The sequence below is a fragment of the Ananas comosus genome, linkage group 8 (assembly GCF_001540865.1).
Source record: "Ananas comosus cultivar F153 linkage group 8, ASM154086v1, whole genome shotgun sequence".
NCBI lineage: Eukaryota > Viridiplantae > Streptophyta > Magnoliopsida > Poales > Bromeliaceae > Ananas > Ananas comosus.
In genome coordinates this window covers 1512347-1582401 of record NC_033628.1, presented here as the reverse complement: position 1 = coordinate 1582401, position 70055 = coordinate 1512347, and the positions used below count along the sequence as shown (strand labels likewise).

The 70055-nt window shown below is 36.9% G+C and overlaps 9 protein-coding genes across 24 annotated transcripts in view; 5 read left to right on the top strand and 4 right to left on the bottom strand.

Annotated features, from left to right (window-relative positions):
• Window positions 1-3867, top strand: part of LOC109714313 (inositol phosphorylceramide glucuronosyltransferase 1) — a 5695-nt gene extending 1828 nt beyond the window's left edge. Inside the window, exons 2-10 of the mRNA XM_020238892.1 lie at window positions 1-30; window positions 139-324; window positions 733-896; window positions 1308-1415; window positions 1556-1693; window positions 1800-1943; window positions 2316-2595; window positions 2675-2798; window positions 3453-3867. The exon at window positions 1-30 is cut by the window's left edge and continues 91 nt beyond it. Of these exons, the coding sequence (XP_020094481.1) occupies window positions 1-30; window positions 139-324; window positions 733-896; window positions 1308-1415; window positions 1556-1693; window positions 1800-1943; window positions 2316-2595; window positions 2675-2798; window positions 3453-3597 (1319 nt within the window). The 3' untranslated portion in view covers window positions 3598-3867. The remainder of the gene's footprint in view (window positions 31-138; window positions 325-732; window positions 897-1307; window positions 1416-1555; window positions 1694-1799; window positions 1944-2315; window positions 2596-2674; window positions 2799-3452) is intronic.
• On the top strand, window positions 4728-8769 carry LOC109714312 (cryptochrome-1-like). 7 transcript variants are annotated; one of them, XM_020238890.1, is made up of 6 exons: window positions 4728-5957; window positions 6129-6350; window positions 6794-7506; window positions 7634-8168; window positions 8256-8390; window positions 8460-8769. In XM_020238890.1, exons 1-5 carry the CDS (start codon window positions 5642-5644, stop codon window positions 8357-8359), a joined length of 1890 nt encoding a protein of 629 aa, XP_020094479.1. In that variant the 5' UTR covers window positions 4728-5641; the 3' UTR covers window positions 8360-8390; window positions 8460-8769. The 7 variants fall into 7 exon arrangements, 6 of the variants coding, with proteins under 6 accessions (XP_020094479.1, XP_020094480.1, XP_020094477.1 ...); XR_002217305.1 differs by having other exon boundaries at window positions 4730-5957; window positions 8279-8390; XM_020238891.1 differs by having other exon boundaries at window positions 4731-5957; window positions 8279-8305.
• Window positions 9836-16131, bottom strand: LOC109714063. The gene is made up of 3 exons (XM_020238470.1): window positions 16115-16131; window positions 12776-14215; window positions 9836-10330 (listed from the first exon to the last, which is right to left on the bottom strand). Exons 1-2 carry the CDS (start codon window positions 16129-16131, stop codon window positions 12814-12816), a joined length of 1419 nt encoding a protein of 472 aa, XP_020094059.1. The 3' UTR covers window positions 9836-10330; window positions 12776-12813.
• LOC109714256 (adenosine kinase 2-like) lies at window positions 18570-23648 on the bottom strand. The gene is made up of 13 exons (XM_020238797.1): window positions 23454-23648; window positions 22313-22366; window positions 22002-22048; window positions 21867-21898; window positions 21681-21782; window positions 21511-21578; window positions 21014-21090; window positions 20722-20819; window positions 20571-20641; window positions 20352-20418; window positions 20155-20277; window positions 19291-19351; window positions 18570-18961 (listed from the first exon to the last, which is right to left on the bottom strand). The coding sequence occupies exons 1-13, from the start codon at window positions 23534-23536 to the stop codon at window positions 18819-18821; spliced, it is 1026 nt and encodes a 341-aa protein (XP_020094386.1). The 5' UTR covers window positions 23537-23648; the 3' UTR covers window positions 18570-18818.
• LOC109713836 lies at window positions 24136-27821 on the top strand. 9 transcript variants are annotated; one of them, XR_002217186.1, is made up of 4 exons: window positions 24136-24298; window positions 24410-24508; window positions 25102-25156; window positions 27308-27821. XR_002217186.1 is itself a non-coding variant. In XM_020238069.1 (3 exons), exons 1-2 carry the CDS (start codon window positions 24203-24205, stop codon window positions 24482-24484), a joined length of 171 nt encoding a protein of 56 aa, XP_020093658.1. In that variant the 5' UTR covers window positions 24136-24202; the 3' UTR covers window positions 24485-24508; window positions 27308-27821. The 9 variants fall into 9 exon arrangements, 3 of the variants coding, with proteins under 3 accessions (XP_020093658.1, XP_020093659.1, XP_020093657.1); XR_002217185.1 differs by having other exon boundaries at window positions 25102-25171; XR_002217183.1 differs by having other exon boundaries at window positions 25102-25265.
• Window positions 27960-36435, bottom strand: LOC109713835 (phenylalanine ammonia-lyase-like). Of its 2 annotated transcripts, XM_020238065.1 has the most exons (3): window positions 36295-36435; window positions 34983-35245; window positions 27960-29869 (listed from the first exon to the last, which is right to left on the bottom strand). In XM_020238065.1, exons 1-3 carry the CDS (start codon window positions 36403-36405, stop codon window positions 28120-28122), a joined length of 2124 nt encoding a protein of 707 aa, XP_020093654.1. In that variant the 5' UTR covers window positions 36406-36435; the 3' UTR covers window positions 27960-28119. The 2 variants fall into 2 exon arrangements, with proteins under 2 accessions (XP_020093654.1, XP_020093655.1); XM_020238066.1 differs by lacking the exon at window positions 34983-35245 and having other exon boundaries at window positions 36032-36435.
• On the top strand, window positions 48300-50729 carry LOC109713801 (uncharacterized membrane protein At1g06890-like). Its single transcript, XM_020238005.1, has 8 exons — window positions 48300-48360; window positions 48444-48607; window positions 48706-48890; window positions 48990-49057; window positions 49474-49606; window positions 49728-49889; window positions 49987-50259; window positions 50458-50729. The coding sequence occupies exons 2-8, from the start codon at window positions 48496-48498 to the stop codon at window positions 50569-50571; spliced, it is 1047 nt and encodes a 348-aa protein (XP_020093594.1). The 5' UTR covers window positions 48300-48360; window positions 48444-48495; the 3' UTR covers window positions 50572-50729.
• On the top strand, window positions 58618-61301 carry LOC109713758 (uncharacterized membrane protein At1g06890-like). The gene is made up of 7 exons (XM_020237944.1): window positions 58618-58879; window positions 59026-59210; window positions 59542-59609; window positions 59825-59957; window positions 60103-60264; window positions 60349-60621; window positions 60842-61301. Exons 1-7 carry the CDS (start codon window positions 58759-58761, stop codon window positions 60968-60970), a joined length of 1071 nt encoding a protein of 356 aa, XP_020093533.1. The 5' UTR covers window positions 58618-58758; the 3' UTR covers window positions 60971-61301.
• On the bottom strand, window positions 63560-65268 carry LOC109714486 (ubiquitin-like protein 5). Its single transcript, XM_020239130.1, has 2 exons — window positions 64915-65268; window positions 63560-63797 (listed from the first exon to the last, which is right to left on the bottom strand). Exon 1 carries the CDS (start codon window positions 65157-65159, stop codon window positions 64938-64940), a length of 222 nt encoding a protein of 73 aa, XP_020094719.1. The 5' UTR covers window positions 65160-65268; the 3' UTR covers window positions 63560-63797; window positions 64915-64937.

The following is a 70055-nucleotide window of genomic DNA, read 5'->3' as shown; positions in this document are numbered from 1 at the left end:
AGATCTTTAATATGACAAGGTATAAAAAAGGTAAACTCTTTATTGATTTCTTTTTCTCAATAATTCGTCTAGCTTGGCCTGCCTTTCCTCTCTGTTCTTTTGTTGAATTTGCTCTTCTGATTTATATTCTTTTCCCAGTTGTTTATCTCGATGCAGATACAATCGTGGTGAAAAGTATTGAGGATCTCTTCAAATGTGGAAAGTTCTGCGCAAATTTGAAACACTCTGAAAGAATGAACTCTGGAGTAATGGTTGTAGAGCCATCTGAAGCACTCTTTAAAGATATGATGAGCAAAGTAAAGTCCCTGCCTTCTTATACTGGAGGTCTGTGTTTTCATTCATTTCTTGTTCGGAAGCAAGAATTTCTGCTGACCGGATGGTTTTAACCTGTTTGGTAGTCCATGTCAATTTTTCTTTATTAAATTGTCTACTCCAAAATTTAACTTCATCTACTTTGATGCTTTATAATTTCTATTTGCTCTATTAGATCTGTGATACTGTAATAAGCAATTATGGTCTTGGATTATTCTGTGTTCTGGTTTATTAGTACTGCCATAATGTTTAAATACATGAACAAGTGCAAAAAACTTCCTTCTAAGATGCATTTTTCATCTTGGTTGTTTGGGTACTCGGTTCTTCATGTTCTGATATTTGCTCTTTGCATTTTCTTTCTTTTCCCTTTCAGATGTTTGGAACAGTTTATAATATAAAAAATTTATTTTATTTCTGCAGGAGACCAAGGCTTTCTGAATTCATATTATGCTGATTTTCCAAATGCTCATGTCTTTGATCCAAATTTATCGTCAGAAGAGTTACAATCTAAACCTGAACCTGATCTGCAGCGGCTTTCTACACTATATAATGCGGATGTTGGTCTTTACATGCTAGCCAATAAGGTAATTACTGAAATGATAGAATGTGATACTCTTTATTTCTAGCAGGCCTTATGCTAAAATGTGCACAAGAGCTGCATGTATCATCATAACCTTTTTATTGTCATAGCTTATTAATATGGAAACACCATGCATATAGCATTAAAAAAAATAGATATAGATTTGTTCTTCTAGATATGTATGTACATAGGCGCATGGATGCCCTGCAGTGCACATTAGCACAGGTTATAGTAACTTGTCTCTAAACTATTTTATTTCATTTGATTATAGTAGCTTGTCTCTAAATTAGGACTATTTATCACAGACTCTATATATAGATTTATATCAGTTATGTTATGCTTCAGAAAAACTTTTTATTTGATAATGCTAGATTGGTGTTTTATAACCTAGCTCTTATCCACATACTTTTGACAGTGGATGGTTGATGAAAATGAACTTCGAGTTATTCACTACACACTTGGTCCCTTAAAGCCCTGGGATTGGTGGACAGCTTGGCTTCTTAAACCTGTGGAAGTATGGCAGGTGATTCATCAAAACTTTATATCATATTGTTAGCTTTAGTATTAGTATTTTTTGTACAACATAAATAATTATGAATGTTCTATTTTTTTTTCCCCTCAAGTTAGCTGATTCCATTAATTAATTTAATGGTGGCTGTACAGACTATTAGAGAAACACTTGAAGAATCCCTACCAGGAACAGGTGGAGGAAGGAATCCTCATGATCAGTTGGTGGTCAAAGTCTTGTTCATTCTTCCAATTTGCATTCTATTTTTCTGTTACTATCAATCATGCCTGCAGGTTAGGAACTTTTCCCTTCATACTGCACAAGGTTTTTGAAGTCGAATAAGGTGAATGTGGAAAATGTATGCTACTTTATCCAGTATGCCTTTTGAAAAATTTGCAGATTTACAGGGGTCTTTCGGGTGTATCATGGAACCTGTGTGGTTTTGCTAGGCGTGCTTACTACAGATACAGATCTTCTGGGGGGCTTCCGGTTTATTCCAGTGTTGGAGTTGCTTCATCTTCCATTGCCAATTCAAATCAACAGGTGGTTGATTTTTAAAGTTGATGAATATTAAAAAAAATTGATTAGATAGATGCCTAATTTGATGTGCAGTTTCTACATGTTTATACAGTAATCATCCTTAAATAATATACTGCAGTACATTACATCCACATTTCTTTCTGAAGCACATGTCTGCTCTCGTATAATAACCAATTAAGTCTCAGACTGCTATGGAAGTTTGTTTATACGTCTATTTCTCTAGTGGATACTTATGGATTGAAGTATCCTAGTTGTTTCTTGTTAAACCAACAAAAACAGCAACAATAAAAAAAAAAATCATTGATGACCAAGAATTAACTCTTCAAATAATCCTTGTTGCAGCCTCTGTGTAATGCATTGTTCTGTCTCTTGCAGTTTTCAAATGGCATGCATTCCAAGCTACCTCCTTACTTGTGTGCGATTTCCATCTTGATCTGCTTCACCGCTGTTGCAATATCTTTTGGGCTCGCTTTCATTGTCATTCCCCGTCAAGTGATGCCGTGGACGGGTTTGCTGCTGATGTACGAGTGGATATTCGTAACATTTTTCCTTATGTTTGAAAGTTATCTCCGCGTTGTCTACTATTGGGGAAATGCTACAGCAAGTCAACTCGGATATGGAAACCCTGATTCATCAGAATATCACACAGGAAAAGGTGTTCTGCAGTTTTATTGGCTTGCACAGCTTATTGAGTTTTTTTTTTAAAAATAAAAATTCATTTACTTATGATGCAGGTAATCAACGCAACATATCCGATTTTGACTCTGTAGTGTGCTTCTATTGGATGGGGATGGCATTTTTAGCTGTGATTGCCCCATCGTTGCCATGCCTACTGGGCGTCACTGCTCTATTTGCCAGGTACGATAGTTTGAATTACTTCCTTAGCCCAGCCCCTTATTCCGCGCATTACCATGAGGAACCGAAGTTCCTAATAATCTCATAAAATTCTGTTATTACCTATAATAGTATCCAAGGATTTACGTGTCCATCGGCACGGGCCGTGTCTACCGTGCAGTATCGTATCAACAAGATATCTACACGATATCGTTCCCGTGCCGATGGCACAGCTTTAAGTCTCTATTTTTTAAATTAGTAAGTAATTTTTTCAATAAAATTTAAGAAATTTGATAAAAATACATAATAAACAGTTAAAATATTTTGTTACTAGAGAAAATAAATAATTTATTTCATTATGTGTCGGTATATATGTATTTTTTGTGACCGGCATGAATCGGTACGGTCCGGCGCACATCGTGCCGTACTCGGCAAGTTTTCGTTATGACTCTGTGCCATGGCACTTTGATCCTTGCTAGTAGTATCTAAAGATCTTTAATACAGACAATTCTTTGTTAGGATTTTTTTATAACATTTTACATGCATATCGTGCTCTATTATGGTAACTCTATTAACTTTTTCTTCATTAAAAGTTGGTAAATGAGTTCGTAAGAAACTTCATATTGTGATTTCTATTGTTTCCTATAACTTTTAGTTCTACATTTTTCTCTGTGATAGGCTCGGTTTGTTCGTCGTGGGAGGTATAATATTGGCTGCGTTCATGACATACGCGTCGGAGCATTTAGCCATCAGAGCTTTCGTGAAAGGCGAGAAGGACCGTGATCTTCCAAGAACTAGAAGAAGGTGCCTATTGTGTTACTAATGTGATTTAGTCGCGCCGATTCTAATCATTGTTGTATCCTATTTATTTATGTACATTATTATTGTGTTTTTATGCAAAAATTTTGGTAACTAGTTTGTTTAGCTTCAAAGTGGGAAGTCACCTTGTATCTTCAAGCAGGCAGTTTGGCAGTAGGTTTTTTTTTTTTTTTTTTTCCTTTTCTCTTAAATATAAATTGGCCAATTTTTGTTTTTCATAGTGCTCCCAAACAAAATCCATTTTATAAGATACTGAAATTTCGTACTTGAAAAACTGTAGCCCTTGTGAATGAATCATCATTATGTGAGAAAGAGGTATAGTTTACTATTGTACAAGGGAAGGTTTTTTTTTTTCTTTTTATGCTAGGGAATTTAAATGTTATGTGGTAATTATAGAAAACAAAGTGCTTGAATATGAAAATCGTGGTGCAATCTCAGTGTAATGTAAAGTGATTAGGGGGTCATTTTGTTTTTGTTTCATGGAAAGTGTAAAAAAATGAAGTGTTGTTTTTTTGTCATTCACTGTTATAATGTTTTTCATCTTTCTGTGCGCTAATGTTGTAAACATTAAAGTCGAGAGAACTTTAGAACAGCTACAAGGTTATTAACTTCCACCAAATAAATAGTGATGAAAAATAATTTTCGCACGAATGAAAATTCAAATGAAAATACTTTCTATATAATAACAAGAGAGTTGACATAGAGAGGATATAATTAGGAGAGAACTATAAAAAAAAAAAAAAGTGTATTAATGAAAGCATGTTATATCAGAATATTTTAATTATTCAAAAACTCTTTAATAAGGATCTTAAATAAGGTCACACTCCGTCACAGGGATTTTAAACATAATCAAGCAACCAATAAAAGACATCAAATTTCGCCTTTAACTTATTCCTTTTCCCACTGTGGTCCCCGCTACCCACGTGATTGCGCCGCGTGTCAATCTCGCAATCGTCGATTCGTACACCACTCCGCTGCTCAGCGTACTCGCGCCTCTACACGCGACGACAAACGAAACTAGGGTCTCTCCTCCTCTCTTCAAATCCTTATCAGAGGCGTCAGTGGGCGCGAATCACGAGGATCGACGAGATCGACGGCGGTCGCAGCTAATAAATTATAAAGTTTTTTTTTTTGAAAAAAAAAAAACTTTATAATTTATACCAATTTAATTAGTTTAATATCGCATTAATAACCCAACTTTACTCAACGCTTTGTTGAGCTATGTTCTTATTAGCTTTTACTTCGTCCTCTAGATTTTGGTGGGAGGTGGTGGGGAGTTTTGTTGAACCATAATTTAAGATAGTACCTTAACACATGGTGCTAATTAATACCTTCTTTTAATATATGCTTTTAAAGGTATATAGGATGGGATCTTTTTGTTCTCCTAGTACTCATGTTTAGGGTGGTTCCTATTGTTCAAGTCGAATGAAGCTGCAAAATTTGGAGATTTTCTTCGCGTTTTTCTCTTTTTGGATCCTGTTATTTTCACAGATCGATTGATTTTGTAGGAAATAGTTCAAAATTAATCTTAACATACTTTCGCGCGCTCATCGTGTAAGATGAATGTCATATAAATCATGCCACGTGCACACAGACTGAGAAGGTAATAAAAAAGAGGAGAAAAAAAAAAAAAATAGCCTCACCTCTTCACGTAGCCAAGGAGAGGGGTGCTTGTCCTTTTTTCTGTTTGTAACAATAAATCTTTGCCTATTCCTTGGAATTATATGAAGAGTTTTGAGAGATGAAGTTGCAAGGAGTTTGGAGAGCAATTCTTATTGTGTATTGTGTATGAATCATTATATATATATATATGTGTGTGTGTGTGTGTGTGTGTGTGTTTGTGTGCTATGCTACTACCAGAATTTTGAGCATCTCCCTCAATTTCTGAGCCATGATAAGATGAGGAAGTTTCTGGTACCTTCCCTATAATATCTATTGTGAAAATCTTAGTTCTTGTTTGATGTGCTAACTAGTAGTACTAAAGAAGGTTTAAGGTTGTTCCAGCTTCTGCTGTAGGTAGGAATCTGAGAATTGTGCCAACAACCAGAATGAGTAGTTCAGACAAAACTGTTGTTTGGTTTAGAAGGGACCTGAGAATTGAGGACAACCCGGCCTTGGCGGCGGCGGCGAGGGACGCCGCCGGCGTTCTTCCGGTCTTCATTTGGTGCCCTGACGAAGAAGCGCAGTTCTACCCGGGCCGCGTCTCGCGGTGGTGGCTGAAGCAGTCCCTGGCGCACCTCGACCGGTCGCTGAGGTCCCTCGGCTCCCCCCTCGTGTTGATCCGATCCCAGAGCACCCTCGCGGCGCTTTTGCAGTGTCTCGGTGCAATAGGGGCCACGAAAGTGCTCTTCAATCATCTCTACGGTACGCAGAATCGACAAAGTTTATTCGAAATTGTGAACTATAGGAATCAATCTTTGAACTTAAGGTTCATGATAGCAATCTATTTGGTTCATTTGAGGAGTCGGCAATTGTAGTCGAAAAAGGCAGTTATACCTTCTTGTGCTTAATTTCTATCTGATTTCTGTTTGTCAGACCCGGTTTCGCTCTTGCGAGATCACAAAGTCAGGAGTCAGCTCACGGCCCTCGGGATTTCTGTCCAAAGCTTCAACGCCGATCTGCTGTACGAACCGTGGGAAGTCTACGACTCGAATGAGCACGCGTTTACGACCTTCGACGCATTCTGGAAGAAGTGCATGGACCTGCCAATTGAGTTGACATCATCTCTTCCTCCCTGGAGACTGGTGCCAGTCACTGGTAGTAAATCAAACCAAAAAAAATAATAATAATAATTTACATCCATTTTATTCATGTATGGATTGTCCCTATACGATTTCTATATCGCAAATTCGCAATTACATGACTGACCCCTTTTCGATGTCCCAAAAAAGCCGAACTTTCGTTATGCCACGTGCTTCGAGACTTGATCCTGTCGCATGAACTTCGAGCTGTAAAATTTTCATTTTAATCTGATCATTTGATCCCTTTTTCTGTTCGACTATGCGTCGGAGTCTTGTGCGAGAGTCAAAATGTTCATTTTACAGGAAAAGGGACACTCGCGGAGCACCTGGCATAATGCACACCATGTTTTACCGAACAGTTTTAAGTCACAAGCATGCAAATCGAGTAGTTATGCCGCGAATATGCAGGAAAACATATTTAAGTGTTCAGGCATTGCTAACACATTTTTGCTCGACCAGGGATCGACAACATCCAAAGTAGCTCGATTGAGGATCTGGGTCTCGAAAATGAGTCGGAGAAACCGAGTAATGCGCTGTTAAGTAGGGGATGGTCTCCAGGATGGAGCAATGCAGACAAAGCACTAAGCGAATTCGTAGAAGGTCACTTACCGCGATATTCGAGAAATAGGATGAAGGTGGAGGGAGCCACAACTTCACTGCTGTCACCATACCTACATTTCGGCGAACTTAGTGTGAGAAAAATCTATCGGAACGTCAGAATGAAGCAAATACAATGGGCAAAAGAAGGCAACCTGGAAGCAGAAGAAAGCGTGCGCCTCTTCCTACGATCGATCGGCCTTCGAGAGTATTCGCGCTACATCTGTTTCAACTTTCCCTTCACGCACGAAAGATCGTTAATGGGGAACCTGAGGCACTATCCGTGGTGCGAAGATGAGATGAAGTTCAAGTGTTGGAGGCAAGGAAGGACGGGGTACCCGCTCGTGGATGCGGGTATGAGAGAGCTGTGGGCGACCGGCTGGATACACAATAGAGTTCGAGTAATCGTCGCGAGTTTTCTCGTGAAGTTTTTGCTGATTCCATGGACATGGGGAATGAAGTACTTTTGGGACACACTGTTGGATGCCGACTTAGAAAACGATATCCTCGGATGGCAATATGTGTCAGGTAGTTTACCCGACGGGCACGAGCTCGACCGTCTCGATAGTCCGCAGGTATGCAATATCTGAATTGTACCTTTGATGAATTTGAGTTTATAGGTTGTATTCTAAATGACAAAGATAGGCATTTGATTGTAACTAACCTTTTGCTCACATCTTTTGTTTTTGTCTTGGAAATCAGATTCAAGGTCACAAGTTCGATCCGGACGGCGAATACGTGAGAAATTGGATCCCCGAACTCGTCAGAATGCCGACAGAATGGATCCACCACCCTTGGGATGCTCCACCTTCCGTGCTCGATGCAGCTGGAGTCGAATTAGGTGCAAACTACCCGAAGCCCATCGTGGACATTAACACAGCCCGCGAACGCCTCGATGACGCTGTTTCGACGATGTGGAAACTAGACAGAGAAGAAAAGATTGCAAATTTGACTGAGAAAGGTGAAGAAGTAGCTGATAATCTGATTGATATGAATACATTGGACATTCCCAGAGTTGCGGTTCGAAAGGAGGTTTCGTGCGCTAGTGCGTCGCTCGATCAAAGAGTGCCCTCTTTTCACAATGTAGAGGGCAAGTCGAGCGATGATAATAGATCGAAGGATGCAGATGACCAGAGACAAATCCAACCAGAGTCGGACAGCCAGGTGCAAGTGACAACGATCGACGAACGCTCGCTCTCGACTGCAGAATCCTCGACTGCTCGGAAAAGAAGCATAGGTAGTAGTCTAAGTGCTGTTCCAGATACATGTCTCTCTTCATCAGAAGTAAATACTGTGAAAGTGTATGCTTCTCATGCTTCGACAGGATCTTCTGTGCATTTGTGGCAGGAAACAGGCCAACTCGGAGGCGAGAAGGTAATGCACATTCAAGAATCTTTGATGAATAAAACATACATACATAGGAAATAAGAAAGAAGGCCACATTCAGAAACTTTAACAAGTAATATTACGCCACCCGAATCAGTTTGATTCTTTTATCTTCGATCGGTTAATCTCAGTTTTCATGCAGGAAGAAGATGATGTAGATGCAGAGACCAGCAATAATATGCTCAGACCAACCAAGAGAACTGGTTGAACTCAAGTCCAAACCTTTGTACAGTAACAAAATTTCATGTTTAAGGCTTGTACACTGTTTTCACAGTGGCATGGAGCTCATTATGTCACTGTATCTTCTCTCTTCACTGAGGTGTATGTGTAACAAATTTTGTGCAATTAATTTCCTTGTAAAAGTATCTAACAACATAAATGAAGTGCTTAAGAGTAGGTAACTAAGAAAGGTGCATACTTGGTTTGCATCATTTGTGGAAGTGTTTTTTTTTTTAATTTTATTTTCCAGCTCAATGTTTTATCTTGTAGTGTTGTCAATGGTTATCATCTTAAAATCGCGATTCCTCGAGCTTTCAATTAGTTTTCTTAGACAAATTGAATCATCTTGCAGAGCATTCAGCATTCCATGCAAAAATACTAACATCTAATCACACATTATTATCTTACAGAAAAGCACAACAACTTCTTTTTCTTTTTTCTTTTTTTTGCATTGATATTATTTTAACTTGAAATCACCAAATTGCTCTCGATAAAAACTTTACTATCTCTAATTTTTCCAAAGCTTGAGAGAGTATCTCTAGAGAGAACCATAATGAAGGGAATATTGGTTGCAAATTCTCTTATTTTTCTTATCAGAGAAGCTATAGAGAAGAACCATTTTAGCTCTAACCAAATCTATAACCCAATTACTTGAATCGATGGCGATGTTAGATACTCAGAATTGGATTGGATAGGTTTTGAAGCGAGAATGATTTGGAGGTTAGAGAGAGTTTTACTAATAGAATTGCCCTAGTATTTTCTTGCTCTCCTATTGTTTAAAAAAATATAATATGACTATACAATTCTTAAAAAGCTATTAACTATTGTAAACTACAACAGAGAATATTTAAGTTTATGACCATTTTACAAGATACTAAATATCTCTACCAACAGTACTAGCAGCTACGACTATTGAACTGTCATTTTATTGCTTTGGTTCTGATTGCGCACCGCGCACTCTCTTTCCCCGTAGTTCAACTCTCGAAGTTTACTCAATATAGGAATTAAAAAATAAACAGAAAACAGAATTGTTAAATGTTAGCTACGGATTTGACCTAAAACTTGTTTTGATCTTAAGAAGTGGGTGGTCATAAAGTGGTGAGAGAGTGAAGCATAGGTTACTATAAGGACTTATCCATAACCTGTACATTGAATGCAGCACCCAATCCAAGGGATTAAACATATCCCTATCCTGTTGAGACCCATATCCCTGCACCTAGCATGTTTTTGAATTATCCCTTTTCAAATCCAAAATATAACTAAGAAAAAAAAAAATTCTGACATTGAACATCCCAACTCTGTAAGCAACACAACATGGATTGTTTGGTTTTATTGAGAGTGAATAGAGAAGCTTCACTTTCTCTCCTGATATTGTTATTCTCCAAACAGAAAAATAGATAAAAGCAAGATATATGTGAAACATAGCTAAGGTATCATGCCGACATGTATGTAGCATCCAATGAGAGTTTCTTCATAATTTACACTTAAAAATGCACATGGAACATACTTTAAAATGCTATATCCAAGTAGAGAAAAGTTGCTATATTCTTTCTATTATATGAATAATAGTCTGAAGGAATCACAACATCAGAGTACTATTACAAGTTGATGGTCTATGATCAAATCGTCGTGACAAATCTGAAAATTACGACTAGTACAATGTTAGCAAGCACGAAATAGATACAAAATACACATAATCAAGCAGGTAAAGTGAAAATAACTGTACTCACTTTTAGCTACAACTCCTGGAGTAAGAACTTCTTCCTGGTTGCTATGGCCCGTGAACAATACAAACTGCACAAACGATGATTTTGGGTGTCATGCCATATGCAAGGGAATAGAGATGATAAGAAGGCTATTCTGGGAACCATAATAGAGAGTGTGAGATAGATGGCCCAAAATTGAACCAAAAAATAAGGAACATGTGAAATTAATTTGGAGTTTCAACTGAAAGTTCCAGAAGCTAGATGATACCATGTTACAAAAGACTATGAAAAACACAAAGACAATTAGAGAGGCAAGTTCAGAGTAGTGGGTTACCATTACTCATCACAGAATGTTTTGAAACATTCTCTTGAATTATATGCTAGTTTCTGCATAATAACTAGAAAGGTAGCAAATTTTGCAAATAATAAATTCCGGTTTTCATGGGTAACTCATCATCGAAAAATACACCAAATCGATCATATAGAGCTCATCTGCAAAAAGATATGTAAACCATTTACATCCAATATGACCACCACGGGACACAGGAAACAAGCAATAAAAGAAAACAACATCATGAAATCAAATAATTAGCACTCAGATGCCTAAATACAGTTGGAGCACAGTAAGTTAAGATCTCTCTTTGTAGCATCATAACAAAAAGACTTCGGAAATGCATCACCTACAAGCACCTTACAATCTTGGCAGGTGATGATCATCTGATAATTAGTTCAAGCAACATAGGGGCATGGACGCATGGTGTTATAGCAATACCATTCTGAGTTGTAACTTGAGCTCCACATTAAATCATAAAACTTAGTGCAAACTGTAAAAAAAAAAAAAGAAAAAAAAAAGAAAAAGGAAAGAAAATTGATAACTCCTTAGATTTTAAATTATAAAAAAAATTAGATATTGTTTAAATCAACGAAGTGATACTGCTGCCAAACTCCCTGTGACCATTGCCCCCACAAGGAGGAACCAGAAACTGGCGAGTTCACACAAAAGGAACAAGATTTCCTGAATTTTGAAGGCACAGCTGCTAATACACATGAGGGTATTATTTCTTTTATACTACATTGTCAATCAGTTCTTAAACAGTCTTCTCTTCAAACTATTCATCTTCTTAAGGTCCGGCTTCTCGGCGACCAGAAACCTCTCATGCCATCATAATACAGTCCTTTTTATAGTGTCCATCACCATCATCCTCTATTCATGAGACCTCGAACAGAACTACCAACCCTTACGGTCCTCGTACATGTCCAAAATATTTTGTTCACACAAAATGCCTACATATGCAATCACTACCTTGACACCGTCACTGATGCGACTGCTACTTTACATCCAATGTTGATGAGCATGCATCTAAAATTAGGAAGCATCCTGCTTTCAAATAAAACAACTTATCAAGTCAAGAAAAAAATGCTAGGCATTGTTAAATATAAAGCCAAAAAAGCATGCCAGCGAGACTAAAATTTAAAGTATCTGCTTCTGACTTTAGCAAGAAGCCGTAGGGACGTTAATTGTATTAAAAAAAACATGCCGGTGGTTTTCAAAAAGCTCTAGTCAAGCAGCACCTTCATCGAAATGCCACAGGGGCCAAACAGGGCCTAAGAGTACAATCATGGAAGAATATATATTGTGACATCAGAACTGAAACATGCCATTGGCATGCGCATCAAACAAAATAGACCAAAAGAAATTCTAATAATTAATCTCTAGGCGACAAGAAAACCACTTATTGCAGCTTGCCTGGTCCCTCTGGTGTAGATGAACCACTAAATAATGGATTGGATCAAATGGTCCCATCTTAGCTTCCTTCTCTATGTCCAACCACAAAAGCGAACCATCACTTCGCCATAAAAAGATTTGTCTAGGATAGGTTCTCATCTATTCAATTTATGCAGAAAGATGGTACCAAGCATAAACGTAGTACGCACTCAGCACTTCATGATAAAATATATTCACTGAAGAACACAATTTCCTTGCTCACATGAAATGTTCTTGGGGGGACGAAAAAGAACACAGAAGACTGGCCTCTTTAAAGGAAACATCAAACTTAAACCAAAGGTTAGTGTCCAAAATAATTCCGTCGACCTTTTTCCAGCTTTTTCCTGATAATTTAGTGAAATATGAAAAAGAAGCAAAATTCACAGAAAATGAGCAATCTCACTCATAAGCAATCAAGAGAAAACAGTTAATCAACTGATGATTAACAGTACATGAACACTAAATGTTCCTAGAACTGTTGCGATCCAAATATCCAAGTTCTACGCCCTTAGGTATTCGTATGAACTTTAAGCTAAGACAACATAGAGCACTCCGTAGGAAACCTTTTTCTGCTATAAAAATCAAGAGCATAATAATATGATACATGCTACCTACATGAAGAACAATACACATGCAAGTTCAAATAAAAATTGCAAACTGCAATGTAAGTTCCGCAGAACAGGGCAAAGGCATTGAAAAAGATAACAACAAAGATTGCAGCTTAATTATATCAATAAGTATAACAAGAGCAACATCGATTTTTTTTACCTCTAAAAATTACAACAGAAAACGTCAACGACGGCAGTTCATCGGAGGGCATTGATGCAGTCCTCCAAATCCTCCGGCCCAAATCTCCGTCCCTCCAACTCCGCATCTTTACACCTCACCGCGAAGTAGAAAACCAACCAAACCACCATAAAATAGACCTCTGCAAGAGATTGAAGGAAACCGCCGAACAGCTTTCCGGCAAGAATCACCATCACTGCTCTCCCCAAACTCCCGCAGATAAGAGTCTCTGACCACTTGATCAAGATCGCCTGAGAAGGCATAAGAGAGACCAAAAAGCACCCTTCTTTCACCGCATCCCGTCCGGGCCGCCGAGGGTTTCGGTCCATGACGACCACCCACGGCACGACCGTGAAAATGACCGAGACCATGGAATCGAGCAGCGCCCACACGAAGGAGAACCCCGAGAGAGCCGAATTGTGGGGTCCGAGCGACGACGGCCATCCGATTCCGGATGTCAGCGAGAAAGGCATGAGCTTGGCCCGGACGAAGAGCTTGAACAGGTCGGTCTGGTCGGGGACGTCAGCGAAGAACCAGAAGCAGAGGAGCTGGACCAGGGCGTCGCGCGCGGCCCACCGGAGGAACACGAACGCTGTTAGCCGCTGGATACCGAGGCGGGCGCCGGAAAAGAAGGTGTTGGCGGCGGGGACGGGGCGGCGGAGGTAGGAGTTGGAGACGGCGAGGAAGACGACGCCGAGGGCGGAGGCGTAGGTGAGGACGTAGCCGAGAATGGCGAGGGCGTGGGCGGAGGAGAGGAGGGCGATGAGGTAGAGGATCGCGACGGCGTCGCGGCGGTCGAGGTCGAGCCCCCGGGCGAGGGCCCGGAGGTTAAGGTTCCGGTCATGGCGATCGTCGCCGTCGATTTGGGCGGCGGCGGCGGAGGAGGAGGAGGAGGAGGAGGGGTCGGGGCTGGGGTAGGAGAAGAAGTAGGGGGAGGAGTGGGAGGGGGAGGCAACTGGGTAGGGTTTGGGGAGGCGGGGCCGGGGCCGCGAGGAGGAGGAAGGAGGAGTTGGGCGGAGGCGCGTGGGTGGAGGGGAGGCTGCGGCGGTCGCCGGAGGCGGCGCGGCGAGGTCGGATCGGAGAAGAAGTCGTCGTCGAGGGTTCCGGGCGCGGGAGAGGTGGAGGAAGGGTGGGGAGCGGCGGCGGAGGTGGGGGAGGAGGGGGAGGCCGGGGGTGCGGAGGGGAGGAGGGGGAGGGGAGAGGCGGGAGAGCAGGGATCGACGGTGGGTCGCGTCGGGGACGGAGGAGAGGATTAGGGTTCCGGCGAGGAGGGCGGAGCGGAAGAGAGGAGAGGAGGGAGGAGAGGAGGAGGAGGGAGGCAGAGGACGAAGGACGGCAGGCGCGGCGGACCACGCCGGCGGCGGAGCGGGCGGCGTAGCGGGCCGGGTCGGAGCGGTCGGCCATAGGCCGGGGCCGGTCCAGCTCGACCGGACCGAGATTTATTTTTTTAGGACCAGAGAGAGAGAGAGAGAGAGAGAGAGAGATGCTTTGTCGATGAATGAATGGATTGAGGGGATGAGGATAATCACGGTCGACATTTTGGGGGTGGGGCCCGTGTGAGGTGAGATCATATTAACGGGTTCGGATTCGAATTCGGATTTGGACACGAATTGACGGGTTAGGTTCGGAGGGGAGGAACTCGCCGCAAGCCCGTTAAGTACGCACATTGATTAGTTTGCTCTTTTCCCAGTTTGGCTCGTGCGTGCGCGCGGTAAACAATAAATTTATAATTTGCTCAGATGGATTAAAATAATTTTTCTTGTTATGATTATAGTCGATTAATTTATAGTAAGTATAGTGTTTTGTATACCTCACTAATAAGTGAAAGACAATACTTTATTAAAAAGCTTTAAAAGTACATTAATATTTTTTATTGCGAAATAAACACCCGAAAATATAAAATTCCTATGCCTTTTGATGTATTAAATTTTATTTATAAAAATAAGGAGAAACTTCAAATACTTTATGTGGTTTCGTACTTTCTCATTTTAATAACATGTGATTTAAAGTGTATCAAGTTAGTACACTGTGGTTTCGCGCTTTCTTACTTTAGTACCTTATGGTTTAAAGTGTATCAAGTTAGTATCCTATGATTTCGCACTTTCTCACTTTAGTATTCTGTGGTTTCAAGTGTATCAAGTTAGTACCATATGGTTTCACACTTTTTCACTTTAGTACCTGCGGTTTAATATTTGGTTAAATTATATACCCTGAAATGGATAATAAAAAAAAAAAATTGAAACTACGGGGTACTAATTTGATACAAAAATGAAACCATGGGGTACTAATTTGATACACTTGAAACCACAGGGTACTAAAGTAAAAAGGTGTGAAATCACATGGTATTAACTTGATACATTTTAAACCACAAAATATTAAAGTGAGACGATACGAAACCACATGGGTATTTAAAGTTTCCCCTAAAAACTAAACACAAACACGAAATCCAACGAGACCAACTTTTTCAAGCACTAATTTTGAATTGTATTGGGAATCATTATAAAGTGAATAATATTAGTGGCAAAACAATTGCTTTCCTACCCCTCAAAATTTTTAAAATATTTAATTTATTTTTATTATTTTATTTTAAATGTATCACCTTATATATTTCTCTGCTATTTAAAAATACTTCTCTTGTTAATACCGGTTAAGCTATCTAGGTTAAATTAAAATTAAATTTAGGCCTTTTTGCATAAAAAATTCACTTATTTTGGGCTTTTGTAAAACGGGATCACCTTTTTCGTTTTTGCAGATTCGGTCCGCTTTTTCAGCAAACCGACCAAAATACCCTTATTATTTTTTCTCTTTCCTCTTTCTCTCTCCTCTTAGTTTCTGTCGTTCTTTTTTTTTTTTCTCGCGGAAAAAAAAAGGCGGACCGTCGCCTTCTTCTTCACCGTCGTCTCCCTCCTCACCATCCTTCTTCACCATCGCCCCCCTCCTCACCCTCCTCTCCACCGCCCGCGACCCCCTCCTCCTCTCCTCCGTCGCCGCGGACCCCCAGCCCGATCCCGTCGCCGCGGCGGCAGCGGCCGCGGCGAACGGGGTCGGGCTGGATGCGGAGAAGAAGACAACAGCGAAGAAGAAGAAGGGGAGGCCAAGCGACAGGGCGCAGGAGGGGGAGGCGGAAGGGCAACCGGCGCCGGCACTAGCGCCGCGCGTGTTCTTCTCCGTCGGCGCTGCCCCTCCTCCCGCCGCCGCGCAGAAGCCGCCGACCAGCGCCTCTGCTTCTCCCACGACGACGTCGAGACGCCGCGTCCGCCGCGGACCCCCAGCCCGATCCCGTCGCCGCAGCGGCAGCGGCCGCGGCGAACCGGCGTTTACCTATGATTTATCTTCATCGTCTCAAACTACACATTTTAACAGATATTTGTATACTGCTTCTACTTACAAAATCTCTTTGCTGAAAAATAACTCATATGTTACGATAACACTCTTGTAAAAGAGAGAAAAACAATGAACAAGGTAGCATGAAGCAGGGTTTATAGAAAAGTCACCCTTAATGGTGGCAGTTCTAAGTATTAAAGTGGGTGCAAGTTTTTTTCTTGTTGCACCAATTTTTGTTCGTCGTATTATCAGGAATATTTTTATTATATATCTTGAGCATCATCTTTAACTAGATATTTGATACTCGCAGCATTCTTAGTTTTGTTGGCATTTTTCTCCCTCCCATTTGTGGCAGGTTCTGTTTTCATTCCTTTAAAGAAATGAAGAAAATCAGTGCAACCAAAGAGGAGAAACAGTGCAACAAATGAGGAGACAAGCAGTTAAAAATGATCTGAGCTGAATGAAGTGACTTAATTTATAGAGTAAAATGTTGAGGTTGCATTTCTTTTCTATTGCACCATTTTTTTTAATAACTTGTTACACTATTTTTTATTTTAAAACTACACATCTTTAAACAGATGATTTATACTGCTTCTCCTTTGTTGCAGCATACGTTACACTGTTCTATGTCTCCCATTATATGGAAAGAGAGGATAAAACAGATGGACGAGAACATATGAGGAGAAAACAGTGGTCAACAAGGAGGGCAGAAGCAGTGATAAGGTACCATTCTTAAAATGGGTGCAGTTTAGATAAAAAATAGTGTAACAAGAAGGAGAATTGCAATTCAAAGGAGAAACGAAAATTGACATGTGGGTTCAACCGCCCCCCCTTCCGTGCAACAAGAGGAGAAACGTGCTCTCTTTAAAGAGTGTAATTTTTATCTTAGTGGATGGCGTTCTATTATGAAAAGTGCAATAAGAAGAGAAACAGTGTAATATCTTTCAAAGCGAGATGTATTTTATTTTAAAAGTGTAATTATATTTTAAAGATGCAGTTTCATTTAAGTAGCTGCAACTTGTATTATTTTGTAGTTACATAATTTTCATCTCAGTCCTTTTTTTATATATTTTTTTCTATTTCATTTTCTGTTTTTTTTTTTTTGTCACCCTCTCTGTTCATAGCCACGGCGTGTCGGTGATGAGCGCGCTAAAGAACCCGCCACTCTGATAACTGCGCGAGGCGCCGTAAGTGATCTCCCACGGTGTCGGCGAAGATGCATCGTCGTCGGAGGCAGCAGAGAAGGAGGGAGAAGGAGAGACGGGAAGGGCAGGGAAGAGCGAGAGAGGCGCCGTCGTCGGAAACTGTGGAGGAGAGTCAGAGAAGAAAAGAAAAGAAAAATGCAAAAAAAAAAAAAAGTCACAGCCCGGCCTTAGGGGGATCGGAGGCGAGGAAGGTAGAGGCGCCGGCGGCAACGCCGCTCTGTCTTCGCCGCTCTCTGGGAAGAGAAAGAAAAAAAAGAACGAGAGAAAAAAAAGAAAAGAAAAAGGTATAAGGGCACCTCCGCTCCGTCTTCGCTGGGAAGAAAAAGAAAAAAGAACGAGAGAAAAAAAGAGGAGAGAGAAAGAGAAAAGAGAAAAAGATATAAAGGTATTTTGGTCAGTTTGCTGAAAAAGCGGACCGAATCTGCAAAAGCCAAAAAGATGGCCCGATTTTGCAAAAGCCCAAAATAAGTAGATTTTTTATGCAAATTGGCCTTAAATTTATATCATAATTAAAAAATAATAAAAATATATATTTTGATCTCTTCCTTAAGAACAAATAAAAAAAATTGACGATAAAAAATGATATATTTGAAAAGTCAAAAAATCAAAATATTTTTCTTTTGCTGCTAACTTAAATAGAAATAAAAAAATTAATAACGATAGAGGAATATGATTGAAAGGACAAAATAAAAATTTTATAAAAATAACGACTATTCCTATCAGTGCACAAATAAAATTTAACTCAAAAAATATATTTAAAAGACTAAAAAAGTAATTTTAATATCAACTTTTTAAAAAGGATAAATAAAAAGGTCGAAAACTGTTCAATTGCCTCTTATAAAAGTCTACTAGGTGACCGACGCCACTTTTCCTGTGGACCAAAGTAATCAATTTTTCTTACACTGGTATTAATCCGTCCCTTATTTTATTGTCTCTTCTTTAATAGTGCAGCGAAGGAGCGAACACTTGCCACAAATACAATTTTTGGCTCTTGCAATTTCAAGTGCAGCGGAAGTAACAAGAAGGACGAGGATTCTATCAAAAATCTGTGAATCACCATCTCAAATTCAGATCTGGCATCAAATTTACCGTCATGTATCCGACAAATGCAAACTACAACTAAAATTCGGTGTCATATCAGTTGGATCATCTAGAATCTCAATTTCAAAGAGAGAACCCATAAAATAGAAACAAAAAACTACAGCCATCTATTGAATGCAAAGATTCCACCTCTTATGCTCAATCAAAAGGGCAAGCAAATAAATATGAAAATCCAATTTGGTACAGAGATAAGAATACAGCGGCGTAATTACCCTACAATTTGAGAAACATTCGCTTTAGGAGAAAAATGGTGACAGCCAAAGATAAAGAGGATGGAGCCATTTATATGGCTTTATGGAAAAGAAGTATAACGGTTCCAGTGGGAAAAGACTCAGAAAAACTACCATGGATAAGTTGCCTCAGATTTATCCCCCTCTAAGTACTGTTTAAATGATTTAGTTAAAATCGGGTTTCTCCGGGTACGTGCAACCGGATCGTTGGATTATGACATTTGCCGCGTAATTACCAGCACGGACGCAGTCAGCTATGCTCTTCTCCTGAACCAGTTGAGAAAGGAATCCTCCAACAAATGCATCACCTAAAAAACATGCTTTAGTTAGAAATAGTTGATAGCAAATCAAATGAAATTTCAGAAACCAAAGAGAACTGTACTTCAGAAACAAACATAAAAGAATAACATATGACGACAACACAAATTCATCGAAACTTGAGTCCCGATATATGATGACAAACTGCTACTTAGAAAACAAGCCAAAAAGAGCTGAAGCTTTGAAGAAAAGTACCCCTCTCAGACATAAGAGATAGTTTTCGAAAGAATTATTCAATATTATTTGGAAAAAAAAAAAAAGAACTATAGTAGTGAAAACTAATATAGGGAGTTTATGCATCTAAAAATTCAGAAAGTACCTGCGCCGTTAGTATCAACCAGCTTCTCCTTGGGCAAAAGGGCCACAGGGAATGTTTTAACCTATGAAAAAGGTTTAGTAAGAAAGAATTAACATCAGAAAATTAATATAAACTAAATGCTCTGCATACTATGGCATCAAAAGAGCAGGTACATATCGAATGGACTGAGTTTCTTGTCTTATATTTAACGTGATTTACCAGTTAACGATAGAAAATCTTATGAAAAAAATAGGCAAACAATACTGCAGAACAAAGTCAACCAACAAAAGGAACTTCGGTGAGCAAGAATGCCAGCATCATGCATCACGATTTGAGAAATAAAAGGACATTATAAGGAGATCACCAGAAAGAACAAGGTCCATTGAATGTGCATCATGAATGTCTGAGAAATGCTCTTATCGATGCCAAAGGTAGGCCTCACCTCACTGTGAGTACGTTATAACCGATGCAACTAGGACTTTATTTCCTAACTTTCTCTATAATCAAGAAAGAGGCAAAGCGCTAATGTATATATAGATTAAGGTAGTTAAGGAAAAGTTGGCATATGGAAAACAGAGGCAGTCCCTACTATAAAATGGTAAGGTCAACGTCACTTGAATTTTGATCGAGCCTTGAAAGTAGCTACAACTTGAAATTTAAAGCATAATCTACCAATGGCTCCAACTAAAAAGCCAAAAAGAACTATAAATAATAGAATCAGTAATATAAAACTTCTTCCACATTATTCCTTGTTTACAGATACAGGAAAATGATAAAACTTAGTATACATGCAACTCCTGGACCTTAGCTTCTGTGCAGAGACAAATGATGGGCTAGACATCAAATTATAAACAGAAATGTCATATGATCAACAAGAAAACTAACCTTCCCACCATCAGCAACAACTACTGGATCACTTCCTTGGGTGATCACAGTAATCCTCTTGTGTGTTCCTGATGCCTTAGGCAAGGCTGATATCTTAAGAGCAATCTCCTCAACATTCTCAGTCTACATATTAATTGTAATCAATCAGCAACATGTCCAATAACAAGTCAGTACAGCAGAAACTGAAAGACTATTACCTCCCACCCACGGACTTTCGCAAAGGTCCTCGCCTCCGTTTCATTCCCAAAAAGATAGTCTACATAGCTGCACATTAATAAATGTACATAAAAAATTCTGTAAAGAAATAGGAAAAGAGGATGACTTCCTATGCCTACACTCCCAAACTTCATATTTGCATAGAATATATGCTCAAATTTAGTTCCAATTAAGAAAGAAAGGAAGAGTCCAACACTTACGGTAGAACTTTCTCCTGGGCATCACGAAAGAACTCGCAGATAAAAGGAGCAGAAAGATTCATCATAAATACCTGCAAGAAAATCATACTTTGATCAGTGTTATTCCACTACCCACAGAAGCAAAGTTTTTGAAGCCTCCAGTTGCTTGTACCTTGTAATTTGCAGCAGCATGCTCAGCTACCAGTTGAATAGAATCCGGCGAAACAGTTAAGAAAAAGCCGGCAATATAAATATACTTTGCCTTCTCAACTGCCACCAAATTAATACGTTACTTATATAGCATAATAAAATAACAAAAAGGACCACAGCCACTTTTATGGCTTTAACTAACATACGGACTGCGAAGCTTAGATGTAGCGAAAATTTTAAAATAATAGAACAACTTCGACTGACTATCTAAGCAGTTAAAATTTAAAAATTTCCATCAAGCATGAATAAAATACCGAGTGCCCAGTTCTCTGGTCTCTTCAAATGGTCAGATTTATAGCAGTTTGCTGCAGACAAGTTCGCCACGAGAGACCTGTTTATTTATGATAGGGACAATGGCGTTAACTACAACCAAGCAATAGTGAACATATTAAATATGTCAGCTGTGCATTCTAGATTTCTGGGACATCTGACAACTTATAATCAGAAGTAAGTCAATGGAAGCTCTAATAATATCATCCTATCCAAAGTCTACAATTTTAATGGATTCAAAAGACGAACCAAACAGGCATTTTACATCATCAGCACTAGTAATCACCGATAATGGAGGTTTTGTTGCCATTAGCTCCAATTCAAAACCATATATTTATGAAAGATCCCAGTGCAATAATCCGGTAAAATATCAACCAAGGAAAAATGATGAAAATGGCATTCAAATAATTATCAGCAGTGTGAAAAAACAAAGAAGAAAAAATAGTTGGTATTGGTACAACAACCCAGAAAAAATACAGACCTTTCACCATCAACAACACAGACAGCGCATGTACCAGTTGGAGCATTCTCATCTTCATAATAGTGAACCTAATTATTGACCAGTACAAAAATGAACTTGGTTGCCATGGGTTAATTAATGCAAAGGATAGCATCTAAGAAGATTTTAGCAAAAGTAAAACATCTACTTACATTGACACCTGCAGCTTTAGAGTTTTTTTTCATCTCCTCTCCAAACTTGTCTTTTCCAATGCAGCCGATATAACTCGTAGCACCGGGAATTTGAAGCATCCACTAGAAAAGATATAAAGGATAAGTTACATTGATCATTGGCACACTATCAACATTATAATCCTACCGACATTAAGTAAAGAATACCTGAGCAACTCTGATTGAATTTTGAGTGGCTCCTGTTCATATTAGAAACATACAAAAGAACCATAGCATATGAAATTAGATAAGATTTCACTATGAATGAACTAAGACTAAAAGAATTAATTGTAGAAGTATTACCCCCTGCGATGTATTCAACACTATACTTCGTGGCTAATTCATCATACCTGGAATAATGTCAGTCATAAAGTTAATTAGATCTGTCAGAACAGAACCGGCAATTTAAGTTATTTTCAAGAAATCATGCTAATACATAGAGAAGATGGCATAGTTACATGCTCAGTCTGAAGGACAAAGTCTAACACCTAAGCTTAGAGGTGACTACATAAAGAAAGAATTCTACTTCTCTTTGTTTTCAGACGAGAGATTGGTAGTTGGTACTTCAGAAAAGTAAAAGTAACAAAAAGAACCCATTTCATACTAAAACTTACATTGGCAAATGCTTCTCCTCCGCTAGAATTGCGTTGTTCGGCTTGAGATCATATCTGAGGAAAGACGAAACAAATAAGACCCATAATGACCTGACCAACAATATCCTAACCTTTCTCTGTAGCTATGCAAATATCAAGATACTAGTACATATCGAATATCTGGATTGACAGAAATTATGCAATATTACAACAATTTGTACATACAACACCAACTGAGAGGAAGAAGATTGAGTTCACAAGAAAGAGGGAATTAGTGAAAGGAATGGGAAGACAAATTGGAATGTCACATTCTGGAGAAGTCAGTCTATGCAATTTTATATATAAAAAGGCTGCAATTTTACAAAAAATAATCAAGCAGTCCACGTAGTGAGCCACAAATATGGCAAAATTAAGAAGCCCACATATTACTCAGAGATGATCATGACTAATTGCAGCTTATGATCCATACAAAAGCAACTACACCCACACTAAAGTGGCTTCCATGACTACCGAAGATTTAATAGAATGGTTAGAGAACTCTGTTAGACGATTAACTCAGGCACCATTTCTACTGTAAATCTAAGTGATTAAGTAATCAAAGAATCGTAATCTTCGAAAAACCTTTCTGGACAAAGAAAAGGGGAAAAACCGAGTGTAGAGAAGCATCTAATAAGATACCAAATTCACTGCCATGATATCAGCAACAAAAGAGAAACGTAGGCAAAATAGATATGTTAATTACCCTAAGTCAAAATCTAACCTGATCTGACAACGTTGCAACCTGACAACAGCCTAAAACCTCCCAACAAACATCCCTCTTCCATCAACACTCCACTCCATCTCTAGGCGAAACATCAAGCGATTCTATGCAACGCACAGTAACAAACTAGGGATAAACGACTCTACAAAATACTAAAAGAACAAGGAAACCCATCACCAACGTAGATCTACGAATAAGATCTGCTAAATACCCCTACTAACATCCAATACGCACGAAGAGAACACGCACAAGAAGAAATCAAACGATGCATTCAAATCCACAGCTGAATCTACCGAGATCGGGCCATGATAACGAGATCTAAACCTCTAGGGAACGAAATCAAACCTAAAATATACAAAAAAGAAAGAAGAGGAATCAGAAAGAGGAGATCGAGGCAATTACTTGTTGAGGAACTCCTCGTCGACGACGGCGGAGATGTCAAGGAGGGGGTTCCCCATCCCCAAGAGAATGCCCTCGTACGCCATTGCCGAGCTTCGGCGAGGTCGATCGATAGAGAGAGAGAGAGAGATCGGGGGATCTGAGAGTGAGGTAGGGGGCGAGTGTGAAGAGGGAGGTGGGAGGGACACTTTTTTGGGATTAGATATTTATAGAGAGGGGGTGGGTGTAGGGATGCGGAAATGTCATCGTCGCCCACCAAACCAAATGGCTCGATCGGGTTGGGGGTGAGGTTGGTTGCGGGTTTTCGTTGGCATTCCGGAATATTTCACGTACGGATCGGGATCGAGGGCCCGGTTAAATTTTTTGCGGTTCGACGAGTCCGGTTCCGCGCGCGTAAAAAAAAAAAAAAAATCATAACTAACCCGTTGGAACCTGCGGTGCAGATTTTTCATGCACCCGGCGCACCGGATTCTTTAAATTTAGAATCGATATGTACCGTACAGGTGATAGATGATAGATTTTTAATTCTGTAATTTTTTTTTAAAATATTTTTTTAGATATTATTAATAATTATATAGTGGGTGGGTTGGATGGTTGGTTAGGTTGTTACAGGTGACTGAAAATGAAAGGTGCTGACGTGGTGAACCTGGTTCACCGCGACTATAAACCATCCCTCGGGAGTGGAAAGTGGAAACCCTTCGTCGTCGTCCCCGTCCTCGTCCTCGTCCTCGTCCTCACTTCGCATCCAATTAATGGCGCGGGATCCACATCCGATCCCTCGCCCCTGGTTCCTCGACGTCGTCCCCCTCCTCGTCGTCGTCCTCATCGCCGCTCACGTCCTCGCCTTGGTACGCCGCACCCTCCCCCCAACTCCTAACCCTAACCCTAACCCTAAACGCTAACCCTACTCCGCCCCTTCCTCTTCATCTTCTTCTCTAATCTCCTCCCATGGTGATCAGGCGTACTGGATTTACCGATTGGCCACCGATCGGCAGACGCAGTCGCAGCAGCCCCAGCGGAGCAAGGCGCACTAGAGCCGCTTCCTTCGATCCAAATTTGTAATCGTCGTGTACTCGTGTTCCCAATCGCTCACTACTTCTTCCTGTTTTATTTAATTTGGAACATGTGTGTATATACATCGCTGCAAAGTTTGGAAATTGGAGATTTGCTGATGTGAAGTTTTAGTTGTCGAATATATCCCATTAATTTTTTAAAAGTTCGCAATGTTGCAGCTAATTTTTTTTCTCTGTTAAAACGCTTATGATGGTAAAGATTTGTTTTTTATAACATTTTCTTTTTATAGGTTTAGGATGTAGGGTTTATGTAGAATAACATGAGACATTGCATAGAGACATTAGAAATGAAAAATAATGGTAAAAGTATTTAAAAAGATATTTGCTTAAGGATCAAATGGTCAATTTAACAGGACTAAAAAGCTGACTTCAACCAGTCAACACACAGAAAGGTATAAATGTGCAAATCTTGAACATTTAGAGGGAAGTATTTACTAATTGAAGCTTCTGAGAGACAATTTTGAAACTTTTTTACTCTGCAGGGATATGTATACAGAGTTTTCCCTTTTGATTTCCTCCCTATAGGCCTATATATCTTTCAAATTTCTTATTTTCTGGTTCATGTTATGTACTCATAGCTGTGCATCATTTGCTTGCGGAAGTCAGTCCAGGGAGAAGAACAAGTGAGAAAAGGTTCGACCAACGGGGGTTAGTGAAGTTTTGTACAAGTGTGCGCTAATTTGCTGAATCTGTGATGCAGTTCCTTTTGAATAACAGAAAAGAGACAGAATTTCTTTGCGTGGTACTTGTGCATTATTTGCTTTTTAATCATTATTTCCTTGTTCACGCAACCTTTAATATTCTAATTTCTTTCTTCCAGTTCTTTCAGTATTGGGGGGTTTAGGTCTGTTTGAAGTTTCATAGCAAAATCAAAATTATTCAGTGTTTTTCACTTTCCGTTATTGCGACTCTGTTGCTAGATCAGTTGCTTTAAATGTGCCCTAATCCTACTAAGAAGCCATGTAAAGTAGCTTATTATGGATTGTAGAAGAAATAAAGAACACTATAACGAGACTGTCGAGACAAACATATGAAGTGTTCTGTGATCCCCTCTATCCTTGTTGTTTAAGCACCACAGCTTACAAAGAGTCCCTTTTATAAACCACCTTGATTCTTGCGATGTTAAAGCTGTGGAGTAGGGAAACTGATGACAATTTTGACATTTATTTTCACAGCATTATTGTGTTATAGTGGTAGTAGTTTGAGAGTTGCATGCCTTTCTGGAAAGACTTCAGCAAAGATGGTTGACATTATAGGGGCTGCTTTGTCAGCATTTTGGCAAATGACTAATTTGTTAGCACTCAGTGTCTTGGGGGGAAAATTCTTCGCAGTTTTTTTTGTAGTTAACTTCATGCTGTATGCTTGCCTTTAACTTTTGTAACAAAGACCCTAGCTTAAGCTCCACTTTATCTAGCCTCTAAGCGAAGAGTGCCAAAATATGCTTGAAACCTTTCTTTAGCTTTTCTGAAGTTGAATGGCAAAGTAGGATTTACTTCTCTCGACTTACCTATGTTTGGTAGATGGACAATTTAGCATCCTTTTTTTTTGGCTCACTAACATTAGTCAATAGGAAGGATTTTGTTAGGTTGATCTGCTCTTATCGATCCCGAAGGCTACTAAGCACCAAGTTGAGTAGTTTATATGTGTGAAGATGTCTTCTATCCCATCTTCAGAATAGCTTTCATCATTCTTATTCATCTGTTTTATGGAGTCGTCTTTCATATTTTCAGTATTCTTGAATAAAAGTCAATCAGAATTAAGCTTTCAGACCAGACCTCTAAGATAGGAGAAAGTTTCTGTATACTGGTGATCCCATATGGGATTGGTTTGTAATCAACCCCATGTATCGGGTTAGGTAGATCATATCAAGGGTTGTAGTTACTTAAAGTAGAAAAGAGCAGAGAGAAAGCGCTGTTAATACATACATGTGCTTGGTAGCGATGGTTGATTGGATGATTACAAATCTTTTGTGGAATAAACAGAGCAGATCAAACTTTCTCCTAAGATCTCACCACTGATACAAATGAAGGGACGAGATCAGAAATGAAGGGTTTGAAATACGCTTTACCAATATCTTTTGCTCCTCCATGTTCTTCTAGTTGAGCCAATCTGATAAGACCATTATGAATCCATTAAAGAAAATAGTGAGTCTAATAAATGCTGGATCGGTTATGTGTTCCTTGCATCATTTGCAGATGGATGAAAGCTATCACATACTTGGCATCTACTCTGTTTCAATCTAGACTCTAAAAGAGTATGCCCTTATCTTTTAGTTACATACTTGTGTGCTATTGAAACAACTTGCATTCTATTTGTCCTCCCAAGTAAAGCTGAATTTTTTTGGTTAGACTTCACATCAAAAGGAGTACTGGGAATTGAGAGGCGGTGGTTAGATGATAAATAAATGAGCATGATACAGCATTTATTCATGAGGATTCTAGATCCATGAGCCACTTGAGTGAAAATATCTGTATTGAGGGTCCCAGCTACTTGACACATTATGAGATGTCTTTGTATATGAATTTTGATAGTCTTTCTAGTAAGATTTAGTCAAGGGAAAAACTGGAACATCTGTACCTAGTTGATGCATGGTTTTGTTAATAGTGAAACTTATTATTTGTTTGTAAGCGAGTTTTCTATATTGCTTCGCAGTATTTTCGACTTGTAGTTTTCTAAGCAGACCAATTAATTCGAAGAAGAATCTGCCGGCTAGTCCGAGCACTTAGTTCTACTCTATCAGTTATTATCCTGCTGATTTTTCTATCTTTTCATTTTTTTTCTCAGGAGTCCCATGAAGAAGGGGTGGGGCATTTAAGTATGCTAAGAAATGGGTAACAGGAGTTGCTTTGTGTGGTGTAAAATGACTTCATATAGATCTCCGACCCTGCTCTACCTCCTTGGCATTGAACCCTTTTTCTACTTCCGGGAGATCTAAAGATTTGTTATTGTGAGATTATCGAAATTTCCAACAGCCTCGGTTGTAAAGACTCAAATGTTTTCTATTGACCGCACGAAGATGACTATTTGCGGTTACTTTCGAGTTTTCACCATTAACCACACAACCATGTATGAAATAGCAGTTAGGACAGGAGAAAGAGAATGGATCTCCCTTACGCCTACATGCAAAATCCTGATTATGATAGTGTGTTTCATTGTTTAGCATCCTTTCCATTCGCAACCAAATTTCAAAGTATTGTTTCTGTTTTTGTCACCACTGTTTTGTCATACAACTTCTGATTCACATTGTTAGGTTATTTCGAATTCTATATTTGAGAGTATTTCTTCATTTGTTCATTCAGATTCTGAACTTACTGATCGTCTTGCTTCTGCTTCTGCTGCATAAACATATGCAATTTGTAACCAATTTTTTCTACATACTGCTTATATTCTTTTAAGCAAACAAAAAAGGCAATGAAAACTCTATCTTGTCTGGGAATAAATTCGACAAGCCATCTGGTTATGTACTTCATTTGCCCTTGAACTTGAATTACATAAGTCATTAGAATACATCCCCAAAATACCAAAAAAAAAAAAGTAATTAAAATCCACCATAGCTATTGCCTCTTTTTACTGATTCATACTTGGGCTTTGTCTCTCTAGCATATGGGGAGGGGAGCACCATCCCAATCCTTCAAGCACTCAAGAAGAGGATCAATCAACAACCCGCCGTTGATCGCCGCGAAAACCTTATCGCACTCCTCGCCTGGCGACCGCACCCTCTCGCCGGTCAGGTACTCCGTCCCGAGCTCCTCTCTTATGAACCTGTAGAGCGGATACGACCGGCATTCCTTAACCCTATTCGGAATCGCTGAACTCCCCGTCTCAAATGCAACCCTTGCAGCGTCCACTTCCTTCGGCAAATTCGCCTTCAGCTCCTCCTCGAAGGCGGTGATCTTCTGGAAGATTGAAGAGTTCGAATTCTTCTCCTTCTCGCCGTTCTTGAGCGCGTGCTCGACGAGCACCTGGCGGAGTTTCTGCATCAACAGGTAAGACGGGCTGCACGGATCATCAGCATAGCTGAAAGCCGCTTCACAGTCGACAACTTTGATCAGATCCTTTACGCAGAACCTCGCAGGGTGGAGCTCGCCTGCGGTGTCCATCGTCAGGACCCTCTTCGCGACCTGGCTCACTGCATTTTTCACCGCGTGCATCAGATTCTCCTCCAAATGCCTTAGGTCGATCGCCTGGCACAGCGCGATCAGGTAGGTCGACGACATGAGCTTCAGGATCTCCACTGCCTCCGCGGTCTTGCGCGAAGAGATCAAGCCGAGCGAGTTCACGTCCTGGTTGTGCTGCTCCGCGCTCTGGACGTGGTTTGTCACCGGGTTTGCAAGAAACTGGAGCTCCGAACAGTATGCCGCCATCGCGATCTCCGCTCCCTTGAACCCGTAATCCAAGCTCGGGTTTCGCCCGCCGGAGAGGTTCGAAGGCAAACCATTGTTGTAGAAATCATTGACGAGCTCCGAAAACTGCGCGAACATCAATTTTCCGATCGCGGCTATCGCCAGGCGGGTGTTGTCCATCGAAACGCCGATTGGCGTCCCTTGGAAGTTCCCTCCGTGCAACGCTTTGTTCCGCGAGACATCGATGAGGGGGTTGTCGTTCACCGAATTGATCTCCCTCTCGATCGACTTGGTGGCAGCCCGAATGACCTCAATCTGGGGCCCGAGCCACTGCGGCGACGTGCGGAGGGCGTAGCGGTCCTGCTTTGGCTTCTGGAGCGGGTCGAGCTCATGGAGCTTCTTCGCAGCCTTCATGTACGAGCTGCCGTCAAGAATGTGCTCCATGATCGCGGCAGCCTCGATCTGGCCCGGGTGGTGCTTCAGCTTGTGAGTCAGATGGTCGGTGAACTCCGGCTTACCCTGCATCACTTCGCAGAATATCGCCGAAAGCACCTCCGACAGGACGGCGAGGATGTTGGCTTCGTAAAGCACGATCGAGGCCAGGCCAGAGCCGACAGCCGTGCCGTTCACGAGTGCGAGGCCTTCCTTCGGCTGCAGATCGAAGAAGCCCTGCATGATGCCCGCCAGGCGGAAGGCCTCGGAGGCGTCGAGTGATCGGCCGTCGGGGCCGACGGCGATAGAATTGGGCCGGCCGGTGAGGAGGCCGGCAATGTAGGATAGGGGGACGAGGTCGCCGGAGGCGGTGATGGTGCCGCGGAGGGGGAGGCAGGGGGTGATGTGGGAGTTAAGGAAGGCGGCGATCGCCTCGAGGATCTCGAAGCGGATCCCGGAGTAGCCCTGCAGGAGTGTGTTGATCCTGACCAGCATCGCCGCCCGCGTGGCTGAGGCCGGCAAAGTTTGCTCGGACTTCGGGCCCGAACCGAAGATTCCGGCATTGAGGAATCTACCAAAAAAAAAAACAAAAAAAACAAAACAAAAACAAAAACAAAAATTCTCTGGATTAGTTATGTATATCATTATCATATTAAAATAAAAATATGAGAATCACAAATATTTACTATTCCAATCATTGAATGGAACAGTTATTAAAGTTCTTGTGAAAGTCCTAAACGTTCACACACATGCATGATTGAGACCATGTAATAGCTTATCAACCCCTACTATTCACATGAAATTGTGAATCACCTTGACACTTAATTCTTTATTAAAATTATCTGAAAATTAAGAAAATATTTTTAAGCAATTTTTTCTTTTTTTTATTTTTAATTTTAGAACAAACAAGCGGAGCCTCAATACCTTTGTTAGTTAATTCATGAATTATTGAAAATTCGAATTAAATAGTTCGTTTATGAATTGTTTCCAAAGAAATGAAATTATTCGCAAATTTTGGGCCAACTGAATTATTCGCAAATTATTCGTGAATTATTAAAAATTTAAATAAAAAAAATTATAATTTTTATGTTTAAATATAAATTATCTTATATTTTATATTTTATACTGAATCTGTTTTTTAGGCCGAATTTTTCAACGAATTTAGAAATTAGAAAATAAATTTTATGCGTATTATACCCGTACCGAATTTTTGCCGAATTTGAATTAACTAAACTATGATCAATACATGGGATACAGAAGTAAAAGACAACATAAAAAGCTTAACTTAAAGTCGAAATTATTTTTTTAAAAAATAATTCTTATTCATATATAAAAATATCTGTAATAGAAAAAAAAAATAAATTGGCCAGCTTAAATCATATTATTAGTGGGTCAAAGCTTGCATTAATAGATAATAATTTTCTTAATCAGGTGTATTAACGAATCAGCACAACCACTACTCATCTCTAAAAAAAAAATAAATATAAAATTATGACACAGATTAGATTTGTTGCGAAGTGTTGGTGAGCATGTAATAAAATATTAATTAAATCCATATTTTGTACAGCTACATGCTTGATTGCAATTAGATCCTACTTATATAAATAATAATATCCCCGTAGTAGTAGTAGATCTATTCTCTTTTTCTTTTCCTTTTTTTTTTTTAAGGTAAAAATATGCAGGGAGTCCCTCAAGTAGGGACTAATTGTAAATTAACACTCTCAATCAACTCTATATNACTATTCCAATCATTGAATGGAACAGTTATTAAAGTTCTTGTGAAAGTCCTAAACGTTCACACACATATGCATGATTGAGACCATGTAATAGCTTATCAGCCCCTACTATTCACATGAAATTGTGAATCACCTTGGCACTTAATTCTTTATTAAAATTATCTGAAAATTAAGAAAATATTGTTAAGCAATTTTTTCTTCTTTTTTTATTTTTAATTTTAGAACAAACAAGCATAGCCATCAATACCTTTGCTAGTTAATTTTAGAATTATTGAAAATCTGAATTAAATAGTCCGTTTACGAATTGTTTCCAAAGAAATAAAATTATTCGCAAATTTTTAGGCCAACCGAATAATTCACGAATTATTAAAAATCTGAATAAAAAGCTTATAATTTTTTTATTTAAATATAGATTCTATTATATTTTATATCTTATATTTTATATTTTATACTGAATCCGTTTTTTAAGCCAAATTTTTTAACAAATTTAAAAATTAGAAAATAAATTTTATGCGTATTAGAACCGTACCAAATTTTTGCCGAATCTAAATTAACTAACTATGATCAATACATGGGATATAGAAGTAAAAGACAACATAAAAAGCTTAACTTAAAGTCGAAATTTTTTTTTAAAAAAAAATTATTCTTATTCATATATAAAAAATATCTGTAATAGGAAAAAAAAAATTAAATTGGCCAGCTTAAATCATATTATTAGTGGGTCAAAGCTTGCATTAATAGATAATAATTTTCTTAATCAGGTGTATTAACAAATCAGCACAACCACTACTCATCTCTAAAAAAAAAAAATAAATATAAAATTATGACACAGATTAGATTTGTTGCGAAGTGTTGGTAAGCATGTAATAAAATATTAATTAAATTCATATTTTGTACAGCTACATGCTTGATTGCAATTAGATCCTACTTATATAAATAATAATATCCCTGTAGTAGTAGTAGTAGATCTATTCTCTTTTTCTTTTCTTTTCTTTTTTTTTTAAGGTAAAAATATGCAGGGAGTCCCTCAAGTAGGGACTAATTGTAAATTAACACTCTCAATCAACTCTAAATATATATATTTATTGATACCTGTTTCACTTCAAATTTTTTTAAAAATAAAAATTTTACTGAATCACCACTGATTTTATTAATCTTTCAGTAAATAAATCAAAAATAATTAATAATTAACAGCTAACATAGCTGCAAAATCTATCAAACTTTTATAAGCTAGTTAACAAGAATAATTTAAATAAGCAAAAATTAGAGGTTGAGCAATATGCCATTAAAAAATAAAAAAGAAAAGAACTGAGAGCGGAGTTTCCCGAATATAAATATTATAAATAAGATATTAGCATAATCTTTCAGCGATAAATAGTTATTTCATATTATTTTACATAGTGTCGGCACAAAAGATATTCAATGTTATATATATATATATATATATATATATATATATATATATATATAGAGTGAAGCTACTATGCTTCTGGAAGTACGGACTACGGAGCCTTCCGTGCTTTCATGTCATTTTTGATGTTGCGACTTTCGAATCGTCGATCGGCTCCGTTAAACTTGATCTAGAGTATTTGAAGTACTTAGAAAATAAATTTTATGATTTTTCGATATCATTTGCCTAGTGATCGAAAGGGCTCAAAATCAATAATTTTAAAGAGCGTGGTGAGCCGTTTGTAAGTTTAACGGTGTAGAAATATCCAAATCGCGTGAAATTTTGATAGAAAATTCTTTATACTATATAAAACAAGGTCAATATCTTTGATCTAAAATTTTAATGTCATATTATCACGTTTTGTAAGATTTTTATTTTCAGCCGTTGATTTTGAGCCCCTTAGTTCACTAGGCAAATGATATCGAAAAATTGCAAAATTTATTTTCTAGATACTTCAAATACTCTAGATCAAGTTTAACGGAGCCGATCGACGATTCGAAAGTCACAATATGAAAAACTACCTGAAAGCACGGAAGGTTCCGTGTTCCGTACTTCCAGAAGCATAGTAGCCTCACTCTATATATATATATATATATATATATATATATATATATATATATATATATATATATATAGCAGGGCTGCTGTGCTCTTAGGAGCAGGCCGTACTCCTGAGCCGTTTTCGATGATAGAATTTTCGAATCGACGATCGACTCCATTAGACTTGATCTAGGGTATTTGAAATTCTAGAAAATAATTTTTGCAATTTTTGGATATCATTTACCTAGTCATCGAAAAGATTCAAAATCAATAATTTTTAATGGTTGATATCTGCTATTTTCAAGTTTAACGGTGTAGAAGTATTTAAATCAGATAAAATTTTGATACAAAATTCTTTATACTATCTACAACAAGATCAATATTTCTGATAGAAAATTTTAGTGCTATATCACCACTTTTTATAGGATTTTTATTTTCAGCCGTTAAAAATTATTGATTTTGAATCCTTTCGATTGCTAGATAAATAATATCGAAAAACCGCAAAAATTATTTTCTAGAAACTTCAAATACGCTAGATCAAGTCTAACGGAGCCGATCGTCGATTCGAAAATTCCATTATCGAAAACAGCTCCTGAGAGCGCAGCAGTCCTGCTCTCTCTCTCTCTCTCTCTCTCTATATATATATATATATATATTCTTTTTAAAAATTTCCAAAAAATGCATAAGACTAACTCATGGAAAAGGACAAGAACAAATTAAGGATGGATACAAGATCCATGACGTGCCACCAATGTAGGTAAGGAAATTATTCCAATTAATTGCACTTCTCTTTTTCTTTTTTTTACTATTTATTGTTGACATTTACATCTATATTTGTCATTTAATTCCCATTATTATTATTATTTGATACTTCTTAATTTTCATGCGGATTTTGCCTTTATCATCTCCCCAAAAAACACATGAAGCCACCTCCTTTAATACTGACCTGATAGATAAATTTGTTCCTTTTAGTATCTTAGTTATATATCTTATGCGACTTTTTATAATCACTAGTATATACTGTATATATGTGTAACACTCTCAATACTTTCATATCGGATAAAATACTGATTCCGATCAATTTATATGAGGCCTACATGCTAATAACTTTAGATACAGACTTATTTGACTATTAACTTAGTTATATACATATTATTTTGTTATAAAAGACTATATAGCTAAAAGCACAAAATGAGTACTCTTATTGGAGTCCGTGACGTTCGCTATTTCGGTATTTCCTACTCATGCAACTCATTCTTCGGTTCGGTTTTGGCTGGTTGACCTTTAGAGAAAGTACAAATCGAGCAAATTAATAACTTAATTTTATATATATATATATATATATATATATAGGATTATTATACTCTTATAAATTTAGACATCTTTATACTTTATATTTTCGACTATTGAATAAAGAGATATGCGGTTAGAATGATAGTGGTCCACTAGAATTGAGTAGGTGATTAATTGAATAGTATGATCTAATAGATAAACATGATTAAAAGAATAGATTTAACGGTCAAAAATTTATGAATACAAAAAAAATTATATTCATAAGTGTATAGTAATCGAATTCGTGCTCCTAAAAGAACACAAGACCTACTCTCTCTTTCTCTCTCCCTTTATATATATATATATATATATATATATATATATATATTGGTCACCCGTTAAAAAATAAAAATATTATTGTCATGCATATGTATATTCATACACCATATTTTACCAAAAGTTATTTAATAACTTTCATTCATAATTGGATAGTGTTGATTTAAACTCAAGATGAGATGTACTGCTGCGTTGTCTGTAGACATTAATTTCTTTGTCTGCATGCCCCAATTTACTTTTTTTGCCCTCTATAAAATTTAAGTTTAAAAAACAAAAAGTCACACTAATTATAAATACTTATAAAACTGGCAAAAAAATAAAAGAATAAAAATCTGACTGATCAGCTGTACCTAATGAGCTCCTTCTGCAGCGCGCCGCCTTGTTTGGTCCTCCGGTGCGAGGTCGCGCCAAATCCGGTGGTGACCCCATAACTATCCGTCCCCCGGGCCATGCTCTCCATCACCCACTCGCTGCTCGCCTCCACTCCGCCTCTCGCCGCCTCTGCCAACTCCACCCTCACCCCCGGGGCCACCGCCTTTGCCATCGCCACCGCCGCCACCTGCGATATCTTCAATTCCACTCCTTTCAGCGTCACTGTCGGCGCACGGAACTCCTNATGGTTACAGAACCATGAAAATTTTCGTATCTTCGAGTTAAGATAGATAGATATAGATATATATATATATATATATATATATATATATATATTTCTCTCTCTCTCTCTCTCTTCCAGAATATAAGATAATCCTCGTTCTCAAGCTGATGGTATGTAGATACTCATATTTAAAAAAACATGGATCTTTAAAAGCTGGCAATTTAGATGAGAAAATTAATAAAAATAGATAATCTAATATGATAAGTTGGTTGGTGGCTGAGTTGGATCCCCTGGTAATAGTAAGATTGGGGCGTAGAGAAATAAATTATCAGCTTTTATATATTCATATTTCTTTAGATTTAAACATTCTCATGCCTATTATTAGTATATATATATCTTGTAGATTTTTAGCCATTGAATTAAGAGATATGCGGTTAGGATGATGTGGGCCCTCTAGGGTTGAGTGGGTAGTTGGTCACCCGTTAGAAATTTTTTTAATTTCTTAAAAAATAAAAATATTATTGTCGTGCATATGTACGTATATTCATACATATGTATATTCATACACCATATTTTACCAAAAGTTGTTAATAACTTTCATTCATAATTGGATAGTGTTGATTAAAACACAAGATGAGATGTGCTGATGCGTTGTCTGTAGACATTAATTTCTTTGTCTGCCCAATGTATTTTTTTTGGCCCTCTATAAAATTGATGTTTAAAAATCAAAAAGTCGGGCTAATTATAATTACCTACAAAGCTGGCGAGAAAATAAAAAATAATAATTTGACTAATCAGCTGTACCTGATAAGCTCCTTCTGCAGCGCGCCGCCTTGCTTGGTCCTCCGGTGCGAGGTCGCGCCGAACCCGGTGGTGACCCCATAACTATCCGTCCCCCGGGCCATGCTCTCCATCACCCACTCGCTGCTCGCCTCCACTCCGCCTCTCGCCGCCTCCGCCAACTCCACCCTCACCCCCGGCGCCACCGCCTTCGCCATCGCCACCGCCGCCACCTGCGATATCTTCAATTCCACTCCTTTCAGCGTCACCGCCGGCGCACGGAACTCCTCGACCATTCGCTTCACCTCCTCCAGGTGGCTCCCACTCTCCGCAGCCGCCGCCGCCGCCGCCGCCCACCCTAACGGATCCGTCACGACTCCGTTAGCGTCGCACTCCATCAAGACAGTAAGTCGTTTTCGATACTGAGACTTTCCACTAAACGCGTGGATGGAGAGAAAAGGAAGTGGGGTTTAAATAGGGAGAGAGAGAGAGAGAGAGAGGGGGGGTGGTTCTGGGGTGGAGTTCCGGGGGTTTTACTTACCGCCACGTGGCAGTTTCTCATTGGGTACTGGAAGTATCTAAGATGCCACCTTGTGCACCACTGGCCACGTTTGATTAGACTTATATTAATTTTATATATCTGCGCAAAGTTGTGAATGAGTGTTCGAATCGACTCAAGCACGATTTATACTATTTGAATTTTATAATAATTATTAAAAAATTATTTGCTTCTAAAATATTTAAGTAAATTATGTCGCAGTATTATAAAGTTTGATTTTTTTTTTTAAAATATAGTTCTAATACATAAAATCTAAAACATTTAAAAGCGTAAACATAATAGTTATACGAAATAAATTAGATACTTCACTTTGATGTAACATTCATAATTGGTTTTAGGAATGAAAGGGTGCGCACGGTACACCGGGTCCACGCAATAGATTCTAGCGCGAAGGGAGGTCACCAGGTCAAAGTGCGGGTTGGTTTGAAAATGATTTGGGCCGTCCGATCTGAAGCGTTCAGGGAATAAGATGTCGACACGTGGCAGTAGTGCAAGTCCCGTGGTTGGTGAGAAGAGAGAGAGAGAACGTTTTTACTCGCTCAAACACTTTTTCATTTTACTCCTTCAAATTTTGAATTCAAATTTTGTCCTCAGCGTACGTCCAAACTCCGAAAGAGAAATTAATTGCACCATTGTCCCTAGCTTTTACATTTTTATACTTCGGTATCTAACCCTTTGTTTTCTTTTTTTTTAAAAAAATAATCTTTATAATATTCAATTTCAATTTGATTTTAATCAGCAAAATTCGCTAGCCCTCGAATATTTAACTTTTTTTAAAAAACTCAATGTCAACATCGAACGTTCCAAAAAATTATTTGCAGCGGTTGAGACAATTTTTGGCGCGCATATTAGCGGAGAGATCAGGGACCAAAGTGCAAAGAAGGATAAAAGTTGGGGGACTATGGTATAATTAATTTTAAAGATTAAGAATCTAATTGCAAGAAAAAAAATAAAAGAATCGAAAAAAAAAGTAAGAGATTAATGGTGCAAAAAACCGATATAAATATTAATTTTCATAGTTTTGTTAGAATTAAATACTACAACAAATCCTATTTTTAATTAAAAAAAAATGAAAGATTCCTATTAATGATTTTTTTTGTGTTAGAAATACGACAAATTTTATTTGAGACTTTTTTACTTGCTATTGTCATGCTCCCTTCATGCTAATGTATTAACTAGGTAAATAATTAATTAGCCAATAATTTCCTAATGAGTCAATAATTAATGCAACTGAAATAGGTGCAAATAAAACACAAAATAAAATAAAATGTCCAATTTTACTTCATTGATCTTGTTTATATTTGATTAGCCTTATCTTTGAAATTGTAATTGTTGTGGTCAAAAAGTGATTTTATTTTATCCCACAAAAAGCTTTAACTTAATGCTTTATGAGGTAGTAATAGCGACCTAAGAATCACTTTTGGAGTAAACGATTCTTGGTTGATATATTCGTCAACAATTAGGTTAGAATCCATAAATTTGCTTTTAAGGCTATTTTTTGACCGTTTTCTATCAGACTAATCTTTTGAAAAACATATAGAGTATCTGTAATAGATTTAGTCTAAAACCTCTCAATTCTAAGAGATTTCGACTTAAAACTCTCCTCGTACCCAATGCTTAACATTTCAAATTCTTATTCTTTATCTACTCTGCTTATTAGCGTGTGCACGTAATATAATTCATTGGTTTATTTTTTACCCCAACACGTGACTATGAATCACTTTACGACCAAGTTATACTTTTTGAGGTTAAGAAATTCACCTTTTATTTATTCAAAATCACATGGTTTTGCATTTTCTGAGTTACTTGCTTTGTCAAAAAAATATGAACTAAAATAAAATAAAATATACCAAGGATGGCACACATGATTTGCTTCTTAATTATTATCCAAGCATGTGGATTAAAGTTAAATTAATGCATGATCAAATCTCTTGCACAATCTCTACACCTGTAATCTCAAACAAATAAGAGTCACAATCATAGGAACACTCACATATAGAGACCCATAAACTTAATGCATTTTTCCATGTATCATTATTTTGCAATTATATATTGTTATGTTATACCTTTTCTTGTAGAAGTGATTTGCTTTGTAAATAAAAAACAACATGGATGCTTTCATTATATGTTGTTCACCAATATGGCAATATATTAAAATACAAAGCCTTAGCATTCAAAATGTTATAAAGAAGCACTTTTTCACTTGTTATTAAACTCTAGGATAGTGATTTTGCCCATCATTTTCTTGTAAGAAGATGACAATTCACGACAAATAACCTTTTTTTAAGGAGTTATTATCAGAGAATTATATTCAGTCGTTGACCATGCACCACCTGGTGATTGACCACTTTTTGAATGATAGAAAATTTTAAATCCGGATAAAATTGCAACTTATAATGCGGTTGGCATCTGCTGCAAAGATGGAATAGAGAGTAAATCATCTCTGATGTCGATGACTCATCTGCCTGATCTTCTCTTCCATAACTGGCTAAAGATTCGACTAATTAAAATGCAGAAAATGTTAAAAATGTTTCAATTCAACAAATTCCCACATTAGTATACCAAAGATTTAAAACCATAGATATTTTTTTGTTTTCCTTTTTATATACATAATAATATCCAACCCATGCATAGATATGTTGCACAATGGTACCAAATTGACAAATTTGGCTTAGAGCCTAAAGTGATGGACTACAAAACCACTAAGCTAGATATGTGGTGCTGTTAGTGAAGCACAGCACATCCAATGATGATATCTTAAATACTTTATAAAAACATTAATTATTTTATATGGTATTAGAATAGAAAAGTGCGTACACGTCCTCTTATTTAATTGGAATCCATATACTAAACCTATATTTAGATGTTTAATATAAAATGTGCAGGGGAGGCACAGAGGCGAGCGAAGTGTACTCGGGGGATGTTCGGCGTCTATGGAAAGAGATATCTTGCAACCCCAATGCCGTGTCGAGAGTGAAGAGCTTATCACGATTGGTGGCGATCTGGTGGGTTGTCTGGACCGAGCGCAACAACACTATCTTTCGTGAGATGCCTCCCAACGCAAGTCGGGCCACTGTTCGCGTTGAGTCTTTGTCGAAGGACTAGACTGACGTTATGTGACTCACGATAACACCTGCCCTAGCTACGTCCTTTTGTTTTCCTTTTACATGTTTATTTTTGGCCTTTTGTTTTGATTTCTTTGGTTTTTTCGGCTTTTCTAGGAGGCCCTAGATGCTTCCATCTTGTTTACTTAGTTCATCACGCTTAATGAATGACGCAGGTAGCTTACTATCTTTTTCTCAAAAAAAATATAAAATGTGCAGTTGATGAAGTTGAACATGACCATGCATGTAAGTTACCTAACCATTAATTTCTTTGTGGAAGTGTAATATTCAACTCCTTTGGTGACCTACCACCAAATTAAATTAAAACTGTTAGGTTGAGGCAGGTTGATTCATTTGGCAATGTTGAACCAAGTGGAAGTTAGATAACATGTGTGGGAGAACATCCACCAACCAATCTGTTTGCTAATGACTAAGATATGCTCAAGTGGAGATATATATTAAAACACCCTTCTCCATTAAAGCTTAAGATTTTTGGAGATAAATTGATATTTTACTTAATTTCAAACGGTATCAGAGCAGAATGTCCTGATGTTTTAAAGCTTTATAAGAATATATACTAGACATGTGATCAAAACAGCTATATAATTAGTTATTTCGATTTGAAATTAGAGCCTTTTGAACTATTTAATAAACTTTAGGAGTTTAATTACCAATGTTAAAAATTCAAAAGTCTTTATGTGTGCTTCCCCCCTGCCCCGCCCGCCCTGAAAACATCCCAAAAAAAGTGTAGTATATTAGTGTATTTTTTATGTAATGTAACACACCAACAACTCTACATCAAATGGAAAAGAATTTATAATTAAAAATATAAAGATCGAAAATCCTAGTAGTAGCTAGTAGTTGGGCTTAAGCAATTTAAGCCAATGGTTTGGACCTAACGAGTTATTATTGTTAGTAAATCGAGTCGTTATATTTAATATCAGAGATGAATATCATGCGAAAGTGTAAAAGCTAAGTGCTACGTAGGACAAAATACTATACCACGTGTTAAGAGGGAGCCAATCTTGAAACCGGGGTAGGTCCACATGTGTGATTCTGGTCTATACGTGTGATTAGATTTGGTCCTAACGAGAGCGTTATGGTTTAAATAGGAAAAGCCTGTAACGCTCCAATAATCTAACATCGGATGAAAAAAAAAAAAATTATGTTGAAAATATAAGGACCGGAAATCCTACTAGTAATAACTAAATTTTTTAGGTATATATTTTAGGTCGAAAGTTTTAGCCCAACAAATTATTAGTACTGGTGCATTAGCTTGTTACAAATAGTTTCTTCCAAACTTCATAATGGTGTCCTTAAAACTATCTTTGTGCAATATACCCTTCATAAAATGTAACTTATTGTTTGTCTTTTGAAAATTCAGCTTGATTAATTTATGTACACAAATGCCCCTTCAATATCTTGGTTTTTCTTTTCCTTTAATTTTTTCCTCCAATTCCTTCAAAATTGCAATTTCTTGTTCATGTTGGTCCCTAATGATCGAAATTAAATATAGTTTTGAAAATTGAAAATAACTTTAAAACTCTGATAGCAAGATGTCCTCATGTTACACCACATGTGTCAAAAGAGAGAGGTGGTGATAAGAGACCCACATGTGACATGCTTCACCAATCTCTCTCTCCATTGGAGTATGTAACTATGTATACACTAATTAAATCACCTCACATTGCATTTGTATTACAACATGACAAACTATGTGAGCTCTACATGTTCCACACAACCCAATGGTGCACCCTTTTTTATTTTCTCTTATTATTTTAATTTTAGGGGGATGAGGGTGTACAAAATATAAAGAGATAAAAATGTATAAAATTTATCTGTACTGTACATCATTTCAAATATACAATATGTATTTAATCTTTCAAATTTCACTGTCCAACTTTTCAATTTGTTTAATTTGAGTCGACCAAAAGCAACTTAACTTCAAAATTTTAAACTAATTTTTTACTTTAATCAATTTATACTTGCGGAAAATTTTATAAAGTATACTAACTAAATATGTAAAGATAAACAAAGCATTCAAATTTTAAAGTCAAGTGCCGTTGACTAACGCAAATTAAATAAATTGAAAGGTTGAGCAGTAAAATCACTTTTTTTGGGGGGGGGGGGGGGAAGATTAAGTAACTGTAGTCCTTAAACTATTGCTCTTAATAAAAGCTCCTCCAAGTCATTTTTTCCGAGTAGGATAAATCATTTTATAAGTAAAATATACTTATACTGAATAATTACAACTATTGTGATATTTCAAGAATCGAGCTTCTAACTTGCAATTAAAGAAAAAAACACACTTTACAATGCACAACTTGGTACTAATTAAATTGACATCAAAGCAAATTAAATAAACTTCACTAATTAAGTAAATACAAATTTACACATCACAAAATTACAAAATCCTAACTGGACCTAATTATTTGGGCCAAGGTTAATGGGCCGAGGCCCAATAATTAGTTCTAATTTTTATTTTATTTTATTTTGTGTTCTAAAATCGACCCCGTGACCTGCCCAGAAGATAACAAGCGAGCGCGATGATCAACAGGAGAATAATGCATGGTAGGGATATCACCAACACGAATCCCATATTATTGATTGATCCTCCCCGGATAATTAAGTAACTACTATTCCCTGCACGAATAAATTCATAATAATAACTCACAATAACTTAAATTGGATTTGTTTTTTTTGTTTTACTCCAGTAATTAAATTAAATCCCCCCAAAATATCCATTAATTATTGTATATTTTTGCGGGAATTTAGCTTCAGGTAATGATGATAATAATTAAAATAAAAAATTGTACGAGATTCGTGTGTGTGTGTGTACTTTTTTTTATTCAATTCAAACAACTTTAATTAATTAATTAATTAAATTTAAAATTACATAGAATTCAATAATTTTAATCAATTTTTCAACGAAAAAATACTAATAATTAACGACTAATAGCTAATAAAATTATTCAGTTCAACATATATTAATTCAAACTAAGAACAAAATAAAAAATCAATAAGGCATTAAAATATATATATATATATATATTAAGTAATCAATCGAGTGCTCACTAATTTATGTGTGCATGCACAAACCTACAGGTATCTTCGGAAGGAAAAATAAATAAATAAATAAGAAATTGAAGGATCAATTTCAAAAGGACCTATAATCGACGGGTCGAAAAAAAAAAAAAAAGTGGAATTTTTTCATACCTCTTGTGCATGACAAGGTATCTGAATCAAGTTCTCTCTTTGTTTCTTCTTCTTCTTCTTCTTTTTCTTTTTGTAAAGTGGGAATTGATCGAGGAGAATTGAGGAAGAAGCGAGAGGAGAGAGTACTGTTGAGTGAGATAGGTAATTAATTAATTAATTAATAATTAATCATATGAGAGGTTATTTTTTTGCCACATTATTAATTCAAAAGTTGTAGAAACTTCTACAATATTATTATATTATATACGTGTCGTGTATCACTTATTGCATCCTAAAAGGTTACTTGATGTGTCATCTTTTCACGTAGGCTCCATGCTACGAACGACCACGTTGCATTATTTTTTCTTTATTATTTTTACATATTTGTAATTTTTTTTGGGGTAAATTTCAAATACCTCGTATGATTTCACATTTTCAGTATTCTGTGGTTTAAAATGTATCCAATCAAGATTTTATACTTCCACATCTAGCCATAACTATACTAAAGTGAGACTTGTCCAATCAAGGTTTTATCTCCTGTCGTTTAGTATACTGAGACTTGCCTCGCTAAATATAACGACCCGATCCGCTAGCAATAATAACTCATTGGGCCAAACCATCGGCCTAAAATGGTTAAGCCCAGTTATTACGTCTAGCCCAATTAAGCTTACATACTCTCACATCTAGCCATAACTATCTGATATAAGACTACTGGGGTGTCACACCTGTGGTTTTATTTTTCTCTTTTTATTATCTATTTCACTAATTTTTTTCGTTAAATCAGTAACAAAATTAAAATTAAAGGATACTAAAATGAATATTCGATAAACCTAGATAGGGTATCTGAAGTTTTTTAGATATAATTTAACAAAATATTAACGGAGGAAAAAAAATCAGTGATAAAGTTAAAACTAAAGAGTACTGAAGCAAATATTCGATAAACCTATGTAGGGTACCCGAAGTTTTTTGTATATAATTTAACAAAACATTAAGAGGAGCTGACGAAAAGAGACAAATGAAACCACAGGGTACTAAATTGATGCACTTTACATGACAGGTTACTAACATGAGAAAGTGCGAAACTATAGGATACTAAATTGATACACTTTAAACCACATAATTTTAAAGTAAAAAAGTGCGAAACTATAAAGTGGTATTTGAAGTTTTCCCCTTTTTTAATATCCTTATATATATAATTCAACTGAAATACTACTAGTATTTTGACTATTTCGCTATCAACTTTTTAACCTTTAGGTAAAAAAATTGTAAATTAAAATATAAATATAACGGCTAAAAAAATTCAAATACTATTTAATAGTATTTCAGCTTTAACACTCTCTCTATATATATATTAATGTGTTGACATATTACAGCAGTATTAAAGACTCTTTATACGGATCTCAGCATACATGTTGCGAATTCTATTAATTAGTTTTCATGTCACTATATATTATATATGTTAATAAAAACAGTATTTTGGAGAAACAAAAGCACGAATCTCATAACCGGACCCGGCCCACTGGCCTAGCCCAATTAGGAAATCCGGTTTGCTGAGCCCAACCCGGCCTAATAAGGCTTCATTTGAGATTGCATGGAGATTATATCAAGTACAGTGAAAAAGTACGATGAGAAAATATTTTATGCGTATCACACTTTTCTTTGATTATAATACATATTTGGCAGTGTCCCATCAGAAAACAGAGAACAACAACTCTACATGTTTTCGCTCCAATTCCGTTTTGCATACTAGCATTAGACGACACTCAATCCAAAAAAATTTAAAAAAAGAAAAAAGAAAATTCCATGCAGGTATTTATAGAACCAAACCATTCTCTCACATTACATCCATAAATACAAACACAAAACAATGCACTTCACAAGAAAATGCATGTCACATATTCATGTGTATATATACCATACACTACATTACTGATCATGTAAATCATTCACTTCTTCTACGGTCGGCCGCGGCACGCCCGCAGGCTCTCGGGCCGGGCCAGGGCCATAACTCCGTCGCGGTCTCCGTCACTGTCGCCGTCGCCGTCGCCGTCTAAAACCGGCCCCGGGACCGGCCCAGCATGTAGCAGCACAAACAGAGGATCAAACCTACGATGACACAAGGCAAGGAAATCACCAACACTAAAGACATTTTCACGCTTTATATGCGCACTATTATAACTATTATTATTATTATTATTATAACTTGATAAGAAGAGGATGGAAATAATTGGGATAGTTTTAGAGGGATTTGGAGTGTTGGAGAATTATTTAAGTAGCTCATGAGCTACTTAAACTTATATATATATACATGGGAGTGCAAAAACATTGGTGTTACTCTCAAATATATATAAAAAAAAGAATAAATTAAGTAAGAATAAAGTTGGGACTTTATTCCTGCCGACATTTCCACTTTGCTATATCTTTTCTTGTTTCTTTTTTCTTTTTGTTTTTTTTTTCAGGTGAGAAAGGGTATGGAAATAAATTGAGTGGGGAATATTGAAATTGCTACCACCATGTAGAGAAAGTGAAAGAAGAGTTTTCCACTATCAAAGCAAAGCTGTAGAAAATTCTACACTGTTTTAGGGTTTTGGTTTGCATGTAACAAGTCTTAGAATGCTAGCTTTAGCAAGTTGTAAAGTGTCTGTTCTTTTTATAAATAATTCATAATGACACTACATTGTAGATGACCACGATGTTGCCACGTAGCATTAGGTCTGTTGACACTTGACACACCGAACATGAGTTGATTTATTAAAATATTAAGCAGAAAAATTTAACTTGTGTTCGACTTATTTATTATCAAGCCGAACAGGAACTTGCTCATAAACAGTAAATTATATTGCCATTCCTTTTGCTGGGTAAAAAGTTAAAAGAAAACCAAAAGATTAGAATATTAATTTCATAATTAAAATTGACAAAATATAAGTCTTTTTATATTTGGTTTGTAATATATATATATATATACTAGCTATATTGAGCCAAGCACGAATGAGCAGATCATAACTTATGTTTAGATCATTAAGATTTTGAGCGTTTGGACCGCCAGCCAAAATTTACCGTCAAATCACTTTATGAATTCATCACCGACGGAGGACAGATTAATACTTTGTATGATCAACTATGGAGGTTAAAAATCTCGCTCAAGCACAAAGTTTTTATTTGGATTCTACTTCGAAAGAGATTACCTACAGTAGACAGACTGATTCGCCGAGGGTGCCTTGTGGATTAGCACTGTAGGTTCTGTGTGTTACTAGCCGAAACCTGTGACCATCTATTTCACGACTGTATCGTCGTCAGATATCTTCGTTTTAAAGCAGGAGCATTAGTGGCGGCTGATTCGGATGTGAGGGATGTACGTCAGCTATGGACTCAGACCTCGGACATCCCCGAGGCCGTAAGAAGATCAAAAATTTTAACCAAGTTGGCGGCAATTTGGTGGGTTGTCTGGACGGAGCGTAACGACATTTGCTTCCGCGACGTACCTCTCAATGTCTCTCGGGCACTCGAACGTGTCGCCGTTTTGATCGAAGCCTGGAACGAAGCACTTTGATACTCTCCCGTGTTTTGCCCTTTGTTTCCCCTTTGTTTATTTTGTTTTCCCCTTGTTTGTTTGGTCACACGGACCTGGTTTTTTTTCTCGTTTTCTCTTATTCCATCGGCTCGGTTCGGAGGCCCTACTTGCTTCCAATTTATAAGCTAAATTCATTTTGCTTAATGAATGAAGCAGGTAGCTTGCTACCTATTTCTCAAAAAAAAGAAAAGATCTTGAGCGTAAAACATTAAGCCTACATAGAATGGTACTTTTTTTTATTGCCTAGGAGAATTGATATTGCTATTCTTGATATTTATCTGTTGTGATAATATCAAACTAGCATGAGCAATATTGAATCGATTTGGAAACAATTGAGAAGTAATAAAAGAGATCACACACTGTCATATTTTCCAGTGGGACCTTGTCTTGAATTAAAAATATTTCTTCTTAGACTTAGTTTGGTATTGAGATTTATCAAACGCTATTAAATAAAATAGAATTAAGGTAAAAGTATATAAGAATATGCTTCTGCGTTTTCCGCTGGAACCACAAAAAATATATCGTAACCGACTCATTGCGATCTATGGAACGCAATATTACGTACAGAAACAAACAATATATTTTTCCAAACAAGCCTTAGTAACCATGACATCAAAAATTATAAATAATTAATGAAATACATAATTTATTTCGTTACGAGTTAGTAATAAGGAATATTCTAATACTTGTACTAAATTCGTGTTCACGTGATGATATTTTGACATGTTTAAATAAAATTCGAGTGAACGTGTATAGAAATATATTTTTTTTATTTTTCAGTATGATTGTAATTAAAAAATATATTATAACTGACTTATTAAGATATTCAAAACATGATATCAAATAAAAAAATAAATATAAAATTTATTTTATCGGATTTTCTCATCACGCCACACGTCATATAAAATTTGCCATCTTTGGCAAGTGAAAATGTATAGAGACCCTCTAACTATAGCCCATTGTGAAATGGCCCCCTCCATTTTAATTTTTATGAAAGGGACTCGACCTTAACTTCTTCATTTATTAGAATTAAGTAATTTTAGTCAAAAAAAAATAAAAAGTTTATTAAATTCATCAGTAATTTCACGAAGTTTAATAATTTTAATTATTTGTTAGCAAATAAAACTAGACTAATTAACAGCTAATGACTAATAGAGTTGAGCATAAAAACTCAAATAAATTTAAAAAAAATAGCATATGTATAAGAGAGGGGATTAAGTGGTTAATTATAACATGTAAAGACAAAGTGATTCTAACTAAGCATGATTGGATTAATGTTATTTGTTTTTCACATATATTGAGTGGATTCTAAGTTACACCAACCACCCCTCATAATTTAGTGAGCTCTTGGGCCATGGCCTTTGCTTGCATTCTACTACACTTGGGTTTGAAACTTCCACTCCACCATCATGTCTTGCATACAAAGACACTAGACCCTAAATGATACATTTGTGAATTATGTTACCCGAAAGATCAATCTGATAGAAAAAGAGTTCAGAAATATATTTTACACGCATATACTGGATATGAAGAACACGTTACAGAGTTCAGAGTTCAGATACCATGTTACGCAAAAGATCGACGCGATAGAAAACGGGACTAGCCCCAAGAGTATATCTATCGATTCCTATACTCTTACACTCGCATCTTGAGTCATTAAGTTGTCAACTTTTTTTTCTTTTTTTTTTTTGGATCTTTCCAGTTATATAATTTGTTTTTATCAGATCGATCTTTTACATAATATACTTTTACGCAATTGACTTATTTTTAATTAGATTAGGTAAGTGCAACCAAAGTGATGGGAACAGTGCCAAAACTTTGAAAGCAAAATGCTACAAGAGCTCACTCCAACATAATCCCAAAAACTCTCCCTCTCTCTCTCTCTCTCTCTAGTATAAAAGGAAGCTGCTTCTGAAATATTAAGGTAACATTTTAGGCGAATTTATTCGGTGTATTTTGATGGTGTACTGCAATTGTGTCGGCTACATTGTTATTGCACCTCTGCAGCTGCAAAACTTCAAGAGAAGAAGCACCGGCAGACCCCGCTTGGCCGGCGACGATGTCGGGGTTTCAACTCGGCATGGTCGGGTCGCTGGCGCTCTCCGTCGCGTCGTCGGTCGCCATCGTCATCTGCAACAAGGCCCTCATGAGCTCTCTCGGCTTCCCTTTCGGTACGTAAGTAGAGATAAGCCAATTCGTCCCAAGCATTCATGTTTTTATTTTATTCTATCTGATCCAATTCTGAATGGCGAATTATAATTTGAAACAGCGACCACGCTGACGAGCTGGCACCTGATGGTGACGTTCTGCACGCTCCACGTGGCGCAGCAGCTGCACTTGTTCGAGCCCAAACCACTAGACGGTCAAACCGTGGTCCTATTCGGGCTCCTCAACGGCACATCCATCGGCCTCCTCAACCTCAGCTTGGGCTTCAACTCCGTAGGATTCTACCAGGTTATACAGATATTTTGGTATTAGTTTACGCCCGAATTCAAAGTATCTATCTGTCAGTAGTAAATTCTGATAGGTTAATAACACCACCATGTCTCGCAGATGACGAAATTGGCCATCATACCGTTCACCGTGCTGTTGGAGACTCTGTTTCTGAATAAAACATTCAGGTTGTCTATAGAGAACTTATAAAATTTAGTTGATCATGCATCTTTACTGTTGTTTTTGGGCCTAACCCAAACCTACCTACTTCATCCAAAATCGCTCCGGGCCGGAACTTGTTTTCCTACCACCGAAATTAGTCGGGGTTAGGTTCAATATAAGCTCGAGCCCAAGTATCAAAACTTACAGATTAGATTCATTAAAACATCGCGACGTATTCAATGAATGTATCTTCAAATATCAAAACCTGCAGCTATGTTAAAAGTATCACCCTTTTTCAAATGTATGATGTCCAATCAACAATGCACACCTAACTTCAGAAGGACTGCTGAATCTTTTGTCACATCAATAATGTACAGAAAATTTCTACGCACACGATTGATACATGTCAGACTCATCCACTGATAGTAAGCTGAACTTGCAGCCAGAATATCAAGTACTCTCTTCTGGTCTTGCTCTTTGGAGTCGGCGTTGCGTCTGTTACTGATCTCAAGCTCAATCTTCTCGGATCCGTTCTCTCCCTCCTCGCCATCGCTACAACCTGCGTTGGCCAAATCGTATCCTTCGATATCTTACCATACATATATGTTGTTCGAAACATCGAAAATTCAATGTACACATGTTTTATATCTCCAGTTCTAGCACAGCCCTTAACCTTAAAATCGATTTAAATCAAAGCTAACAAACACAATACAGAAGAGGTTGAAGGTCTCTTCGACGCAGCTCCTGTACCAATCCGCACCGTACCAAGCCGCTATTTTGTTCGCGACTGGCCCATTCGTGGACCAGCTCCTCACCAAGCGCAACGTATTCGCGTACAGTTACTCGCCTGTAGTTTTGGTATGTATTTCACTACGAAATAGTTCAAATCATTGCTCAATTGCGAATTGATAACCAACCACAAATGCTTTTTCGTTCTGTCGCCAATCACTTGTAGGGATTCATCGTCCTATCTTGTTTGATCGCGGTGTCGGTGAACTTCAGCACATTCCTAGTGATCGGAACGACGTCGCCAGTGACGTACCAGGTGCTCGGCCACCTCAAGACCTGCCTAGTCCTTTCCTTTGGCTACATCCTCTTGCACGAACCCTTCACCGCGCGGAACATCATAGGCATCCTCGTCGCCATTCTCGGCATGGGCTTATACTCCTACTTCTCGGTTCGCGAGAAAAATAAGAAGTCCACTGATTGTGCCTTGCCAATATCACAAGTACATTTTGCGCATTTTACTTTATATAATCACATCATTGCTAAATGATAGTATTAGAGCACAAATCACTAACTTTAAGGCATGTTTGGTTCCTCTCCAAAGAATTTTTAGCCGAAGCAGAACGAAAACTCGAATGCTTCGTTCGGTATCGATCTCATGTATAAATCTCTTATGTTCATGCATTTGATGTTCCTGCAGATGGCGGAAAAGGCGGATGAACTACCGCTTTTGGCTGCGAAAAACTCGATGCATCCTCAAGATAAAGACACTGGTGAGACCAAAAAAAGCAAATGGAGTTCCTCAGATTGCTGAAATTCTCTTGGTTGGTTATACAAATTTTACTGTCGAACTCCGAATAAAATTGATTAGAAGCTAAATTACAAGGCTTTTGTTTTTAATTATTGATTCTTTATTTGTGGAGGAAACAAGTAATTTTTGAAATTAATTGTTTGAGTGTACATTTTTCTCAATTCAATTGGTTCTAGTACTACCTACTCCTTTTCTTTCTTTGTATATGAATCAACAATGAGTTGCTGTAACAAACACTTATTAGAGCCAAAACTAGTTCTATAGCTAAATCTTTTTTTCTCCTTTGAAAAAAAAAAAAAGAAAAAAAAAAGATGATGAAACAAGCCAACCAACCACCAACTTTTATTTCTTCCTAAATCACTAAAAACAAACCTGAAATAATTTAAGGAATCAAAGATTAGTTGCCTCAGCTGCAACATATAATTGAAAAAAAGGCTTTTTTTTTTTTGAAGTTGCAAATAGATTACCAAACACTCAAGGTTTAGGTAGAGAACACCATCAAAATTAAACAAAATTTTCAACTAGTTTGCATCTAACACATGGTTAATGATAGGGATGCAAATGGATCCGGGTTGGTGGAGCTCCACCCCGATCCGCCCCAAATGGGGTGGTAAGTGGGAACAAAAAATATAAAAAAATATAACCCGCTCCGAATCCACCCCGATCCGCCAAGTAAATGGAACAGGAGGTGGGAGACTTTTTTCTTCCTTCAATCCGTCCCGATCCGTCAAAAATCCGGCTCCCGCCCCGATCCGCCCCGAATGGAGCGGTAAGTGGGAGCCAAAAATAAAATGAAAAGTAACTCGCCCCGAATCCGCCCCGCCCCGATAAGAAATGGAGCGGGAGGTGGGGGAACTCTCCCGCCCCCGGATCCGCCCCGTTTGCATCCCTAGTTAATGAGCTGATACTATGTTTAAGTGCTTAAACTTTTTACCCAACAGATCAATATATAGTTCAGAAAACAGGCTTGGATGGATATAAAATTTTTTTTGTCTATCGCGTGGTTACTGACCCACATGTACGATGAATATGAAAGTATTCGATGGATATAGAAGACGCATAGAATCAATAGGTAAAATAGGACATGGAGATTAAACCCATTAAATGTTGAGATGGAGATTAAGCACACTATAACAAGTTTAAAACTAGTTATGATACCATTTTACTCAAAAGATCATGATAGATATAAAAGGCGCATGGAATTGATAGACGAGTTAATTAAGTACCCACAAACCTCACAAAACGAAGGAGTTTAAAATTAGTTTTGATGCCATGTTATTCAAAAGATTGATATCGTAGGAAATAAGCCTATACAGTCCGTTTGGTTGGCGGTATAAGCAGGGATAACAGAAGTTATCCTTGCTATTACGCCAAACAAAATAATTTTTGGCCGGGATATTTTATCTCAGTCAAACCTTACTATTCCCGACTATTCCGGAATAGCATGAGATTTGCTATTCTACTATTTTGATGGAATAGTGCTATTCCAATGTTTAATTTCAAACTTAACTAAAATTATGAATTGAATTAAAACTAAATTATATAAATATAATATGTTATATATTTTTGTTATAAAATTATTAATTGTACTATATTAATAATATTATTTATATTTAAATATTATAATAAATTATTTTTATTAAATTTAAGTTTAAGTAGAAATTTTAAAAAAATTATAAATTTATTAATAATAAAAAATTTATAAATTTATTAAAATATTTATTTTTATCAAATTTATAATTTTATTATAATAAATTATTTTTATTAATTGTTCCAACCCTATTCTTATTTAAAAAATTTAAAATATAAATATTTAAATTTAAAATTTAAAAATTTAAATTCAAATATAATGAGAGGGTAATATCATTATTTTTTATTTATGACTACCCACTATCCTTCTTATTCCATCTTACCTAACCAAACGCTATTTTTCATATTCTCAGGAATAACTCAATTTTCATCCAAACGCAAAATTGATCTAATCCCCGCTTATACCTCAATTTATACCTATCCCTAGAATAACTACTTTTTGCTTATCCCCGAACCAAACGATACCTAAGAGTATATATTAACAGAACCAATCCAAAAGCTTAAGCTGATTGACGGAGATACTCTTGTACCCATTATATTTATACACTAATAAAATTCTTTAGTTTAATTCTATGAGACATGGGACAATTTTACCTAACAATTAATATAAATATATACGTACAACCAAATTTGGTGTTCTATTTCAAACTATGAAATAGTATTCTTTTGAATATTTGAGCACACTTGAGGCCAAATTATATCCAAATCATGGGATGCCCCACAACTTAGACTAAAACCTACTCCTTTTGAGAGCAATTAATTGGACTCTTGTGAGATCCATACAAGAATCAAATATGATGCAAATACATGGTTTATGATGGAGACAATTAAGAGGCAATTTCAAATCCAAGTAACTTAATTGACTTTTGGGTGCGTTTGGTTCGCACTATCTTTTAAAGATTTCTAGTAATCTAATGGGAATAAAAAAATATGACGGTGTTTGACTAAACGCACTAAGTAATCTGGTTGGTAATATTGGATTCACTTGGGAATAAGATTCACCCTAAAGTACTAATCTCATTCTCTTGAGAGAGGGTGGATATCCTCATATTAATGGATTAGGATAATCATAATATGTCTAATCTCTTTCTTTCTTCCTACCCGCCGGCTAATTGATATTATTTTTCTTTACACTCTAACCTTATATCTCTCTCTAAACTTATTTTTCTCTCTAAAATTCAATTTTTTTTTCTCTCTCTAAACTAAGCTTTCTCTCTCTCTCTCTCTTTCTAAAATTTCAACTCTGTCACTCCCTCTAATTTCGACTATATTTTTCTTTCTATTTTTTTAATTATGTTCTCTCTCTCTAACTTATACTCTCTCTTCCTTTTTTCTAAAAAGATGTTGAAACTTTTGGTAACATTATTTAAAATTAAATAAATAAATTAATTAATTAATTGTATATTTTTTGTAATATTAAATAACATGGCTAATTAATATTACCATGCGAACCATACACAGGTATTCCACATTCTTAGTAATAGAATGAATAGGAATAAAATTCTCAGATATCTTTTATTCCTAGTAATCTTTCATAATGCGAACCAAACGCACCCTTAAGTGCACAAATATATCCATGTAATGTTGCTATCTCAATCCTGTTTCAATTTGTACATAATTTCCTCTTTTTTTGTGTACTTCTACAATTATTTTATGATCTCATTTGTAGTCTTGGAAACTGTTAATTAAGCAGGTCATCACCTGCCACAAGATTCTGATAAGCATTTTTAATATCAACAAAATATTGCATGTACTCAGCACTCATAGACCCCACAAGGGTGACATTCATAAGCAAAATTATTGAAGCAAAGATGATGTGACATTAATTCCCTTAAAAAAATAACAATAATGCAGATTAGCTAGATAGGTGCCTAATTTACGAAATGTTTCGCGAAAAATCACAGTACAAAATTTCGCATTTTCGTTTACTATACATCATAAAGTTTCTGAAGCGCTTGAATGAAAAGTTTAGAACACATTTCTCTCTTCTTTTATTACACGGCACATGTATTAATCTCCAATATAGTAAACCATGCATGATGCTTCAAATTATTATATATACAAATGTGTAATTTAATTTAATTTATATCTACATCTAGATGTGCACATATATTTCAACATCTTGTTCCAAAATCATATTGTAACCAATGCACATAGCCAGCTAATATAACAATAGTAGATTCAACCAACCTATTCATTTTATTTATAAAATAAATATGTGAGACAATAGTTGGGGTTTCATGTCCAGTATTTATTTTTATTTTTATTAATATGCATGTCTACATGTGACTAGTTATGGGAGTTGACTTATAGGGAAAAATCTCAAATGGCCCCCTCAACTTTTTTTTCACATTTTTGGATAAAAATGTATAAAAGTTACCTCCACTATCATCAATTTGATATAACTATCTAATCTTTAAATTTTTTACTTTATTTTCTATCTTTTTAATTTATTATTTTGAGTCAGCTATACAATGACTTTTTAATTTCAAAACTTGAATGCATCGTTTACCTTTACGTACTTGATTAATATATATTATTAAAATAAATGATTAGCTTAAATTTTGTACCGAAAGAATCATCAAAAAAATTAAATTAAATAATTTAAAATTATGTACCAAAATAAAAAAATTTAATAAGATTTGGTATAGCCGAAACAGAATGATATATAATTCAGGCAAGTTTTATACATGTTTACCTTTTTTTCTATTTGAGATTTTATACTTACCTAAGCTAAAAATTTTATGAAATTTAGTGACCCAGTTTTATTTACTAAAAAATAATTAAAATTATTAAATTTGGCGAAATCAGCGATAAATTTTATATAGTTTTCAAATTTTGTTTACGAAAATTACCCAATTCTAAAGAAGTACAAGTTGAGGGGCCTCTATGCATTTTTTACCCATTCTAAGCACGATGGACTCGTCCGCAAAATCATGTGATGAACGGTTGAGATTTTTCGCAACTGTGGGGGGTAACGCGATGAGTTCAAATAGTTGACTATCACGACGTAACAAAAAACTAATAGGAGAAATTGATGATGGACGGTGGAGATTTGATCTCACGCGTCCCCTACAAATTCGCACGTCTCACCCATGGTGGGCCCCGCGAGGAATATTTTAAATTTGGGCCGTACACCGGGCCCACGGTCGTTATGCCTCGTGTCAGCAACTTAACGGCGTTAAGAATCTTTGGAAAATGAATGAAGACCCCCTCAACTATTGGCCATTTGAGAACAGATCCTAATTTTTTTATGCTAAAACTATATAGAACTCATTTGAATTATGAACTATTTTAAATTGGTTATTCAATTTTTCAAAATTTTAATTTTCTATTCGATATTTTAATTTATTTTATTTGAGTCAGTCATCGGCACTTTGAATTCAAATTTTTAATTGTATACTTTATATAATTTATTAATGTAAATAATTAATTTAAACATTAAAATCAAAATATCGTTGACTGATTTAAATCAAACAAATTGAAAAGTTAAATAGCCGATTCAAAATAGTCCATAATTTAGATAAGTTCTGTATATTTTTACCTTGCTTTATTGATATTTTTTTCAATTTCTATTTTTAATTTATAAGTTTACAATATTTAGTGGCTCTATCGTATAAACACATAACTATTTTTATTTTTTTCCTAAATTAATTAAGATATATTTAATAAAATTTCAAACTTCCCATACCAGAATTATGTAATTAAAAAAAAAATTCTCGACACTGATGTTTGTTTTTAGTTGCATACGCTTGAATAATCCTTTCTCATAATAAAAATATACATAATTTGTTAAATATAAAAATATTTAAACACCGTTCTCTAACAGATTAAGTTTTTAGAGTACAGCGGTTGTTTTACATGGTATCATGGTATCAGAGCAGGATATTCTGAGTTCGAATCACGCCAGGCTCCTAGCATATTAATTTTCTCTCATTTAATTCAAGCCCACGTCATAGGCCGATTAAAAAGTCTCGAGCTCAGACGTAAAGGCCCATTTTATTCCCAAACACTTCTAAAAATAGATTATCCCGGGTTAGCTAATCCCATCAAAGCCCAACCAAACACTATTTTCTATTCATAATAACTCACTATCCTTCTTATCCCACCTACTCCAACCAAACACTATTTTTCACTATCCTGAACTAATTCTAATTCTCAACCAAACACAAAAATAACCCCACCTTAACCCTAAACTTAATCCTATCCCTGGAATAACTAGTTTTTTCTTAACCCCGAACCAAACGGTAGCTTAGAGTATAAGCGTTGTTTCACATAATTCAATTCCGGTCTCGTTTGATATACAATGCAATGAATTAGTAACTTATAATCTGATGACCGAGTTTGCGAGGGGTGTGGAATATACTAACGGCGAGTTGACGGCGTTAGTGCGCTAATCAAGCCAACTCCGAATTGAACTCCACAAATAAGAAGAAGAAGCATATCAACAACGTTTCTTTGTCTCTCTCTCTCTCTCTCTCTCTCTCTCTCTCAAGAAACATATCCATAGCAAGGTGAGTTTTTTTTTTCTTTTTTTTTTGTTACAATTATTTGCTAATTATTTGATGTCTCTAATATCTTCGTTTCTTCGTCATCTCCTTTCTCCATGAAAAAAAAAGAATAAGTCTTTTTCCCTTTTTTTTCTTTCCATGTTATATATTTTCGATTTAGAGTTACAAAATATAGCTTTTATTATTGTTTCTTATCATGTTAATATGATGGTTGATTATAATTAATTAAAATTTACGATGATCGACTAATCCGACGGTTCGGATTTATTAATTCTATCCCACCATGCATATGTATTTGATGATAATTAAGGAGCTTATTACATTTGTTTTTGATAAGGGAGTAACCATGTGTTACAACTCTCAATTCTGCTATAATTAATAAAACAACTTTAAAAAGATATTTAAAAAAAAAAATGAATTAAAAGAGTTGTTTGTGTCAAAATAAAATGGAGTAATGTGGCTTATGCTTATCTCTATTTTGGACTATACAAAGTACATCAAAGTGGATGATGTGGCGTGGCGTCATTGGTTCCCGATAGTAAGCCTAAATTATCTTGGTCTTTGGCTTGATTTGAAACTTAGGCGCCCAAATAGTTTTAATGAGACATAGTGTATCTGCATATTCGTGCACCGCGCATTTCTCAACTCTCATTTTGTATCATATTTTTTTGAGGGTAAAATATATGAATAGTCTCTTCTATCTCTCTCTGAACTTTTGACTTACGGTATATTTTACAGCCATTTTTTGCTTTATACTAATTGAATTTATTGAATTTGGTCAATTTTACTATCAGCAGTAAATTTTAGATCTATTAACAATGCCGCTATTGTAATACCTTCCACTAAAATTGCCATTTCCTAAATATGGATTTATACAAACGTAGCCTTGTTTGGGACCAAATAAAACCAAGCCCGCTCTTAAATATGATCTAATTTTAAGTAAAATTGGCTGGAAATCACTTAAGTGCCGGCTCAAAGAGGCCAGCATTATTCCCTATGGTCAGAATTCAGGTTAGGCTAAGTCACATTCGAAATGGCGGAAGGTTAGATCGGATCGAGTCATGTTCGAAGTGACGTGAGGCTGGTTGAGCTAAACTGCAATCAAGACCCATGGCGCTGTGTCTGTACGTGTTAAGTGAACTGATTGATTATTTCTAGCAGCTCGAGTTTTTGGAATTAATGGTTAGCGCATTGGGCCAAGCCACTGAGCTCGGTGGACGATGTATCTGTACGCTTTAAGTGAATTGGTTGCGTATTTTTAACGGCTCGAGCTTTTGGAATTAGTGGTTAGCGCCAACAATCCGACATTACGTACATATTTATTTTATCTATGAAGTAAAGTGCAGCATGCGATATAATTATGGAGTCGGATTATCTGCATTTTAGCCATATCTTAACTCGTCGGAACTATATATATGTAAGGATCATGAAATCCTACCTAAGATTACAATTTGTATTTAAGAACTTGTTTTTGTTGATCATTAATTGATTTGCAGCAATTATTTGAACCCCGCATCTAGGGATGTCAATGGGTATAAATACCCGAAATTTTATCCGAACCCGAATCCGAATGAAATGGATATATCCGATGGATGTGGATATGGATTCAGATATGAATATCAAAAATAAAAACCCGACGGATATGGATTTTNATTATATAATATATATATATATATATATATATATATATATATATATATATATTTGATGTTATATTCGAATTTGTATTTTAAAAATTTAGATTTAATATAACATATTTTGAAATATTGATGTTTCGGATTCAAATTTTCGGGTTCGAGTTTCGGATTTTTGGTCGGGTTCGGATTTGAATATGAAATTCTAAAATTCGTTGGGTTCGGGTTCGAGTTCGGAGTCGGATTTGGGTTCGGATTTTTAAAAATCCGCCCCGAATCTGACCCGTTGACATCTCTAGCCACATCAACATATACTTGTGCAAGTTTGGCGCCTAAGAATCTTATGACATGACATACCTTTTCTATTAAGGTAGGAATCTTGTTATATATGGCAAATAATTCTTTCATGGAAGGTATAAAGGTATTGGGAGAGTAGAGTTTGGGGGCCCGAAGAAATGGCGGAGGGGTCGGGTTCACAGATCAGCGTGATCGGTTCGCTCGCGCTCTCGGTTGCTTCTTCGGTCGCGATTGTCATCTGCAACAAGTATCTCATCAGCTCCCTCGGATTTTTATTCGGTTTGTTCTCGTGCATGCACTCTCCTATTTACGGTATTATTTATGTCAACACATCAACAGCTCATAAGAATAGCAACAATAGGTCGAGAACCTGTAGTAGTACGTAGTTGATTGGTGGCTTAAACTGCTAACGTACGTATGAGCAGCGACGACGCTGACGAGCTGGCACCTGCTGGTGACGTACTGCACGCTGCACGTGGCGCAGCGGCTGCGGTTCTTCGAGGCGAAGCCCATCGACACGCAGACCGTCATCCTCTTCGGCCTCCTCAACGGCACCTCCATCGGCCTCCTCAACCTCTGCCTCGGCTTCAACTCCATCGGTTTCTACCAGGCCCGTACTAACATTAATTTCCGACTTTTCTCAGTTCTTCTTATTACCATTGTTCCGTCCCGGGCCTAGCCATCCAGGGGATCTACTGGAACAGATAGGATAAGACGAGAGAATGACGGTCAGAAAAAAGGTGTGATGATTAGCTACTCTGATGCACCTACTGAACTCACCTTCTCGCGACTTTTAACGCCTCCAAGTCGCCAAATCCTTTCTCTTCTCCAGTATCTTTCGTCGTATCCGATCCAATTCTGAATGCTAAGCAGGCCCTTTTATGCATTCATAATGTTTTTTCTTTCCTGTTCTAACTGAAGCTGTTGTAACCATTTTGCAGATGACAAAGCTGGCCATCATCCCCTTCACAGTCCTGCTGGAAACTGTCTTTCTCCACAAAAAGTTCAGGTAAAAACCTGCCAAACAAATTCTCTATTACAACTCCAGGGCACCTAAAAAATAGAGCTAAATTGATTTAACAAGTCATTGGCTACATGCAACATCCAAATCCAGAAACTAATCCTACCCAAGTTGAAGTATTAATAGCAACACTTTTGCATTCACAATTTTGTGAAAGAAACTAAAACTGGTTGAAAAATTTAACACACATACTAAACTACCAGCCAGAGTATCAAGCTATCTCTTCTAATCTTGCTCCTCGGAGTCGGCATTGCGTCCGTCACCGATCTCAAGCTCAATCTTCTCGGCTCCGTCATCTCCGTCCTTACCATCGCAGCGACCTGCGTTAGCCAAATCGTATCCTTCTTACTAGAGAACTATGTTACAGCTCATAACTTCGAAGTTTGTGGTGAAGTTATACTGCAATTGTATCTTCACTTCCTCATGATTTGTTTGATAAGGAGAGTGCATGCACTTCCTTAACATTGTATCTGAAAACAAGCTAACAAACACAATACAAAAGAGGCTCAAGGTCTCCTCCACACAGCTCCTATACCAATCTTCGCTGTACCAAGCCGCGGTGCTGTTCGCTACTGGCCCTCTCGTCGATCGGATGCTCACTAACCGCAGCGTCTCAGCCTTCAATTACACCTTCGAGGTTTTGGTAAGCGCCTTTGCGCCGCACACGCCCATTTCTGGTGTTATATAACAGTGTCGCATTCGTTATTTTTCGCGAACCGTGTGTCAGGGATTCATTATTCTCTCTTGCTCGATCGCCGTATCCGTCAACTTCAGCACCTTCCTAGTGATCGGCACGACATCTCCCGTGACGTATCAGGTGCTCGGCCACCTTAAGACTTGCCTCATCCTCTCCTTCGGATACACCATACTACGCGACCCTTTTACCGCGAAGAACATCGTCGGCATTCTCATCGCCATCTTCGGCATGGCTCTTTACTCCTACTACTCGGTGCTCGAGAGCAAGAAGAAATCCGCGAACGACACCCTGCCCGTAACTCAGGTATCACACTCCTTGAAATTATGATCAGTTCATGGAAACATGAGAGTTCTTTCGCAAGTGCCTTTCGCGAATTCAGTATCTAGCTAAACCTGGAAGAGAAACTTCAGTTTCTTACATCTTTACGCCCTCGAAGAGCCCGAATTTAGAACATAAGTTTCTTACTGGATGATTCGCTGATCGTTGACTCGAAACTTAGTTTCTCTGATTCATGTTGTTCCAGATGGTTGACAAGGAGGCGTCGCCGCTTCTGGGTGCGAAGAATTCAGGGCGTTATCAGGACGGCGACGGCGACGAGACGAAAGATGCGAATGAAGTTCTTCCAGCTTCCAAAACTTCATTTGGTCAGTGACACACTCTATAGGTGACAAGAAAAAAAAAGGATTTGAGTACCTAAACCACCATAGGATAGGGGAAAAAAAGGTTACTATATTTATTACCATGTATATTTTGATTCTTTACAGTGGAGTTCTAGATCATCTTTTTTGTTTCCCTTTGTGTTTTTTTTTGTTTTTTGTTTCGACCAATCAAGAGTTGTTAACTAGATCTCTCCCTCTTTATCCTTCTCCTTTCTTTGTTTAGTTTCATATGAAGCAATATATAATATTATTGGATCCAAACTCTTGTAAGTTAGAAACTTTTGCTTGAATCAAGTTTTAATAAGTGTTTGATAAGAAGTGAAATACAACATCTCCAAAATGAAGTGGTTGTAATAGGTATACCACATGGTATAACTCAGCTTATATTTTTTTTTTTTCTCAACATTAATTATGTGACTTGAACAGGATGTGATGTGGTACGTGACATGTGAAAGTTTAAATTTGTTTAAGATAACACCATTAAATAGATTAATGCCAGTGATTGGTGGTGTTAAAAGTTGAATCTATGATTCTATATGAAGCCACTCAAACATAAGCTCCTGATAAACACCAACCAGTCCAAACAACAACCATTTTTTTTTTAGAGATAGGTAGCACGCTACCCGCTTTGTTTATTTTATTTAGAAATAAACTTAGCCAGAAATGTTAATCAAATAAGTTTCGAACTTGGGTCTCGGATACCAACCACCAAGCCCTTTGCCACTTGCTCTAGGGACGGTCGGTAACAACAACCATTGTTTCAATACATTGTGCATTGCAAATATACCAAACTCACAGTGAGCTTGTTTTGAATTTTTGTATAACGCCCTAATAGTCTCATCGGATGAGAAAATGATTCGAATTGGAATATATGATGCCTCGCGCACTAATAATAATAACTGGGATCAAGTATTTTGGGCCGATAGTTTGGAGCCAACAAGCTATTATTGTTAACGGGTTAGGCTGTTACAATATGTATAAGAGTTAAGTACTATGCGGGATAAAATACTGCACCAAAAGATTTGTTGAGAGCTACCTTTTGAATCCGTAGGAGCTACCATAGGAACCATTTGGTAGGAGCCATCTTTTGAATCCGTAAGAGCCACCGTAGGATCTCATATTGCCTGATAATTTTGTTATATATTGTCTGTTCTTATTTGGATTCGACGAGTCGGGTTGGGAAAATACTTCTGATTGGAATACAGGAGGCCTCGCATGCTAATAATAATAATAATTGGGATTAAGTATTTTAGCCTAGTAATTTGAGCCCAGCAAATTGTTATTGGGTCGGTCGGATTAATACATTTTTCCTACGCTCTACAAGAAAAGACCTAAACAAGTTTAAAGAGCAAAATTTATAACTGATCAGAGCAGGCTCTAATGATCTCGAGCATTTACGAAAAACATTAAAACCAGGAGAAAATCATATGAAACAGAGGTTGAATACAAACGATAGAGCTCATATGAAACTATTTCAATAGTTCATAACCCGCCGAGTTCTTGAGCCAAAGCGAGAAGAGAAGCCGTTGGCGCCAAAGAAATCGCGCCACGTAATAAACCGGAATGCACCTCAATCAGGGCCTTTGAAGCCAGGAATAAGTAATAGATGGTGCACCAAAAACAGAGAAAGAACCGCATCAAATCATTAGTTAAAGTTCATGCGGTTACATGCGGTTAAGATCAGCTAGTAATGACCACGAAATTGGAAAGGTGGCCGATCACAGGAGTAACTAAATAATAACAGGCGAACTATAAATAAACAGAAGACGCCTGAAAGAGGGTATTTTTTCTCTGCGAACAAGAATACCACTCTCAATTCAACGCATTTTCTCTTGCTTTCTGGGAGTAGTTCAATTGTAATATTTCTCTTTTCTCTGCATTTACTGCTTTTCCTAGAAGTAGTTTGTAGGATTAGATCTCTTTTCAGGAGTGTTCGCTGTAGAGGCATACTTAAGTTCTATATTTTTCTTGTATCAACCGACTTTGAGCAATATATAAGTAGTTTGGCTCTTCAGCCGAATCAGTGCTTGTCTCAAATTCAGCTCATCCAGCCGACCCAAAATTACTGTGTAGAATTGAACCCGACTGATCCGATCCCTCATCAGCCGAATCGCTTGACCTGTAGTGAGCGCAAACTTCGAGAGTCATCATTCGTAGCCATTTTATCTCTCGTATGCTTCCCGAAGGAGAATTTTTGACCGGATCAGCGGTCTAAGACTTTGGCTTGCAGTAGAAGCATTAGACAACTCAGCCTGCAAATTAATAGTACCCTAGTATGTAATAGCTTATAAAAAAAAATTACCAAAAATGATATATATATATATATATATATATATATATATATATATATATATATATATAATAGCTTATAAAAAATATTGCAACAAATATATCATTTTTTTTATGACTATAATGACTTATTCGCTTCATTTATATCATTTTTGATAATATTTTCTTATGACAAATATATGTGCATATAATTGCAAAATCAATAGAAAGTTACAATTGTACTTAGACCTTAAACCTCAAAAATAATTTTTTAATAATATTTGTAAATTTTTATTTGTTTTGACATGCATAAGTAGCAAGAATATGTCCTCATAGTAAGCATAAAATCAAGCACACAGCTTTCCACATATATTAGGTACAATATACAAAATACTTCTAGTCAAGACCGGTATTATTAGACTACATCATATATAAGCAATCCACCAACAGAGGTCGAATACAAGCGGTAGAGCTCATACACAACTATTTCAATAGTTCATAAACCGCCGAGTTCATCAGCCAAGGCGACAAGAGAAGCATTGACAATTCATCCTGCGAATTAAAGAGTACCCTAGTCAATATTACAGGCGTTATTGATTCAAGTTTGAGATGGGGAATACTCGAACATGTGAAAACATGCAGCCGATTATTTAACAGAAAACTAAACAAGCTGACGACACGAAAGGAAATAATGAAAAAGGTTACGAAGTTGCCACTAATGTCAAAACTCCGTATGATCTTGTAACAGGGGATGGTTTGATTTAAAAATTCACTAAAAGCTATTCCTTTTCTACGACAATTACTGCTAGCATAATGCATCTACTACACTAGTTCGAGTCGCAAATAACGACCTCTTAATTACGAGGTGAAGCTCCACTGACCTTGCCCAAACAAAGACCCAGAACGAAGCATCTCTATTTACAAGAGAGGAGCCAAATATAGGCACAGAAAAGGTTACACATAGGAGGGGGATTCCCTACATACGACGTAGATCAAAATCATCCCTAATATGAAACCAAATGTTGCTTTTTCATTATTGCTACTAACAAACACCTACCGTGAAGGAGATCTACAATAATTCACGCATAAATCAACTGATCTCCTAAGAAAAGCAATGACATGTGAGATTGAAAGTGGTGCTAATTACTCTTTGCAGGTGGACAGATAGAATCCTACAGAACCTATATGATTAACTAAAACACAAAAACATGTTGAATCCATACAATTCCTACATAGTTCTTTAATTCTCCAAACCATTCACATCCGCATCACAATCCACCCGATCTTATAGCTGTAACATAACAGACATAATGTCAGATTCTACAAAGCACTTCGTATTGGATTAAGCAAAACAATAAGGAAACTAGAGCAAAATTTGCGATCAAAACCTACTTTGCAAGCAATTTCACAAAGGATTACAAACCGAATCAGACAATCAAATCGCACATAAGCTCAACTCATACGATCAACTAAACATCAAACATATTGCCAAAACACATTAAATCCACGGAATTCGCAACCAAGTTCTTTAATTCCACATTCCACAGGCTATCCACAGCATCCATATCACAAATCTACTAAATCTATATCGAAACACACCAAATCACGCATATTTATCGAAACAAAAGAAAATACTACAGATCGATCAGGGCAGGGCTCTGGGATCGACCTTCGCCATGGCGATCGCGGGGATCAGTTGTAGTAGAGCTCGAGGCCCATGCCGTCGTGGATCTCGTAGTCCTTGAGGGTGATGTGGTCCTTGTAGATGTTGTACCACTTCTGGATCCGGATCTTCTCCGGGCGCGTCCCCGTTTGCGCCGCCACGAGCTTCTTCAGGTCGCCGATGGTGTCGTCGTCGTTGCACTTCACCCGCACCTTCTTCCCCAGCCGATCGTTGAGCACCACCTCGATCATCTTCGCCGATCTCGCGCCGCGGGGAGGAGAACACCAAACCCTAGCTCTCGAACCCTAACCCTAGCTTTTTTATCTCCAGGGCGGTGCTCTATTTCGTGCGGGACACGAAAAATAAAAATAAAAGAAAATTTAATTAATTAATTAATTAATTAATTAATAATATCACGGAGAAAATACGAATCAGTCAACGCGGATCGAAGTTTCCAGACGTACACGACTTTTAAAGCACTCACGTGAGGACGCACGTGTTCGCAGGAAATTTCCGTCTTTTTATTTAATTTTTAAAATTTTGACTAATATTTTGACGGAATATTTTAAATTCAAAATAATAAATTAAAACTCTAGATTTTAAATAATTCTTTTTATAGAATTATAAGATAAACTAGTCGAGTTCTAAATTTTAAATTTTAAATGCATGCCCAGATTTAAAATGGCCCATCGTTTGTTTGGACCGGGCCAAGCAAAGCTATGAACGCGCAAATTTTAAATTTTTTCCAACAATTTGGGCCAATAAATGAGAATTTTCTTTTAAGAGAAAAAAATAGCATGTTACCTACTTCGTTTATTCGTTTTTATGATTAGTTCAGGATACCATAAAGTTTATGTAACAAATTGCCAGATATTAGTATATTTAAAGAGGCCCAATCATGCCTACTAATGTCACAATGGTCTTAAGCACAAGTTTTTTTTGCTTTGAGAGATAGATAACACGCTATCCGTTTCGTTTATTTTATTTAAAAACAAACTTAGTTAGAAATGTGAATCAATTAGGATTCGAACTAGGGTCTCGGATACCAACCACCAAACCCTTTGTCACTTGCTCTAGGGACGGTCAGTGGTCTTAAGCACAAGTTGTACATCAAAATCAAATGGCTTTGTAGAGTTCTTTTAACTTATGGGGGTCTAATCTTGAACAGATCAATTCGTATCAGCTCGATCTCTGTTCCAAATAATTCTAAGTTCAATTTCCACAACCACCATGTGACGGTGTGTTTCTTATCTAATATTTCGTCTATATGTTTATTGCATGATTCATACTCAGCATGCGCTCACTACAGGTGAGCACGAATGTTAAGACTAATTTGGGTCGAGGGTCTGCTTTATAAGCTATAGATTGATCATACGTAGGGATGCAAACGGGGCAGATCTGGAGGCGGGAGCCCTGCCCCGCCTCCCGCCCCGACTAGCAAAATCCCGTCCCGAACCCGTGACGGGTTAAAAAATACATCCCATAATCCGCCCCACCTCGTAACCCGCCCCCCGCCGGAGCCCCGAATCCGTCCCGCAAACTAATATTTTTTATAAAATTATAATATTATTAATATTTTGTAAAATATAAATTAATATTATATATATAATTTAACAATATCAATTATAAAAATAAAAAATATCAATCACAATTCAAAACAAAATTTAAAATTTTCAAATACATTAAAAATGAGAGTACTAACTTATTTGTATTTTGAACTTTTTGTAAATATATTATTTTGTAGAAATATTTTTTAAAAATATAAATAATTTTCGGGGCGGATTCGGAGCGGATTATAACGGTGCGGATTCGGGACGGGTCAAACCGAATCCGTCTCGGATCGTAAAATTTACCCCGTTCCCTCCGAATCCGTTTATTTTTTCCCATGTACTGCCCCGTCGGGGCGGGAGTTCTACCGACCCGGATCTGTTTGCATCCCTAGTCATACGCTGTCCTTCATGGAATTTGATGAGCTGTTTAAATCAGGTAGTTAGTTTTCGTCGGCTTTAATTAGTGATGTTAGAAACTTTGTCTTAGTCTTATAAATCAAATCACTGTCCCCTTGTTGATTTCGTAAGTGACAGCAAATTACACCTCAATCGAAATAGAACTACTACAAATTAGTGTGTGCGCGTCATTATCGCCCAAAAAGGGACTCCCAATTGAGTCACCTAGGGGTGTAAACGAGCTGAACACGAGCGAGCTGGGTCCGCTCGTGTTCGGCTCGTTTATTAAACAAGCCGAACACGAGCTGNCAAATACATTAGAAATGAAAGTACTAACTTATTTGTATTTTGAACTTTTTATAAATATATTATTTTGTAGGAATATTTTTTAAAAATATAAATAATTTTCGGGACGGATTCGGGGTGAATCATAACGGTGCTGATTCGGGACGGGTCAAACCGAATCCGTCTCGGATCGTAAAATTTACCCCGTTCCCACCGAATTAGTTTATTTTCTCCCATTTACTCCCCCCGTCGGGGCGGGAGTTCTACCAACCCGGATCTGTTTGCATCCCTAATCATACGCTGTCCTTCATGGAATTTGATGAGCTGTTTAAATCAGGTAGTTAGTTTTCGTCGGCTTTAATTAGTGATGTTAGAAACTTTGTCTTAGTCTTATAAATCAAATCACTGTCCCCTTGTTGATTTCGTAAGTGACAGCAAATTACACCTCAATCGAAATAGAACTACTACAAATTAGTGTGTGCGCGTCATTATCGCCCAAAAAGGGACTCACAATGGAGTCACCTAGGGGTGTAAACGAGTTGAACACGAGCGAGCTGGGTCTGCTCGTGTTCAGCTCGTTTATTAAACAAGCCGAACACGAGCTGGCTTGTTAAAATATCGAGCCGAAAAATTCAGCTCGTGGCTCACGAGCTGGCCAACGAGCAATAAATTAAAAAAGATTAGATTAAATATATATAAAAAATAAAGTTATCAAATCTTATCAATTAGACTTTGATTTAATAGTTGAAACTTTATATATAAATGAGTCTTCTTATAATTAAGCTCGCATTTATATTTTTATTTTGCTAAAAATAAAATAATAAAAATATATATTATATATAATTATTTATTTATATATAAAAATATAAATTAAATAAATTATATAAATATAAAATATTTGCATTCGAGCTGTTATCGAGCCGAACACGAGCGAGCTGACCCCAGCTCGTGTTCGGCTCGTTTATTAAATGAGTTAAAAAATCCAGCTCGTGTTCGGCTCGTTTACTAAACGAGCGAGCCGATCTCGAGCTCATTTCGAGCCGAACACGAGCTGGCTCGCGAACAACGAGCTGGATTGCCACCCCTAAGTCACCTAGCCCTAAGACGAGGGTATTAGCCAACAACTCTAGTAGAAAATCTAATATGCACATTGTAGTTATTATTAGGGTTAATTTCATAAAGTCCGGCTACTTTTAAACATATCGAATAGCAAATATATCCATACAAAGTTCAACTTTTTATATTTGTTCCTATAAAAATTCAGTGATATTCATATTTGCCCCTTTGATTTATTACCGTTAGAGTGTTATTTATTTTTTAAATGAGTGAAATGATATTTTTACTATTACAAATATGTCCCTCCAAAAATTTCAACTGTTAGAATTATGCATAAATGTCCCCTAAAAATCTCCAAATGCCATCTTCTTCTTTTCTACCATTATAAATAATATAAGAGGAGTAAAAAGATTAATTTACCTCGTTCACTAATTAGGATTATATATTTTATTTATGGGTAATTATATTTTTCTAACGAATGCTAACAGCATGGGTATATTTAAAAACGTTAGGACTTTAAAGATAAATATAAAAAGTTAAACTTTGTAAAGATATACCTGCAATTCGATATGTTCACAAGGAGCTATATATATATATATGTAACTAACCCTTATTATTAAATAGCTCTATTAGTAACATCACCATTTTCTGCCTATTTTCTACAATAGTTAGCAATATATAGATAGTTTTATTATTTTTTGCTTTGATTGATTAGTGTTCAACACCAAATATTGGTCAATGCAATATGATCAACAACATATTAATATTAATTAACATTAACATGGTATCTTCTATAAGGTTGGAACATTACCTTTTCGATATCTGGGCCTACCGCTCTCTGCCAAAAGCCTGCGAAAAGCATGCTGGAAAAATGTAATCTATAAAATCGACAAAAGAAATGCATATTGGCAATCAAGACTTCTATCCCAAGGCGGACATCTAACTCTTGTCAACTCAGTTCTCCCTAACTTGCCAACTTAATTACTTTCTTTCTATTTTCAAAGCTCCTAAATAGGTGCTTAAACGAATTGAAAGCCTCAGGAGAGCCTTCTTCTAGAAAAGGTGCTCGTGAATAGGGGCGGGTTGTGTCTTGTAAACTGAAAAAATGTATGTAAGAGCAAAAAAAAAAGGCGGACTGGAGATTAAAGATTTGGAGGTGGTGAATATAGCNTATATATATATATATATAGTTTTATTATTTTTTGCTTTGATTGATAGTGTTCAACACCAAATATTGGTCAATGCAATATGATCAACAACATATTAATATTAATTAACATTAACATGGTATCTTCTATAAGGTTGGAACACTACCTCTTCGATATCTGGGCCTACCGCTCTCTGCCAAAAGCCTGCGAAAAGCATGCTGGAAAAATGTAATCTATAAAATCGACAAAAGAAATGAATATTGGCAATCAAAACTTCTATCCCAAGGCGGACATCTAACTCTTGTCAACTCAGTTCTCTCTAACTTGCCAACTTAATTACTTTCTTTCTATTTTCAAAGCTCCTAAATAGGTGCTTAAACGAATTACAAGCCTCATGAGAGCCTTCTTCTAGAAAAGGTGCTCGTGAATAGGGGCGGGTTGTGTCTTGTAAACTGAAAAAATGTATGTAAGAGCAAAAAAAAAAAAGGCGGACTGGAGATTAAAGATTTGGAGGTGGTGAATATAGCATTACTAACAAAATGGTGGTGGAAATTCCATTCAGAACAGTTGGAACAAACTAATCAAGACATTATATTATACCAGAAGGAAGCCGCCTAAAGAAGGATCCTCGTTCGAACCATGCACGCAATGGTAGAGGGACATACTTAGATGCAGAGCCATCTTCAAATGTGGAATATCTATCTCCTTAGGA

Coding starts and splice junctions, on each gene's coding strand:
- LOC109713758 (XM_020237944.1), top strand. CDS start 58,759: ATGGCGGAGGGGTCGGGTTCACAGATCAGCGTGATCGGTTCGCTCGCG. Junction 59,958..60,102: donor CGACCTGCGTTAGCCAAATC/GTATCCTTCTTA, acceptor TCTGAAAACAAG/CTAACAAACACAATACAAAA. Junction 60,265..60,348: donor ATTACACCTTCGAGGTTTTG/GTAAGCGCCTTT, acceptor ACCGTGTGTCAG/GGATTCATTATTCTCTCTTG.
- LOC109713801 (XM_020238005.1), top strand. CDS start 48,496: ATGTCGGGGTTTCAACTCGGCATGGTCGGGTCGCTGGCGCTCTCCGTC. Junction 48,891..48,989: donor ACTCCGTAGGATTCTACCAG/GTTATACAGATA, acceptor CATGTCTCGCAG/ATGACGAAATTGGCCATCAT. Junction 50,260..50,457: donor GTGCCTTGCCAATATCACAA/GTACATTTTGCG, acceptor ATGTTCCTGCAG/ATGGCGGAAAAGGCGGATGA.
- LOC109714312 (XM_020238887.1), top strand. CDS start 5,642: ATGAGTAGTTCAGACAAAACTGTTGTTTGGTTTAGAAGGGACCTGAGA. Junction 6,351..6,793: donor GAGACTGGTGCCAGTCACTG/GTAGTAAATCAA, acceptor TTGCTCGACCAG/GGATCGACAACATCCAAAGT. Junction 7,507..7,633: donor ACCGTCTCGATAGTCCGCAG/GTATGCAATATC, acceptor CTTGGAAATCAG/ATTCAAGGTCACAAGTTCGA.
- LOC109714256 (XM_020238797.1), bottom strand. CDS start 23,536: ATGGCGTACGAGGGCATTCTCTTGGGGATGGGGAACCCCCTCCTTGAC. Junction 22,049..22,312: donor GAGGAGAAGCATTTGCCAAT/GTAAGTTTTAGT, acceptor ACATTATTCCAG/GTATGATGAATTAGCCACGA. Junction 20,419..20,570: donor GCCCAGGAGAAAGTTCTACC/GTAAGTGTTGGA, acceptor ATTAATGTGCAG/CTATGTAGACTATCTTTTTG.
- LOC109713835 (XM_020238066.1), bottom strand. CDS start 36,405: ATGGAGTGCGACGCTAACGGAGTCGTGACGGATCCGTTAGGGTGGGCG. Junction 29,870..36,031: donor CTGCAGAAGGAGCTTATCAG/GTACAGCTGATT, acceptor TTTTTTTGGTAG/ATTCCTCAATGCCGGAATCT.
- LOC109714486 (XM_020239130.1), bottom strand. CDS start 65,159: ATGATCGAGGTGGTGCTCAACGATCGGCTGGGGAAGAAGGTGCGGGTG.
- LOC109713836 (XM_020238069.1), top strand. CDS start 24,203: ATGGCGCGGGATCCACATCCGATCCCTCGCCCCTGGTTCCTCGACGTC. Junction 24,299..24,409: donor CCGCTCACGTCCTCGCCTTG/GTACGCCGCACC, acceptor CATGGTGATCAG/GCGTACTGGATTTACCGATT.